This window comes from Salarias fasciatus, chromosome 20, assembly GCF_902148845.1.
Source record: "Salarias fasciatus chromosome 20, fSalaFa1.1, whole genome shotgun sequence".
NCBI lineage: Eukaryota > Metazoa > Chordata > Actinopteri > Blenniiformes > Blenniidae > Salarias > Salarias fasciatus.
In genome coordinates this window covers 18294110-18355057 of record NC_043764.1, presented here as the reverse complement: position 1 = coordinate 18355057, position 60948 = coordinate 18294110, and the positions used below count along the sequence as shown (strand labels likewise).

The following is a 60948-nucleotide window of genomic DNA, read 5'->3' as shown; positions in this document are numbered from 1 at the left end:
TTTCTTTCAGGGTCTGGTAGATCAATTCACTCACAGACATCAACTAATCAAAATACAACCTTCATTTTTCAGAATTTATGATTGGTCACATGACAAACTATAAAGGCAATGCTGGTGGTACAATGACATCAAATTCATTAACTCAATAACAGAAAAGTGGGTTCCCAGGGGTTATCAGGCCAGAGGGGATCTCAGTTGAGTTCACCCTGGGAAAGGTGCCAATTCTGGCTGAGCAGAAAGAAAGTACACATGCACACACACACACACACACACACGCACAAATGGTCAGAAATGTGAAAAGGGAGGGAGGAGCAGCAGATCTTTTACATTTCAACAGGAAGTGAGCCTCTGTTGTGTAACAGGAGGGGACACAGAGGAGAACAGAAGAAAGTATTTGCTGGACGGGAGAAGCTTGAACGGGAAAAGACAGAAATCTGCAGCCAACAGTGAGTGTTTGAACCTTGATATCACACTGTGTGATATGATCTCATACAGTTGATATGATTATTTTTGTTGGCAATCTTTGTGCACTTTCATTCACTCTTTTGTTCGCCCTGGCATGCAGAGTGCATGTGTAAATGGGACAAAAGATCAACATGTTCTCAACAGCTTTAACCAGTACCTGAAGATCTCTGTTCCTCTCTCTGTTCTGGACAAATCAGTGATTTAACTATTGTAGACTCTGCAAAAAGTATGTTTCTGTTTTTAACCCCATAGTTTCTTTCTCTTTATCAAGGTTCAGAAACCATCCAGTAAAGCAATTTGATGTCTCTGTTCAGAGATGATAATAATGTTTAGTTCAGTCCAGTCTGCTTCCTACTTATAATAGTTGTTCATACAATCTGCATGCTTTTAATCTATTTTGCTGTTGTTGTTTTCTTTTCATTAGATGGATTCGTGCATTCGAGGAGTGCTGTTTGATTTCCATGGAGTCTCAATGACCCGTTACTTCACAGACAACTGGGAGAATGTTCAAAACTTTCAGGCCAGACCGGATGATATCCTGATTGCTACATATCCTAAAGCAGGTCAGTCATGAAGCCAGTTACTGCCTGATGGTTTATAAAGGTAATGGTGCAAGGGTGAGTGGTTGAGATAAGCTCTGAATAACTTGGCTTTAGTGTGAGTAGATCTGTATTACTATACTGATTATGTAACTTTGTAGGAACACATGAAAAATGGGTTTTTACAGTTTTAGAGTTTTGGGTAAAAATTTGTGGATGACATGAGGGTACTAATATATCAGAATTATGAGATCACAGAATGAATTCCAGAACTGATGGAAGCAACTCTGTTTAACCACGTCTTTCTGTCACTTTTCAGGAACCACCTGGGTCTCTTATATCCTTGACCTGCTCTACTTTGGTCAAACATGGCAAGAGCGTCAGGCAACAGTCCCGATCTTTGACAGAGTGCCTTTCTTGGAGATCACTTCCCCATCAATGGGTTCAGGTTGACAGACATCATTAGCACATATCATACTTGTATAAACGTCTTCAACTAAATCCTTGCTGAAATGCTAATATCGTTGAATTTATAGAGAATGCAAGATATAAGGCTATGCTTTCTTTTTTCATATAATGAAGAACTTTGCTAACTTCATCTTTACTTGTTCACACAGGAAAAGACCTGGTGGACAACCTGCCCACCTCTCCTCGACTCATTAAAACTCATTTCCCTGTGCAGTTTGTGCCAAAGTCCTTTTTCGAGCAGAACTGCAGGGTAGTATTCACCTCTGTACATACCTCCTGTTTTTCTTGACCCTCGGAGCCCCTGGAGCTCTCTTTCTGACACCCATTGTGTCCTTCTTCTCCTCTGCAGATTGTCTATGTTGCCCGTAATGCAAAAGACAATGTGGTGTCTTTCTTCCATTTTGACCGCATGAACAGGATCGAACCAGAGCCTGGAGACTGGAACAGCTACCTCAAGAGATTCATGCAGGGAAAAAGTGGGTTTGGAAAACTATCATGGTGCCATTGTAACAAGAGAGCAGCTGTTTCTGCCACACTTCTCAAGTCCATCTGTCTTCTGTGGTCTCAGTGGTGTTTGGATCCTGGTACGATCATGTGAGCAACTGGTGGAAGAAGAAACAGACTTACTCAAATCTGCACTACATGTTCTTTGAAGACATGGTTGAGGTAAATGAGCTGTTTGTAGGGATTTCACCAATAAGGTGGCCTTTCTTTTTGAGGTTGTATTGCTGTGACGATCATCTGTCTTTGTTTTCAGGACACTGGACGAGAAATAGACAAACTTTGCTCCTTTCTTGGTTTGACTCCTTCAGCTGAAGAGAAGGAAAGAGTGACAGGAGGAGTTCAGTTTGATAACATGAAAAAGGACGGGATGGCCAACTATTCTACAAATATAGTCATGGACTTCAAAGTGTCTCCCTTCATGAGAAAAGGTATGATTGGCTATAATCAGATGCAATGAAATTCACCAGCATGAAGCTCTGACTGAGTCTCTGTGGTTCTGCAGGAAAAGTGGGCGACTGGAAGAATCACTTCACTGTGGCTCAGAATGAAGAGTTTGATGAAGACTACAAGACAAAGATGAAGGATCCCACTCTCCAGTTTCGTACAGAAATATGAATAAGCTTGTGTTTGTATCTGTAAAGATGATCTCCATGAGGTTTACCAAGCTAATGAATCAAAAATGAAGCACTTAAGGAATACTCCAAAGATTTTGGACCCACGCCCCATCCCGATCATTTACAGAGTGAGATAAGCTCATAAATACCTTTTTTGTTTTCGTTAGTCCAGTGGCTGGCTCCCAGCTGTTAGCATCGTAGTTAGCTTAGCTCAACTGCAGGAGGTGAAGAGGAGACAGAGCCGGACTGGCGAAAGTGGACAAAATACTCCTTCCAGTGGTCCAGGGGGACGGCGTATTAGCACTTGAAGTAAATCTGAATGGTGATAAAACATTTTAAAAGACGTGTTTTCTTTTCAATCCCTTAAAATAGCGTTTTGATACACACAGACCTACGCATGCGCAGTGCTCCGCGGAAGGATACACCGGAGCACAGCAGTAGAAGCCATAGACTCAGCCGCTGTGTGCCTGGTATATCCTTCCACGGCGCACTAGTTTGTGCAGGTCTGTGTGTATCAAAAGCTATTTTGAGGGATTGAAAAGATAACAGTCTTTTAAATGTTTTATAACCATTCGGATTTACTTCAAGTGCTAATACGTCATCCCCTGGACCACTGGAAGGAGTATTTTGTCCACTTTCGCCAGTCCGGCTCTGTCTCCTCTTCATCTCCCGCAATTGAGCTAAGCTAAGTACAATGCTAACAGCTGGGAGCCAGCCACTGGAGGAACGGACACAAAAAAGGTATTTATGAGCTTATCTCACTCTGTAAATGATCGGGATAGGGGGTGGGTCCAAAATCTTCGAAGTATTCTTTTAATGTGAACATGATTCGAGGGTCACATTTTTTACAAACCGACAACTGAAGGTGCAATAAGTAACACTGCGTTGCATGATGATCTTCTACCTCCTCCACTTAGCAGAGTGTCACACAAGTTGCCAATTTAGGAGCATCACACCAGCAGTGCACAGCAGCCAAAATACAGAATGCTGCACTGCTTATTTGGCAACCTCAGGAACTCACATATGATTGGCTCTGGACCAGGAAGTAGAGATGGTCTAGCCCCATCCACCAAAGTTGTTCCAGCTTCACCTCTCAAAAAAAAAAACTTGTCCAAAATATTATTGAAGTAGAAGACAAATGAGAATGTTTTCAATTATTTTTTATTGTAAATTCCTTATTCAACCTGAATTGTTGTTTACACAGGTGATGAGAAGAAAAAAGTCATTTTAGACACATAAACATGTGCTGTGAGATTACGGTATTAGAAAATGTATTTTAAGGTGAAAAATATCAAATGCAAATGTGGATTGATTTAGAAACAATCATTAAACAGTTAAGTCTTCTCCATAAAAAGTAACAAAATTCTGATACATCTTGTCAGTTGACAGCTGTGGGTGGCTGCTAAATTGCCCTCAGTGGACATGGCAGCTGCCTCCACTGTGTCAGTGTATGGGTGAATGTGATAATGCAGTGTAAAGCTTCTGGCTCTGTTAATGCAGGGTAAAGACTGCTATTTAAGTGTGGTCCATTTAGAAATTCTGTAGTGAAGACAACATTTTTGCTGCTGCCACCACCGTGATTCACTGTAGGAATGGTTTTGTCCTGGTGATGAGCTGCACCTGGTTTCCTCCAAACATGAAGCATTCAGGTCAAAGAGTTTAACCTTTACAAAGAATTTTGCTTCTCAGCGTCCAAGAGTCCCTCACGTGCATTTTGGTGAACTCCAGTCTCGCCGCCATGGGCCTTTTACTGAAGTCAACTAACTTCACCACAGCAGGACTCCAGCAAAAATTTAGAAATATCTCAAAGACTATCAGTGGAAATAGGATGTGATTTCTTCAATTTTAATTTTTGAATGAATATTTTTTTGAATAAAAAAACATCTAAAAACTTTTTTTTCATGTTTTGGGTGTGTAGAATTTCGAGGGGAAAAAAACCCAATTCATTAAAGTTTGGAATCAGTCTGTAACATAAACTGTGGAAAAAGTGAAACGTTGTGTACTTTCCAAATACACAGTTTATCATTCTTCACAGGTGATCATTTACCAGCATGTTCAAACAAACTGCTGAACTGACATGACCTCTTATACAAGTTGGCAGGATGAGTCTCGATCAGAGGAACAAATGAGGGTGAGATAGTTCAGATGTGCTGAGATGGAGGCAGAGAGCTGAAACATGAAGTACTTCATGGATTTGATGGTGCTTGTGTGTGTGTGTGACCACAATAAACTGTTCTTTCTAGGCTTTTTCACATTGACTTTTGACTCCCACAGAACCAACAGTAACATAATTAACTCACAAAGCCAATAGGATTTTTTGGCATGTACATGATGAAATATACACTGATCCAGCTGTGTGTGAGACAAAGTCCTGTGATTGGTTTCATGCCTCAACTGTGCTTTAAAAAATCTATAGATTAGGTCACGTGAAGATGCAAAGACCCCAACATGCTTTAATGACTTCCACTACTGCAATGCACATGCTTCTCTCTGTGGAGTTTGCATGTTGTCCTCTGATACAGGCCAGACATTCGTTTTGGATTTATCTGTACAGACGGATCCTCCTTTCCCGTACAGCAGTGATCAGGTTTTAATGACACCATTTCTCATGTCATCCACCCAAAGATACTGTACCCGAGGTCCATGCCACACTGCAGAGATGAGTCCGCCAAATCAGCCCCACAATATTCAGGGCCCAAAGCCACTCTGGGCGTATCTCATGCACTCCCAGGGCCTTGCCACCAAGCATAATCTCACATGTCACAAAGAAATAAGTTAACGGTTTGTGTATTTTTGACTCGATAAATAATCTGACACACACCCCAGTAGGAGCAGTTTATTCACAGATTACAGGCATTCCTCCAAATCCATCACCATGGAGACATTTAAGACAGTCCACAACAACAGCACCACAACATATTTACACTAACATAGATATCAGACAAACAACTTCAACTCTTAACCTTCAATACTCCATCAGGAACCCGAAGAGCAGGACATACTATGCTGAACAGGTTGTCCATTTCCACAGCCTTCAGTGGTAAAACTGAGAAAAAGCAGCTCAGACCCACTGATGGGCATCGGGCCCGAATCACAATCAGCAACTTCACATTTTAACAACAGTACAAAATGAATATTTTACCAGTAGATGCTGATAAGTACATTTCTGACAGTTTATTTCTGTAGTTTGAGTCAGGCTGGAGGGGAAAATTGATTAAAAATATTGCACAGGCTCTCCAGACTGTTTATGTGAGCATCAGAGGAAAGGTTTTAAAAGGGGAAAATATGAATATGATTCCAAATGTGTGTTGAAAAATGAATGGCCTTTAATAGCACATATTTCAAAGAAAAGAAATGGCACCATTCACCAATATTAAAATGGACAATTAACCTCAGATAAAAGTATTTTATATACATATCTTTTGTTAAATTAAGCCTCATCAGATGCATCAACAAACACAGACAGGTGACAATCAAGGACCTGCGCTGAATACATAACTAACTGCAGGACGATGCACCATAACATACAAAAACAGTCTGACAAAGACTTTGAATAGAAATGTTTCTTCATTTGAAAAAAAAAAAAAAACAATTTCTACTCACAAAAGCTAAGTGCCAATGACATATTAGGAGTTTTCCTACAGAAATAAAGTTTCTTCTTTTGACCCTCTTCAGTAAATGTCGCCTTGCTACAGAAACAGACGCGTCGCCTTAAAGCAGATCATGAGATGTGCGTCACGGCGGCCACTCATTTCATTTCATTGATCTCTGCTCGGCTTATTCATGGAAAGCGGGTCCAGGCGTGGCCAGGATGTCTTTGTACGGCGCGCTCTGGTGCAGCCGGAGAGCTTGTCGTTTCTTCAGCAGGATAAAGCAGGCGAACATGTTCGCGGCCTGAGAGCGAGTGCATCCTCTGCAGAGAGCCTTGAGGCTGAAGGCGGACTCACCGTCGCTCTGGATCTGCTGCAAACACACAACATGATCCTTTCATTTCGAAGCATCCACTATAGTCTTGACCTCTGTGAATTCCCAGGATGCATTACATGAGCATTTCTCTGCCTCTCCTAATGCTTCATAGTTTCTTCATCACATTAACTGAAGAGGCTGAATCTGCTCATTCTGACTGGGGTGTTTGGACGGAGCGTTTAACATGTTTGACCTTTGAGCCTAATTTCAATCAGTGTCGATGTGAGCATGTGGCCAATATGGTCATTAGTCCTTTACTAATCCCATGTAAAAGCAAGATGTTGATTTGCTGATTCAAATAGATTTCGAGTCTTACTTTGAGAGCAGCCAGCAGCTTCTGTGCTCGCCTGGTGACTCTCCTCTCTTCAAAGTCCTGGCTGTTCAGCAGAGACTGCATGAGAGGAAAACAGCAGCCTTCAGCCAGTGATGCTGGGCGCTGTGCCGAGGCAGCATGGGACATGAACGCCCGCCGCAGATAGAGTGGGTCGAGTCTGGCAGCGTCATTTTACCCAGATAATCACTCATTACCAGCCGACACGTGAGACGAAGCTGTGTGAGGTGACAGCACTTTAACGATGTTTCTATAAGTTACTGAGTGGTCAGACGCACCTGGGTGTGAAGCGAAGTGGACTGGCTGTCCTGATTCATGAATGATGGATGGACGAACACGGAGTCCTCAGATGGAGGCGGTGGGAGAGACACCTCTGAACTGGGCTCGGCCTGCTGTGGGCAGACAGCAGGGACAACCTTATTAAAGACGGAAACACATTTCCTTTCATGTGGGCCGTTGGCCCGGCACATGGAGGCCCACCTGCTCAAGCCAGGCGCCGTCCTCGCGGTGGCTGTCGGTGTAATCGAGGACTGTGGGCTCGGTCACGTGGGACTTCTCAGGGTTGACAGAAGACACTTCACTGATGTTGTTCGCATTGAAGGAACTCAAACTTCTCTGCACTACAATGTCACCGTCCAAACAAGGCAGCACAAAGCACGACTCAGGACTGTAATCATTAGAAATGACGACTTGAGCGCATCGTGAAAATGCGGGTTCTACCTTCTGGACGCATCTCTTCCACCTCTCCACACACGCTGTGGGATTTCATCTGAAGGACACTGTGGGCAAAGAGCTGCAACGCAAAAGTGTTACGATGGGACGTCTGTGCAGCGACACGCAGTGTGGACACAATAAGAACTGTGGGACGTGGTTCGCTGCGACGCTTTCAAAAACACTCCAGTTACTGTCTGCTTCACTGGATCACCTGGCAGATTTTTCACTGACCCACTTTTCATCTCTAGTTGTTACAACTGTTTGCCATGAGGTGGTAGAGTGTGAGTCAAAGTGACAGATTTGAATAAAAAAATAAACTAATAGATGAATGCTTGTTAAGAAAGTTTACAGCTCTGCTGTAAGACACTCAGTTAACTAAATCCCATCAGGCGTCGTCTCATTTTGCTTGTTGAATAAATCTCAATTTTTTCATTTCAGAAAACACTAAAAACAAAACAAAAAAAGTCTTTGCAAACGTAATTAGTTATTTGGCAAATTGTTTTAATGCTGAGTGAAATCCTGAGCCACCACGAGATCATGTGACTGGATGATTACGGCCCGTCATTTCAAAAGGCATCAACAGGTATTTCTTTTTAGCCTTTTGTGCAGCAGATTATCACCTCGTTTATCTGTGGGCTCACGATGGCCGAGCACGGCTGTGAGAAGAGCTTGTCTGCCCCTCCATTCTCCTTCCACTGCATGAGCTGCACGGTGGGCGGAGCCAGGTCCAACGGCGTGAGCAGGTCTGAGTAGTCGTTCAGCTGCCCTCGGATGAAGTCGTCACTCAGCTCTTTAGTGTCGTCCACCACCAGCTTACGTCGTCTCCTGCCTCGCTTTCTCTCCGAGTTCGCTGAAGAAAACATCAGAGCCAGCTCAGTTTCAAGAATTCACCACAAAGGATTTACTCTAAACAGTGTGAGTGCTTACGAGTGACGGCGACAGGTTCGAGAGCAAAGGCCTCCCCGTCATTGGAGAGCAGCGTCGTCTCATTGATTGTGGTCGTCTGCACGTCCATATGGTCTGGAATGTCTGGAAATCAAAGGGAGTCCGTGTTTTTAAAGAGCAAATAAACACAGTTGCTGCTGTGGGATCAAACTCAATCACCGCAGCAGAGTGACTGCTCACATGGAGGTGAACATTTTAATCACCGTATTGATCATTTTGCCCGCTGTGATCCATATTCTCATTCTGTGGCTCTTCTGAGGCGACGTCTGTCAGCTCAGGGTGATCGCTGAAGTTTCCCAAAAAGTCTACAAAATGAACAACAACAATAAACACTCTAGAATAATTATATTTGACTGTAATTTTGGAGTGGTGTTATTGCTCAGAGAACATTAACATGGGTTCAACATCTTTAATATCTGCTTACAGTCACAGCGCAGCGGTCAACACCAGACTGAGGTGAGTTTGGTTTCACTCAACTTTGCAGAAAGATTTCTGGAATTTCACTAAAACACCTAATGGCAAATTGAAAAACGATAACGGGCCACCTCACAATACATTACATTCAGCCTTCTGTCAAGAATAAGCTGTAAGTATTAAATAAATAAAGCTGACATTGTTTGTTTGGTTGAAGCCTTTCCTGGGTAATCTGGCTTGAGCTGCAACAGCAATGACCAACTAAAAAAAAAAAAAAAAAAAAAAAAAAAAGGACTGACTAATCCAGTACTGTCAATTATTATAATTCAACTAAGGACGCAAGCAAGAAAAAAATTGGGCTTTATTGTAATTCCTCTTTGTACAAGTTTAAAATCAGAACACTTGAAACTAAAAACTGACCACCATTTCATCACGAGAGAGTTGAATTTCCTGGTGTCCTGCAAGACTGAAGAAATATTTTTTTTTAACAGTTGCAGATGCTGCGGGTGCCTGACCAATGGTTTACTGCACTGAAAGCAGGCTTTGGTTTGGTCAAAGTACACAAACATTCCAGGAACTTAGTAAAGCAGATGTTTTTTCTATGGTTTCCTCATAAAAATACTCACCGAAAAACCATTACTGCCTAACAGCCAAGTCAATCAGTCACCCAGAAAATGTTAAATCAAACAACAAAACCTGCTTGATTACCAAGAAGATCCAAAACTCTGTCCTCATCTCCAAACCTATCTCCGTGTTGAGTGAGGCTCTGTAAGCTCGTGTCCAGCAGATTGCTTGTGTAGCCTTGAGGCTCTTCTCCTGGACATCAAATGACAGAAAAAAACAGTAAAAATAAAAACAAAGTTAGCAACTCATCTGCACTTTCATAGTATAAAATTCAAAGAATCATCAGTGATTCGTTTTACATCTCAACTTTCAAAATATTACAATGAGGTGCTGCATTTTTAGGAAGATATTCCTGATCAGATGATGGAGATGAAAAGCTAACAGTTAAGATATAAACAGGTTCACATGAGCAGCACACACGATTCCAGCAGTCTGAAAATCAGCGTGTTTCTTACCAAAACGTGTGAAGGTCAAAAGGTTGTTTTCAAAATCCTCTTTCAGAGTAATTTCCTCTGATCGACTCTGGTTCAGTGAAAAGTGATCAGCAATGTCGATGTCGCTGTCAACATAGAGTGTGCAAAAGCACAATATTTGTTCATTACATATAAAAAAAAACATCCATCACAAATTCAGATTTTGTACATCTGTGATAATCAGTCTGCATTTCTAGTTATTACTCAAACAGTGCCATCAAAAGTACCTGGGGTGTGGCAACTCGTCATCAAAAGTGCTGAAACCTTCCACTAAGGTAATAGCTTTAGTTGCTGCCTCAAGTCCCTCTTGAGGCAAATCGGTCTGTCCTGGAGGGTTGAGACGAAAACATGCAAATGATGCAGAGTGATGTGCTGTGTTCAGGAGTTTCAGAGAAACAAATGGCTCATCTTTAGAAATAAAAACAGATAAAAACGATAAGCTGTGCGCTGTCATCCTAACGATGTGAACTATGAAAATGGCTCGTGAAATAGCCAAAAAAATATAACCCATACAACCACGACATTAGTCCTTGCAGTGTAACTTTGATACTAAAGTAATTTTGCAAAGGCAGGTTTTTGGACTGTGGGAGAAAACTGGAGCACCTGGAGAAAACCCATGCATGCACTGGGAGAATATACAAACTCTCCATTGATTAAATAATGCCTGTCACAGAGCCAACATTAAAAAAAAAAAATGCTGTGATTTTACCCTTAAGTGTTTCACCTTGTAAATGTATTTCAATTCATGCATGTGGTTGTCTTTGCATTACTTATATTTCAGTGTTTACTGGCACTGCAAAAAAAAACAAAAAAACAAAAAAACACATGAAGTGTGTTACCTGGCCTGAATGTCACTTTAATTTTGACCAGGGCATTGTTGCAGTCTGTCAGGAGGTAATTTGCTTTTTTTGAGTAGATTCTGACCACACCGAGGAGCAGATGACCAGATGTCCTCAAACCAATTTTCATCTACAAAGACAAGCAAAATTCACACCTCATTGGAGCACCAGAGCTTATCAAATCATTTAATCAACTGAAAATAAAGTGGGAAAAAATGTGTTTTTACAAAGGGTAGATATTCTTATAGATGGTCTTTATATGGTGCCAGGTTTTGGTTTTGGAGGGTGGGCTCTGGGCTCACCTTTGGTGATATGATGTCTCTGATGGTGGTCTCCAGGTTACATTCAAACACGTTGGCCTTGGTGAGCTTCCTCTCCCAGTGAGCTGCCAGCCAGATTTTGGCCAATGGGCCTCGTTTGGACAACAGTTGAGTGTAAAACATACTGGACACTTCGCAGTCACCTGTCGCAAATATATCAGCGTGTTTCAATGCAATTCAGCAACATAAGGTAAGACTGATACACCTGACATTTAAGAAGCTTGGAAGTATTAGCAAAGTATTAGCAGTGTGGCTAACCGAGCTTCGACGTTCACGGTCAGTTTGGCTAACACGCTCCAAGAACAGATATTCAAGCGTAAACCGTCACATACTTTCTCGTGTTATTATTCACCATTCACTCTTAAAGTTATAAGGTGCTATTTTTGCATACTTCGTGAAAGAAAAGCTGAACACGCTTACCGTAAATTTGAAAATGCCGCGCTTTGACAGTTGACACCGAGGCGCAAATCACCGCGAGGAGGCGGGAACTACGTGACGTCGTATAGCAAAGGACGACTGTCAAATTTATTTATTTATTTATTTATTTATTTATTTATTTATCTATTTATTTAATTATTTAATTATTCACTCACTTGCTGACTTAGTTACATACCATACACAATTTTGAGTAAAATGATATCAATTGCGATTTTTAATGTTGTCTTCTAAAATTTCATCCATAATGAAGGTTGGGTGCTTCCTCGTCCCTTATCATTGAATTTTTGGTTATTCAACTTTGACCAGAGCTAATATTTAATCAACTACATTAACCTAGAATATATGTTAATGTGTCTTGGGTCTTTTACCAAATGTTCTAAAGGGATGAGAAGGTTTTAATTTTTTAATGAATCAGCCCAAATATTCAAATCGCAGGAGATCCAGAGGCCCATTGTTATTCTGATTTTATACACTAGAGGGCATCAAACACCAAGAAGACATAAACTGTGCTGCCAAGTTGTGACAGTCTCACATCCATCCATCCTTTACATTCAGGACAAGAGGAAATCAAAATACCCAGAGAAAATGCACATATGTAGAGGGGGAACACGCAAACATCACATAAAAGGCCGCCCCAGGTAAATCACTCAGCATTGCTGTGAGGCCACTGTACTTTGTTTTGCAGCACAACAATTTTACTTGAGGATTTATAAAGGTGACCAAGCATGAAATGCCAGTTGAATGCAACAGCTCTAGTCACAAAAATGTCACATTTACATTTGCGACTGACATATTCACATAGATTGTGACTTGACTCATGGTGCCTCGCTATAGTTTATTCTGCTTGAACTGATATTTTATTTCTTTAATGAAAGTGCATTGATGCATGTAATGCTATGCCACTATGAGCAATATGTTCCTTCATACAATACTATACAGGAAAAGAACACCAACACACTGTTAACCAAGCGGTTGTCACAATAGTGTAGATACAATTAGAACTTATTGGGATTATTAAGTAAAGGATGGGTTTCTAAAAGATGAATGATTCCCTCCCTGATTTGTAAATTAAAGTTAATGATATAACAGTCTTGAACAGTCACACATTTTTGAGGCAAAAAAAAAAAAATGACTTCACTGATTTAACTTTGGCTGAATATTTTTATGCAGATTCCACTTTCTTTTTTTTTCTAGCTTCATATTATTGTAAATCTAACAGTTTGCAAGAACCATTGCTGTAGTTTGTTTTGAACCTTACCTGAGACGAGTTTGAATAACTCACTGCATTTCAATCAATGCAGAACAGTGTTGTGCTGACGTCAATCTGAAGCCGCCAGGCATGACTGGCTGCTTCATACTGGAGGTAAGGTGAAGAAGCTTAAAGCCAGAGAAATCCTCTGATCTCTTTTTTCTCTTCTCTTTCTTACACTCTGTCTCTTTCTTACAGAAAACAGGCACACGCTTCCACAAACACACACATGCCAAAATTAAAAAAATTATTTGATTGTGGTTTTCAGCATATTTTTATATTTGGGTAAATTCCAGCGATGGCAAAACAGTGTACACTCTAACAGTACTCTATTAGTTTTGTGTTTATTGCCCTAAAACCATCTGTCTTTCTAAAATCAGATGCAGTTGACCATCAATTCTCTCAAGTAATCACTATTTTTGGATTGGCAATAGGTTTCAAAAAGGCCCAGCACCAGTCTGTCAGTTCCCACAGTTTTTCACCACATTCTGTTTGCCATTATTTCCCTTTTAATTCCTCATCTGGCTGTTTCTCACTGCCTCCTTGCAATGGTTGCCAGTGAAACGCTTATCCATATCCCTGTTCTTTTCAACTGTGGGAAAATAAATTACTCTGCATCTAAGTTGATCCTTCATGCATACTTGCTTATGCTCCCCGCTGGCCGGGGGTTTTCCTTTTCATTTCATTCCAGCTCAGTTTAGCTCCGATTGAAGTGGATCACTTCAAAAGATAGCTTTGCATCATATCGATATGCATTTCAATGTTTTGCATTTTTAAGAGGTCAACATATGATGATTTTTCTCATGTGCTTCATTATGGAAATGTGATCAATTAAACATTCATTCAAATGTATTTTGAATGAATGGCTAGATATGCATCAAAAACACATTTTTCTCTGTTTTGTGTCAATAAATGATTAAGAGGATTGGATGATTACAAAACTGGAGCGAGTTTTTGCCGTTCATGGTAATTTTTCGGAATTACTTCATCAAAAATTGTATATTATTGGCTTTTGTTGAAGTGAGAAGTTTTCATTTTAGCCTTGGGAAGTGGTGCAGATCAATCCAGGAATTTTAAACAGAGACCGCTCCATGGTGCCTCCTGCAATGTCAGTACTCTCCTTTTGCTCGAAAATTAAATTGCCTGTGAATTTAAGCCCGCTGTGCTCTCAAGTTAATGAACATTTTCCAAAGTAACACTTCCTCCAAGAGAATGATCAAAAACATCGAGCAAAAAAAAAAGTCTTCCTTTTAGAAAAGTTATTCTGTATTCACACACTTCATTATATTTTACATCTTTTTCATGTCCAGCATTAATTCTAGTTTGAAATTATGCCCTGGCTTTCTGGACGAAAATGCTGCATTTTTTTTCCAAGAAAAAAAAACAAAAAAAACAAAAAACAAAACCCCAACAGCCATTGAATATTTTTTACATCTTTAGTAAATAAGGCTTCACAAAAATCAGTTTGGATGATAACGTAAATACATACTTTATGCTTTCCATATATACACGTCAAAAATCACACAGCACAGTGGCACATCAAAAACAGAGCAGAGCATTGTGTTTTCAGGAGAACTCTGTCATGCAGGATAAGACTTGATTGTCACCATCATTGATTGAAATCCAAAGAGTCACTGTTTTCATTCATATCTATTCAAATAGACACTTAATGTACAATTGTAGAAGGTTTAGCAGGAAAAAAGGACAAAAATAAAATCACCTTTAATACTCTATGACTTATGATCCCTTTTGCCTGTAATTATATTCAGGCTGCACGGACTTGTGGTGATTGATTAAACAGAGAATTGTCTTAAAGCGGGCAATGAATAAGTGCTTCTGTTGATTTTTTTTTTTTTTTTACCCCCCAAAATAAACACAGTTTTCAACATCTGACTGTTATTCAACGTTATTGAGAGATTCTCACTGCATGTTGTCATTGTGTGACATGATGGTGAAGCTTGACTGTGATTGGACGGTCTCACCGTGGATGTCCAGGAGGAGACTGATAGATTAATAGTCCTCGCTTTTCTCCCGGTCTTTCAGAGGACACTGCGCCCATTCCGCAGTCTGCATTACAGGGGTCACATTGGTTCATTTCTCATCAAATTAATTTGAACTAAGATCACTTTAAATGCCAGAGATCTAGAGGAAACAAGGCCTAAATAACTTACTCTGCAGAACAAAGTAGCCAGCGGTTGGTGTTCTATCAATATGAATTTAGATTTCCTTCTTTGGTTTAGGGAGGTAACAGCTGGCTGCATGTTCCAGGGAAGCCCTGCCGAGCACAGGCCTCTTCACTGAAGCGGTACTCCACCTGAATCTGTCTTTCTAGTGTCAGATACTCGGCCCCTGTAGGCATGAAGTGGCTGCTAAAAGTTGGTCGTTTCACTCTTACTGGAAAAACAGCGGCTGTCAGATTGATTTCATGCGTCTCTTGCAGTAGATCCCACTAGTGACAAGGACGTCAGTGCAGATGGCTGAGCCTGAAGGGGGACAATCTTCATCGTTTTGGGTAAAGTCCAACTTTACATACACATGTCCTTCACTTCCCTGGTCCCCTTTGATATCATGTTCAGTGTCGAACCACATCTTCTGGTTTTGTTTGCTTTGGTCAAATATTAAACTTATTTCACCCCACTCTGCATACAAAAGCATATATTTTACTAATTAACCTTGGAGCAGCAGGGGCTCCCCGATCATATTTTCTGCTCTCTGAGAATTCAGTTAAATGCCAGTGCATTGAAATTAAACGGGAAACAAGCCGACACATCCTTCCAGACGTTACAAGTATGAATTTCTCTGGCACATTTTCTCAGATGAAGTCGGCAGAGTGCAGATTATAGGAATCCCAAGCGTTTCCCAAGAAGAAGTCTTTCCGTTTTTTCAGTAGAGACGCAGTCCTCGGTCCTCGTAAGTCTGCTGTTACCGTGCGGTGACATCTTGTTGAAAGTACAACTTGTACTATTTCTGTCTTTTTTAAAAAATGTGTCCCATTTAGTTAGTTTCGCGAATAGCGGTGGCCGCGCCACTAGAGGAAGTTAGCCTGTGGTTCGGCTGAAAGGCGGCTGACTGTCACCTCTGTGTAGGTGGACCCGGTCAGGATGCAGGCAGTCCTCTGGGGGGGCGTCACATGACACAGTGCCGCGCTCTCGGTGCAGTGCAGACAGGCCCCGTAGCTCTCCTGCTGTCCGTTTGAGAAGCGCGTGGAGACACTGGTGTCTTTGTTGCGCTGCGAGGTGGATCCGAAGCGGTCTTTGGGCTCCAGCTGGGGGCTTCCCCGGTAGATCATCTGCCGCAGCATGGACGAGTCTCTGTACAGACACTCGCGGAAGTTGGGCTTGCACAGCAGGTAGACCATTGGGTTGTAGATGGTGGAGGACTTGGCAAACATGGCGGCCAACGCGAATGCGGTCGGTGGAACCTCCGTGGCGTCTCCGAACGCAGCCCACATGGCCACCACAGCATACGGGGTCCAGGCGCCAAGGAACCCGATGCATACTGCCACTGATAACTGTAGGAAAGTAGCATACACACACACATGAAACAGATACACACGAGTACAGTCAGTAACCACACAACACCACCGGTGTCTGTATTTCATCTTGAATGAAAATATTTTTTCCACAATTTCCCTTTTTGTCTTTTTTCTCATGTCCACAACATGTCCTCCAATTGTGGCTCCTGATTTGTCTTTTCATTCTGCTACACTGAAACAACATGTACTGAACAGTGAGCTTCATTTGGCAAATCTGCAAGAAGACCTCGACTCTTGTCTGCCTCAGTGTTTTTCTTCAGAGCGATGTGGGGAAAAAGTCCGTTTGCTTTTCAGGCTGCACAATTTCTGCAGCCTTCAGCGTGCGTGTTTTCACCCACACAGTATGGCTTTGATGCTAATGCTACTTCGCTGCAGCTCCACTGAGCTCTTGGCTCAGGTCTCAGTGTTTTTCTGTGTCCAGCATTTGTGCGAACAAACAAAAGCGATGCTGATGACAACATTCAAGCCAGCGTTTCGTCTCGCTCTCACAGACGTTGCTGCATATGCATCAGAGAGTAATACAAAGACACAGAAAGTAATCAGCAACACATTTTTCTAGCCTCTGAATGATGTGTTGTCTCATATCTTACATATATGCTGTCAACTTTAAAACCTGAAGTCAGTGAAGAAACACACGCATATCGTCTGACCTTGACGATCAGGACGTGGGCGTTGGTGGTCTTGGTCTGCGGTGACACGTGCTGCTGGACGGCCTGGCGGGACCCCCTCACCGTCAGCAGGATGAAGGTGTAGGAGAGGAAGATGATGGTGCAGGGCAGCGAATAGCAGAACACAAAAAGGCAGACGATGTAAGACAACGCCAGGAGCTCGTGGTTTGGCGCGTGCCAGTCGATGCAGCAGGCCGTGCCGTAGGGCTCGGGGCCGTAACGCCCCCACCGAGCCAGCGGCCCCACGGCAAACACCGAGGCATAGAACCAGACCCCAGCCAGCAGGAGACGGGCGTGCGACGGGGAGAACTTGTTACCTGATGGCGGAGGAGAACGAGAAATACATTCGGTCAGGTGTTGGCATGATCTGCATTGGTTCATTGTCTCTGTATCAACTCAGTAGACGGTTGATGGTCATTTCTGTGAGTTAGTGAAACCTCTTGCTATGCTCAGTAAATATTTCTTATCTTTTGAATGATAGAAACTATTGAAGAGAGCTTGTTGGTCTCTGTCCTCTACTTTTATCTCTTTCTACCCCCAACTGGATCAGTAAACTGGATCCTCTGAACCTTGTTATTCAAAGGTTTCTTCCTGTTAACCAGGAGTTTTTTTCCTCTCCGCCATCGCCTACGTTTTCTCACGTGGTCGTATCTTGAGGAGACTGTGCTGTAATTGGCACTGTTTGGATAAAACTGAGGTGACATAATGTCTCTGTCTTACCCTGCTGATCAGAAATAGGGCAGTATGTATGAGAGGGACATCATTTGTGGTCTGTGCAATCGAGTCGCGAAGCCCCAAAATCAAGATTCTCACATCGGCACAATCCATCCGCCGACTCTTATTATTAACATTTAATTTGCTTTTCATAGCATTAAACATCCATCAGAGTTTTAATTACAGGCTGCATGATTAACATCGGTCTAAAAATACATCGGACTGATGTTACTTTGTCTTTTCGGTCAGGCACATGGATCCACTGCTACGTCTTGTGATTCAGCCAATAAAGATGGTGAACGGCAAATCAGGCTCTTCATTTTCAAGTTTCAGTTGCATTTAGGATATATTGATAAGGTAAAACAACTTGACTGAAGCAAGAAAAAGGTCAAGTTTTCTTTTAAAACATGTATGCATGTAAAATATGCGGAATTTTCCTCTGGGAGGATTCATGCATGAATTCAGAAAAAAACATCAAAGTCTTCCATTTTATAGCCTGATTCCCATTTTTACTTTACAAATATATGGTACTTTTATTCAAATCAGTAGTTTGTTTTTTTATTTTTGATCTTGCTTCAGTCCAGATCTTTACTGCTCTTTTTCACAATCTATACTTTACCTGTTTGCCTCTTTAAATGGCTAATTTCCATTATTTTTTGACCCAAACATTTTGTGAGACAAATTTTTTTGTGCCCTACTAACCCTCACCTTTAGGACTAATTAAAAAAAAAAAAAAAACCCCAATGATGTTCGGTTTGGCTGACAAAATCATAATACTGTGGGATTATCTGCTCACCACGGCTGGGAAGACAGACTTTAAGGCAGCACACTAAAGAGAGGGCAGTGAGGTTTGTCAGGCTGCACAGACCAAAGAGAACTCCACACATAGCATAGAGCTGGCAGGTGGTTTCCCCAAACAGCCACCTGCACACACAGTCACAGAGCACAGGGAAAGATCCGGACACTCAGAAAACGTTTGCACAGTGTTTATCCAACTAATCAGCTGAATAATTACCATGAAATGACTCAATCATTGTTTGTAGTCAAATTAGTTTCCATTTACAGTCAATTAGATTCTCAGAGAAATAATTAATTGCTGTAAAAGATGTGGAAAGTGACTTCGGAGATACCTGTGTACAAATGCCGACGGTATGGCCAGTGGAAATAAACTGAGCGTCATTCCGAGGTCGCTTATGGAAAGATTGATGATGAAGAACTCTGCCGGTTTCAAGGTTGAGCGCTTGTGATAAGCAACAAGTAGGAGAATGCAGTTGCCTATGAGGGACAGTACGCCTATGGAGAGAAGGAGACGGAGCCGGCGTGAAGACGCACGGAGTCGACAGAACACGAAGACAGCAGGGAGGGAGCGCCTCGGCTCGACTCACAGAACACGCTGTAGAGGGAACCCATGAGAATGTCGTACTCCTTGGAGATGGTGGAGGCAAACACAGCAGATGCGTCCGAATCATTTCCCATCTGAAATGTAAACACAAGCACACAGAGGAGTTCGCTGTGAATAATGGTTGAATTAATGGAAGAATTTACCAAAACTCAATTGTCTACTCATGATAATGGAGGCCTAAATGAAATTTGTGAGCAGAGAACAAATGCAGCGTTGAATGTGTGTTGAATAGCGCCTGCAAAAACCACATCTTCACTGCTTGGTTTTAATATTTGAAATTAAATCACTGCCTTTTTTTTTTTTTTTGTAATGCATTTGAGATACTCCCCATTATCTGCAGTCCAAGCTGCGCCTCCCCACTCTCATTGATGTGCAGTATCTGTAGCCAACTGGATCAGATATAAAAATAAATGGAAATGCTTTAAAGGAAATAATCATAATCCTCTGCAAAAGATGAGGACCATTCATATTAAATATAAATATACAAAGCAGGATTGACAGATGGAAGGAATTAGGAAGACACTGCCTTTCAGGATTTACAGCGGGATCAAGAGGGATGGTGTGCTGGAGAACAAAACAATTACGACAAAGACAACATGCGCTGAAAAACCGTTGTGTTGTCACAGTATGGATCCCACGGACGTCTCAATACAACACAATACAAATAGAATGCAGACCCGCATGATGAGCAGAGAGCTTTTATTCAGCTGAGACTAAACACTGACAGGTGCTCCATTCAAGCATTTCAGAGAGGTAATAAATTAACCTAATATATTGTTAGAAGGGCTTTAAAATTGTTTTCATTGCACCTGTTGAAGCATGTCTGAGACGCTCGTGCTCCTCGTCGTGAGCTGGGTTCATTTTTTTTTTTTTTTTTTTTAGGCAATCAGCATCTCCTCCAGTGCAAGATGATGACTGCTATTCAGAGCTCCACTTTGCTGGACGGGAAAACGAGAAAATGAAATGGAAATCTGGGGAGGACAGCAGAATGCAGGGGCAAGCATGGAGCAATAGGCATGAGAGCTAAACGACGGTCCGGAGGACTGACTGTCAAGGACTCTGGCAGGCGCACAGGATGAAGAATGAGACTTCGTTAATATGCAAGTCATCCGCCAGTCAATGACGAAACGTCCAGTCGGTGTGAGTGAAGGAGACTCGGCACAGAAGATACGTCCAGTTTTCACGACGCTCAATACGACGGCGCCATTGCTGTGTCCGCACAGTGATGGATTGTGATCCATGATGTTGAGAAGAAACGTGTATCTAATCGAACGTTTATTTCAGTTTCAACATTTACTTTTCTATTCAACTCAGCAAGGAAGAAACATCAAACCTGTGTCTGTTCAGACTTCATACTTTCACAGCCTCTGATTTCCGTTTGCTGTATTTGCATTCAAGTCGACAAGCCCAGCTGGTGGGCGGGTGTGTCCCGCATGTTACCTGCGGTTTATGGTTCAGACAGAGATATATATCAGTGCACCAATATGTGCACAAAAGGCGCTTTATCTGAGTGAGAATGTCTCACGTCTGAAAGATTTACAGCTCACATTACTCAAAAGAACTTTTGCATAGATCTGAGTGTGCAGATATACTTCCCTCTGGAGAGTTTCTCAGCTTCAGCAGCTGTATGAAGCCTGAGCGAGCAGCTTCTCTCAACGCTGTGAAAACCCACGCAGTCACTGAGAAGGCAGTGTGTTTGTTTGGTTTGTTTGTTTCAAAGGTAATGAGATAAATCACGACCGTTTAATCAGGCAAATAATGTGCTGATGTGTCTTTCATTAACGCCGGCTGAGGGTGACATTACGCCCGTCTCCGGAGCTGCGTTCTTCCTGTGTGCGCAAACATGGAAATCCAACAGCACTTTCAAAAGGATTTGACTTTGCAGCTTGGCTCATTTCCTCACTTAGGTAAAATAAAACTTTACTTGAAATGTGGCATTCAGCTGCGTCCATCTATGGCTCAGTGAACTTTTGATTAGACGAGAAAAGAAATTCGAGGTGATCTAGAAATTTGGGTTGAAACGAATTGTTAGTTTGAGCAACTTTTTTTTTTTAGATGTCTTTATAAACTCAATTCTGATAATTTAATCAGTTTTGTGTGTTTTAAAGCTATTTTGAGTGATTATTGAGGCTTTTATAAGAATCTGCATATTCATATGAATATTTCCCTCTCTGGCATCACCACTTCATGGTTATTTTGGTTTTTGTCTTGGTTTTTGTCTGTCATAGTCTAGCCGTGATACAGTTCAAACTGCATAATATTTTTATTTAAAAAACATGAAAGGTTTAAAAATTCCCTGGATTTGTTTCACTGCGATTTCAGTTCAGAAACAGCTGTAAAACACAGCTGGCTATAGTGTGAACGTCTGAAGTAGGGTGGGGTGTTTATAATATGCTCTGCCGCCCTCACCTCCCATAAGTTATTGATCAGTGATCAAGAAGTGCTTGCTTCAGCTTCCTGAGGAATTACAGTGGACGCGCTCCCATTTCTCCTTGCAGGAGATGTTCGTTGTTAAGGTGAGATCAGGTGGTGTGGATATTAAAGAATCTGAAGCCTCCCGTCTCCCACATATGCAGGTAGCAAGGAGTACAGATCAATGCATTATCAATGATCTGAACCCTAATGTGAACAAACCATTCAAGTGTCACTGAGATCATAAGGGAACCCTGCACAGTATGTAATCTTTGGGTCCAAAAGGTTACAAACTCTTGGCATAATATAACTGGTTTATCTTGCAGGACCGGGGAACCTTAACCAGCTAAATTCTGCTTTTGGTCTGCTGTGACAGATTGAGTGTTTTGAGACGGACTGAGCTATGACACCACTGAGCCTGCCTCAATTACTCTTTTCAGCTGAGATTAATTGGATGCTTTTGGTACGAGGATTTCGACCTCCGGATGGAAATGTTGGAGAAAAAAACCATGTGTGTATCGCCGGCTGACCTTGCGGATGTCCCCTATTATTTTGTCCTGATGTGTTTTTTTTTCATCTTGTCCTTTCTTTCTTTGACCCTGAGAAAAAGTAATTTACTGAGTGAAAGATTTGCCGTCATCGCTCTGCAGTTTACAGCCGTCATCTGCATGGAGTGTAAAGTTTGCGGCGAGTTTAACTGCTGCAACCCCTCCGAAACTTTGTTTGAGTTGTGCGGCCAGTAAAGCCGCAGCGCTGCCACTCATAACCTTTTAAACGTCGGCAGCCGGCGCAGATGAGCAGCCACTTAAAGACGGACAGGGATGTCAGGGACTCAGAGTGCTCCGGCAGAGAGACCACATGCATGAGCTCATGAGCTGCGACAGCAACGCTGTCAGAGTGTCTGCACGGCTTCCACTGACTGACAGGCAATCTCACTATCCGGCCGCTGTTTAAACCTCATGCACGTTTCTAAACCACAAGTGCTTCTTCAAAGACCATTTCCTTGTTTACATAAAGTAATGATGCCGACAATACCAATGCAGACAAACTGCTCTCCCTGGGACGTTGTGTGCACAGCCAGCCCACGGTTGTTGTTTTTTCTCCCTTTGACATTATGAATCATAAAATATTTACATTAATGTATGCATAGTGTCAAACTGTATCGGGTGTGCTTGCTTTGATTGACCTGCGCCGTGCCTACAGCATGTACACAGATCCCATAAACATTTCAAGCTGTATTGGACAATTAGTGCTGCCCTTTAATATTAAAAGCATGCTGACAAATAAACACCTGGTGGAAAAGCGACCTCGCTGCTATCCGTTATGGATTTTGTGTACCTGTAATAGGGTTTGCTCTTTTGTTTCGATCTGTGTTTGCAGAGAGCTTATTTCACAAGAGTTGGATATGGAAAAAAAAAAAAAAGTCTTGTTTTTCTGTGCACAAGTGCAACAATTTTGGAAACAAAGAACTGCACTGTTCAGTTTCTGTTTGCAATTACTTCACAGCACAGCATGCTGTTGGATGTCATTGCGGTGAGTTTTGATGTTGCGGATAAATCACAGCTTGCCTCATTGCAGAGCGATTTTACTGAGATCCGGCTGATTGGTAATCTAAACTCTGTCATCTTTGCATCACATCCTATTTTCCAGTTGGATTTATTCAGAGTTGATGACTGTCACAGAGAACTTGTTGGAGATTTTCTATGACTCATACGTTACTTCCTAAAGCTCTCATCCCATCAGCCCCTCAGCATTCTGTGATATTTTACCCCATTTTCCATGATTTTATTTGAATATTTAAATGCAGTTTATGGAGAACATCACCCATCTGTCTTCGATGCCACTTGGGCGCTGGAGTCAGTCACAGTTTGAAACGGGTGAAAGGCAGGTACCTCCTTCAAAAGTCACTAGTCTGTCACAGGGCAAACACGAGGCAGAAAGAGACACACACACCCATTTGTTCCTAGCTTCAAGTAAAGACATCATTTCACCTAAAAAACATGTCTCTGGACTTTGGGGAGAAACTGGAGGCCCAGTTCAATAACCGGTCCTGCTGCAGGGCTGGTTAGGAGGACGTGAAGAGAGCAGTGTTCAGACGGTCACCAAGCAATTTTCAATTATTTATTTATATTTTTAAGTGTTATCCTAATAAAAACCTAGATTTTATCGCCACTGCACATCTTTTTTTTTTTTTTTTTTTCTGTAATTGAGTTTTGTTCATTTTGGAACATACTGTAATAAATCGCTACTTACGGTAACATTTTTGTCAGAGAATAATCATTTCATTTACACACTATTACAGCTCCTCTCTAAACATTTGAAAGTTACCTTTAAAATGAAAACTGTGCTGCATAACATTTAAATGCCACCCTTTAGAGCAACGTATATATGGCACACAACATGGCGTGTGGCACATAACCCCAGGGTGTGTGTGCGTGGGCCTTTGTGAGATTGGAGCGGACTGCATTCACCCTCTGTGCGTTTCTGCCTGCTGATCTGAGAGTGACTGACAGTGACAAGCAAATGCCTTCACAGTGCAATATTTACACAGTGTTCTTCGCCGCATGACGGTGTGGTTGGAGGCTACAGTGTCCGGCGTTGCAGGGCACGCTGTGACATGCGTTACGTAACCACCGGGGAGCGCGGTCACATGGGAGCGCGCGCCCTGCGGGACGTGTTTAGGATGAACGTTATAGCTTCCTGGTAATCTGATGGTGAATCACTTGTCAGCTGAAGACTGAAGTCTTCAGGTTTGGACATCATGCGATAGAATCTTCATCTATATTTGTTGCGTTTGTTGAGGCCAGATCGTCAACGTTCCTCGTCGGCTTGTGGCAAATTGTTTTCTGAACTTCACTTTCAGAAGATCGGTCAACAATCTGCAACAAATTCACAGTTTTATTTTATTTTTTTTTTTGTGCAGAGATAATTAAAAACTATCTAGGCGTGGATCTGTTTTTTAAGCCGAAGGGATAGAAACAGAGGAAATAAGAAGGAGAGATGCTGGAGGATTTGGAGGGTTTCTGGCACAGATGTGGCTGCAGAGCTGAGAGATTTTCATTTAGCTGATTGTCACACAGGCATTTCATCACAAAACGTCTGGCCCAAACAGTCGAGCCGGGGCTAACTTGGCATGCCTTTAAGCTTAATTGAACTTCCTTTAATACAGATGCTCAATAAGAAGGAAAAAAAATGAGTTATTTAAATTGCTTGTCCAATATTTCCTTCAATGTGAATCAGGCTTTAAACAAGAAAAAAAAATAGATTCTGTCAACAAAATATACTGTGGCATTACTCTTCTTCCCATGTATGACTCAGACGTGCAGAAGCGGACGCTTCCATACGTTTGCCTTTGTCTCTAAAGTTGAAGGTCACTCACTTTCTCCATTTGTGTTGCATGCAGCAGAGAGACAGCACACTTAAGCATCACAATCACTCTTTGTCCACGCGTATCGATCTTCCGTTGTGTGAGTGCGCCAACGAATGAGTTGTCACTCACAAATACGTCTGCGCACGCAGCAGCCGGCGAGATGTGTGTCCCCGGCAACTCGCGTCCAGAGACGAGACAGCATGCAGTCAGAACCCTGAGAGCGAGCCGACAGACTGTGGTGGAAAGGGTCAGCACTGCACCGACTTCCACAAAAAGATAAAGACAAGCCGAGACGGATAATGAGGGGATCTCTTCGCTAATCCAGCCGGAGATCCCACAAGTCGGTTGTGAGGTCGGTGCGTTCACTTCATCAGCATCACAGACAGCCCGGTCCAGTCTCACTTCCGTGGTCTAGTATTTGAACCTTGACTGAATGCCCTTCAGTAAATATCCTTTAACCAACCAGATGTTATCACAGAAACAAAAACCCTGCAGTACATGGAAAAAAACAGCCCAGAAAATAAACTAGAGATCGAGATAACCAAAACAAACATTTCTAAGCCTTTCTTAGCCATTCTGTTACAAGCAGCCACAGGAATAAAACAACATGAGCAACATCTGAGAGCTCCAACAAATGCGTCAACATCAATAATGCCTCTTTTTTTTTTTTCTTCATTATTGACTAATCTCGTTGTTTTGTACCAGAAATAGACAACCCACAGTCACATCGCTTACCTTCCAGGGAGGAATGGCTTGTCCCCAGTTAAACTCATGGAGGCCAGGTGAAGAGCAGGACACACAGGAGAGGAGCCTGGCCAGCCACCGAGAGGAAGAGGCAGGGGTGGGGGGGACAGTCCAAAGAGGGAGAGAGAGAAAAGGTGAAGAGGAGAAAGTGAGAGAGGGAGAGAGAGAGAGAGGAGCAATGGACCCGCTTGAAGTTCCTCTGAAGAGTCTCGGTTCAGGTGTCTTCCTCCTGCTCAGTCAAGCACACTTACAGACACAACTGACCAGGCGGATGCACCCTGGGTCTGTCGCACAACATGTTTATCCACCATGTGGACACACACTGAATCCCACTGATGTAGAGCAAAAAGCCCACAGTGACGGCAGGCCAGAGAGAGAGAGAGAGCGAGAGAGAGAGAGAGAGAGAGAGGGAGGGAGGGAGGGAGGGAGGGAGGGATCAGCAGAAAACTGGCAAGATGTGAGTGTCACTGATGACTCAAAGTACCACTCCCCACTTCATTTCCGCGATATAGTCTTACTTCCAATTACTTTCCCACTACACACATCGCCCCCTGCTCTGATTTGTTTTCACACTTTGGATTATTCCCCTTCTTTGCATGTGAATGAATCACTCGTGTGAATCAAGCATGTCAGGTGGGATTTCCCCAAATCGGCTTTCACAGTTTTTACGTATTTTCCTCACATGCAGCTGTTCACTCTTGTAAAGCCAAATTTACTTGCTTATTTGTATATTCAGTGCATGTTTCTGCAAATAATGAGCAATAAGTGGATGTCAGAGCCGGGAGCAGAAAGAGAGGGGCTTGACGTTGAAAATGCAGCAGTGTTTAAGGTGGATTTGAATAAAATTGTGGTCAGCTGGTGAGAGGGTGAAACTGATGAACGGCAGGTCACATGTTGGATCCTCTCCGCGGTGACGACGCTCCTGGTTGTGTCCTTGAGCTCTTTGCTGGGAGAGGTGAGTGGTCCTGCTCCTCTCAGTCTTGATTCATGGTAATAGGCTGAAAGCGCACGACTCACTCAGCTGTCACTGGGAGACGGAGAGGAGAAAGAACCTGCAGTCAATACAGCTTCCTTTCTCCCCAAACTTTGTTTTTTTTTTTAATTTCCGTTAGACAATAACAACTATTGAGAAAATAAAGAAAAAAAGCAAATGGAAATCAAAACTAGATTGATTGTATTAAAAAAAAAAAATGCCAACCCATCAGACTAAAGAACAGAGGTATTAAGAAGAAGAAGAATCTTTATCTAGTTATTATACTTCCAGCATTTCCTTGAAATAAATGAAAATTCATGTTGAACAGCATCATTAAAAGTAAAAATTGCACAAATTGAACACAACCAGAGAGGACAGATCTGACAAAATTCGCAATGGGTCCTCATATGCTTTAAAATATAGTTTCCATTTTTATATAAAAGGTTTTCCCTCTGATTTGTTAATTGTTGGACAAAAACTTGTTTAAATTTTCCCTTCAGTCTAAATCTTGAGGTCTATATAGGTAACCTTTCATGTTTTTTTTCTTCATACTAATCTGGATTAAAAGCGCAATAAAGATAAATGTAAATCCAGTGAGGTTTAGCAAGTTGCAAAGTAAAACATGTCATTACTGAATTCATGTCTGGTTTGTAGATCGATCGGTGGAGTTATCTTAAAACTGAATACCGTGCAAACTGAAAATCCAGTATGTATTCTTTCAGCAATATAATCTTATCTGGCTCGTGACATTTTGGAAGCCCACTGTGCTGCAAATAGCACGGCGTGACAGTACATGTCTCATATTACAGTATCTATCATGAAATATGTGATACTTTTCAGTGTAATATTTCCATTTTGTTATACACATATTAAACTTCATGCCTGTTGTTCTGTTGGACATTTTCATGTGTAATTTGCACCTTCAATGAGATTTCAGTTAACGCTGCCTAATTTGGAAGTCTAAAAAGAACGTGACGACCACTTTAGAAAATAAAGTGTCATCTGCGGTCACACAGTAAATCCAGTCCCAGAAGGGAGCGTTTGAACTGAACCTCGGGCGCTGTGTCATCCTACTTTATCATACCCACCCATGCAGTTTGCTCGGAGCGGCGCCGCTCGCAGACTGACAGTCATAGAAAGCTGCTTAAGGGAGCGTGGGCTCACGCGCTGAGCTGTGCCGAGGCTGCAGGCTGTCAGGGCTGCGAAGAGGAGCACTGTCACATTAATACCTCGGCGCTGGGTCCTGCTCCTTCTCAGACCACTCGCCTCGGACGCGTCTGGATGAACTTAGTGTCACAGCCGGCCACATGCACCGCGTTGCCAAGCCTGTCTGCCGACTTAATGAAGCTGGCCGCGGGCAGAAAATGATCAGAATGAGCTGAAATCGTGGGAGATCATGTTGAACTTGTGGGGAGTCGTTTTCCGCCTGGGCAGTGAGACGAGCCTTTGTGAATGACAAGTCAAGTTATTGTTGCACAGTGCAAGAGTGTGGCGTCAGGGACACAAGTATCAGGAAAATTTCAGTGCAAATGATAGAAACACATTGTTTTTATTGCAATTCTATAGATTTGCAGCACTGTATGTCTTGCTGCCGCTCCAGATCTTTCCTTCTAAATCTATTGTGATGTTTGCTCTACGATGACTTAACAACAAAATATAAGGCACTTCTTTACATCTGAGGCAGCAGTGGCCTGGAGGGTGGAGAAGCAGACCTGTTCTTAGGTGTGCATGTTCGAGTCCCACAGCTGATAGATCTTCACTGTCGGTCGCTCAACAAGGGCCCCTGACCTCCGGCAGCTTCCGGGGTGCCCTGGCCATAGGAGTATTCCACTCGTAGAAATAGGATGAGATTCATCATCTTCTATCCTGCTTCATGATCTCAGCTGAAGCTGGAGGGAGGCAGGTTACAGTCTGGACAGTTCACCAGTCTGTCAAATACAGAAAGACGGACAGCCTCCCATGTGTTTAAGGAAGCTGCAGCACCTGCAGAAACCAGACCCCCGAACAGAGGTAGTCCCCGTGCCCAGACTTATTATCCGCATTAATTCACAAAGCATCTTGAAATGTCATGGGTTTCTTTCTACTGCTTCAGTTTTCACCATCACTCTTTTTGCCACCGCTGACCCCAGGAGCTTGTGGAATTACATCAACTCCATCTCACAGTCCAACACCAGGAGTGCACGATGCCCCAGATACCCCTCTCTTCCATGACACTCTCAACAGGTTCTGGACCCGAGCATCCTCCCCAGCACCAGACTCATCCAGAGTCTCATGCCAGATGAGATGCCCCTCAGTTTGACCCCAGCAGAAGTGTGGGGGACCCTAAGGAGGATCTGAGGTGTTGACAGATATCTTCAGCACCTTCCTCTCACAGGCAGCTGCTCCAGCCTGCCTCAGGTCCACCACCACCATCTCCAACCCCAAGAGCTGCACAGTGACAGGCCTGGATGAGAATCAGCCGGCAGCCTTTGCCTCCATAGTCAGGAAGTGCTTCAAGAGACTGGTTGTGGCCCACATTAAAGAGTCACTGTGGACCCCCAGCAGCACTCCTCCAGGAAGAACCACTCTGCTGATGATACTGTCTCATCAGTGGTCCACACAGCCCCCACCCACCTGGACAGCAAGAACTCAGCAGGAAGCCAGTAAAGAAACTGGCAGCAATCTGACTGAAGTTTACAGACAACGAGTCCCAATCGAGCGCCAACCTCCGCTAGTAAAACATGAAGATAATGCGGAAGTGCATAAAAGCTGTAATTCCAGGTAAATTCCAGCAGGAGGCGACGATGTTGGTTTTTAAAAGAGCCCGGGTCTCATTGGAACCCATTCAAAAATGCCGATTTTCAGAGTACAAATAAACAAAGTTCCCGGTTTCCGAACATGTTCTGTTCTCCATCACTAGTTTCTACAACCATGCTGGCTTCACCAGCCTCCGATTTTCACATATATCATCTGTTGATTTTATTTTACGAGTTAAAGTTTTGCACAAATCGCCATATCTCTGTCCATGCGATGTGGTCATGTGACAGGCTGGACTAATCACATTTACATCCGGTTTCAAATGTTCAGTGTGGAGACTTCCTGCTGAACTTGCTGAAATCCTCAGAATGGGATTTCGGAACGCTATGGGTGAAGTCTATCCATTGTATTTACTATCTATTATCCCAATACAGACAGAGTTGGTGCAGAGAACACAATGCCTGCATCAAGATGAAAAACATCAAGGAAATGATATATTGTTTTTATTGTGAATATTTTATAATACTTTTTGTGTTGTTTTTTTTTTGTGTTACCTTCTCTTTTATTCTTTACTTATTTATCTTTTGGTGTCGACCAGGCCTCGAGCACGGAATTTCAAACCAGCCTTTTAAGATAGGTGTACTGATATGACAGTGAAGAATCCTTGAATCCTTCAATATCTTGCATTGAGGCGGACATCCTAACCTGTCTGCAATGATTTCAGCATGTATTTGTTTTGTCACAGTCGTGACATGGACTTAGAGCGTGTCAAAATGAACAAACTGTTGTTTTTTGTTAATTTCAACACAGGAGACTCACATACCTCGCTGTGTAACTGAACTTGTTTCTGGTGCTCAAAAAAAAAAATCAGTATTTGCAGTCCAGTGAATGGAGACATAGTTTAGAATTGAGCAAAATTCTCAAAAAGATATTTTCTTTATCTTAAATGCCCATGACCAGTTTTTGTCATCCAAAAATACTGATTTGTGGAATCTACCTATTTACTCCAGAGGTCAAATATTAACAAACTGAAAAGCTGGACCTTCACTGGAGATTTAGTTGTGACCTGACGCGGACTTTGCGAGCGGTTGACCGGCCTCACTTTATCCAGTTATCCCTCTCAGGAACACATAAGTATGGCCTCTGGAGACCAGGCATTAAACACAGTTTAATAAAGTGACCTTGAGTGCTGAAATTAAATTTAATGCTGTGATGTAAAAGAGTGATAATCCTTCCTCGACCCTCGTGGAGTTCAAAGGGATGTTACCATCTATGAAGTATGAAAAACAGAAGTTTCAAGCTGTTTTTAAATTTCAGATCTAAACCTTTACGGGAGTATTACAGTGACTTTTGTCCTGATGTTGACAAAAACGCTCAAGTGTTTGTGTGAGCAGAACTATATTTGCCTTCACCCTTTGAAGAAGTGGCAAAATAAATCTGTAAATATCCTCCATGTCATATCAGAGATCAGATTTTGTCACATCTTGTTTCGGCTTCGTGAAGAGATGCGTACACATCTGGGAGTTATTAAGAAGGAGCGAGCAGAGCCTCTGTTTGGGCACATTGTTTTTTTCTCAACTAGAGTCAGACTTGGCTTCCTGCCCTCCGCTGAGTGAGAAGTGGCGATTGACGGAGGGAAGAGGCAGTCTTTCAACCCGCCGAGAGACAGGATTACAAAGCGTCAGGCGGCAGAATTCATCTGATAAGCAACTGCAAAAATGATTAATTGGCACTGCTGGAAAATCTGGCTTGCCTCTGTCAGTGAATAATCTGAATGCAGAGTGGTAAACATCTCTCACAGATCAAAACTATTTCTTTTTCTGCTTTTTTTTTTTTTTTTTTAAATGCAGCAACTGTCATTCTAATTAGTGAAATCTTCATTCACTCCAAAGATGAGCTGGAAAAAGAAAATATGAAACAAGTGTCTGTGAATAAATATCTAATTAGTTCAGTTTGAGTTATTGCAGTTTGTATCCATTACACGATCGGCGATGTCAGCATGAAAAATCTTCCTCCAATAATTAAAGGAACTTCAGTTTTTTACCGATCACACAAGTTAACTTGACTCTGCAAAATCAACCAGAAAGAAAAACTCAGACTTATTGATAGTAGACTGATTTCACTTTTTACTTTTCTACTGTGTGCTTCCGTAATTTTTAATAAAGAAGCTGTATCTTTTAAAAAAAAAAAAAGAACAGTTTTTAGCTTAGCATGCTGTTTCAGTGAATTGTTGGTGATTCTTCTTCGTCCTTCATTAAGTGTTTGCCTCCGTCACTTTTACCTGGTGATCATGTTTAAAAAATAGAAGAAAAAAAACGGCGGTGACGACCGCAGTGTGGCGACGGCAGCTCTGAATCATCAGCTAACATTTATAATCTCTGAACTGTTTATTTCTGGCTGCAAACCTCTGACGGGGTTCCAGCGTTAAAAAACATTGGCCTTTCATGTCAAAGAAGCTCGTGAAGGCAAACATCTCTCAAAATGGGTTCGCTTCAAGGCCCTGGGTTGAGTTTCTGTGCTCTTTCTCCCACAATCCAAAGCTTGCCTCTGTTGATCTGTTCATCAGCAGAGTGAGGTGATGTGTGGGTGGTTGCTCGTTCCTCTGTGACTGGTCGTCTCTTAGGGTGTACTTTGTCCTCAACAACCCCAAAGTATAAAATGGATATCAAAAGAATATTAAACAACTAAAGCTTTGAAATCCCAGCTTTTCATTGCAGCTGTAGTTCAGGTGATAGAGCAATTTCTCCTTCAGTGGCAAGGTTGGTGGCGCAATCCCCCGATATGTGAAAGGCCAGAAGGTCCATGCTGTGTGTTAAAGTGTCTTTAAGCAATACAGAACCAATTCCAGCAACATTTATAAATCTGACACTGTTGATGAACAGTGTGAAGCTCTTTAAGAGCGGAGGTGGTGAAATGCATTCCATAAGCGAAGTCTATTTTCCACAAGGCTTTTCTGCTTCGTTTTTGTAATTTGACACCAGCCCCATTTTCTTAACCGTTCAGTGGCTTTGACTTTGAGCTGTAAAGAAGCCATAAGAACAGTTTTAGAATAATTAATAAACATAGCAGATCTCCATGTTTTATGGTCGTTGTAGCCAATTTTGATGGATCCAAAGACACATAATGCTGACATTTGGGTTATTTAGAAATCACCAGTTTAAGTTGATTATTTGGATCAGAAAAGCTTGATTGCATTAATTCACAGCGTGTTTGAAAGAGAAGAGGCCGTCTGGAGCTGGTGTGACCTTTCTGCACCTGCTTCTCCAAACATCCACATCATGCACAATGTAAATTATTTAGTCCGCAGATCTATAGTTCACTGACCTTTGGGCACTTCCTGCTCATAAAAGCTTCATGTTTATGGAAAGATCTCTGCTCCACAGGCAGGAATTCATTTCCTCTGTGTGATCCTCATCCATCATGATCTGCTGAATGCTTTGAGGAGATGACCAAATTGTATTTCACTCCTCTCGTGTCAGTGAATATTCAGTGTTTCACTTTCTTGACACAGCAAATTTGTTTGTTGTAGCATCCACACATTGGGTAATGCAGCCATGGTTTAAAACATTGACAATATATTTTACAAGCATTTTTTTTTTTTTTTATTGGCTTAACTTCTCTGCACAGAGGACAAAAGAGGCAACACAGCTTCACACGTTGCTGCTTCCTGGAAGCTGTCAGATCCCGGGGCTTATTACTAAGAAGCTCCGAGTCCTTGATTTAAGGCAACAGTCTCCTGAGCTTTGTCCTGTGTGCGCCAACTGTAATCAACACCATCCATTCTTCGGCCATCACTTTAATGAGGACAAAAGTTCTCCTTTCACCTCCATTCTCCACCAAGGGTGTTATGCAGGATGATTCACATTTACGCCTGCCGCGGCCGTCGGTTTGCCCCAAATATCCTTGGCCCTCTGTTTTGGTGCCAGCTTTTGCCTTTTGTGATTTGGGGGCCCGGCTCTCGGTATCGGTGACAGTCTGCGAGCGGAGCGAGGAGAGCAGCCTCAACGTCGGATCCGTGAGTGAGCAGCAAAGAGAGTCAGAGGAGACGAATCCACCAGAGCGCCGCCTGACCTCTCTGCCCAAGTGAGTCGGAAACAAACAAGATTAATGTGTTGTTGTCTGGGTTTTCTGTGAGATTTGAACTTAATAGAAGCATTGGAGGAATACAGAAGAGAAAAATAAGTCAACCAGAACAATGACGAGAGAGGTTCTACACTTGTACAAAGAGCGTCTCGGCAGCTTGTCCGTGTCGTAACCTGCCTTCTCCCGTTATCAGGAATCAGCACTTACATGGCCATGAGGTGGGTAGAAGATGGATGCTGATCATCTCTGTGTTTGTGCGAAAGGTTTCTCCTGGAAAAGTCGACTCTCTTATTCACACACTTTGTGTGTGTGTATGAATGAACATGCATCATTATCTCGCTCCATGTTTGCATCTTGAAATTGCTGTACCGCTCACCTCCTCAAACCTCCATAAATTTGGCGTCTATCTCCTCTGTCTGCCCTCCTCTTCCTGCCCGGCGTTTCCCCTTGTTATTATTCACCACATGTCTCGGGCTGAAATGTTTTCACACAGCAGTGGGCTCATCTCCCACATAGCTGTCATTTTAATGGTTGTTTGTCCGATAAGGGAACAGGAACTAACAGGGGTGGACTATTAGCAAGGTCACCTCTCGCTCTACTGTAACGTCCAATGAGAGTCCAGCAAACTTGGTTTAGTTTAGTAGATTTGGAGCCTAAAGACAGTAATTAAGCCCCACTGCTGGTTTTTTTTCTAAATAATATTGGCAGTGATTGAAAACAAATGTGTCTTCTTTCTTTCAGCAGCTCTCAGACTTTATTTTGTGAGGCTCACTTGGCACATTTCAGACTCAATGTCTTCAAAGTCAACCATATTTTCTTTTCATTTTTTTTCCCATTTATTAGAAAAAAATTGAGGAAACAATAATACATATAGAAGCAAAAGACCTGGAAATAATCCAATCTAATAATACAAAAAAACTTTCAACAGAAAAAAATGCAGGTTCAATATCCAACTTTTCATTTGCGCTCAAAAAGTGAAAAGGAAAAACGTATTTAATCCCAACCCAAAATCTTCATCAGTGACTTAAAGGTGCTGTAGGCAGGATTTGGTAGTCAATGCTAATTTTTCTGTGATTTCTTTGGATTAAATGTTAGAGTATCCATTGAAAATCCTTTAGGAGTGTAGCATAACTGCACTACCGCGAGGGCCCAGCGTTTCCATCTGTCTCTGTTCTGAGCTGAAAAGGAATCTCAACAGCTCCAGGTATCTTTGACCAATCAGAAGAGCCCCTGAGGCTCTAACCGTGATTGGTCAAGGGGCGTTCGTCACACGTTCTTGTGGAAAGGGCTTAACTTGCGTAAGGGCGTGATGTCAGAGAAAACAGGACAGGATTGGCTGTGCTGGGTTTCAAATTGCCATCTTAGGTAAACCTAAGCAAGATGGCGGAGATGCTGAATCCTGCCTACAGCACCTTTAACATAATTAAGTTTCAAAATCATAATAATTACATACCAACAACGGAAGTGATCTACAATACAATACAATACTAGAATGTTCGAGAATAAGGGAGCAAAGGTCCGATCAACAATTCCTGAAAGGTAATGGGCCTCAACATAAATCGATATTGTAAGACAGAATATTAAAGGTGTAATACGACATTTTGATTTAAAGGTGGATCACCTAAATAATTGGTGGGTCTGTTTGTCAATCATTCTGACGAGCTGCTTTCATAAGGCGGTTCTACGTGCTTGCGCCCAATCAGCTTCTCCCTTTTGCGCATGCGCATTCAGAGTGTTTATGTTGCCGGTGAGCTTCTGAGCTAGTACTTACCGATGGCGAGTCTGACATAATGAAACTGTAACTGTTTCGGAAAAAAAGCTTTATTTATGAGCGAGGCGGATCGCAGAAACTGTAAACAGAGCCGTGCACGGCGGAGAAGAGGAGATCGCGCTCGTACACTTCCGCGTTTCCTGGGAGAAGCAGGAGAGCCGGGCGGATGGTCTGGAGCATGCGCGTTGTTCAAAAAGTGAGTAACAGACGTGGGGCTTCGTCTTTTCGAGAAAATCGTGTATCAGACCTTTAATGTAACTTGAGTATAAAGATCTACTCTCTTTACACTGTATCCACATCATATAGCAGCTTAATCATGCATTGATAACTGTTTCCCCAAACTTCAACACTGTGTGTGAATTATGGAAGGGCCAAGGAGCCGTATAAAGTGTGGAGTGCCTTTTCATCAAGTGCTAGTCTTACTTTATTTATAACTGATCAGCTTTTGGAGATTTTTCTTATATATCATGGGCTTTCCATAATAATTTACTGTCTTTTAAACCCCCCCAAAAAAGTAGTATTGTAATTTACATTGTCGATTTGGACAAAATGAATCACTGTCTGTAATTCTGAGTTGGTTGTAGAGTTTTCAAACAATTGCCTTAGCATTATTTAGATTCAGTGATAATTTATCGTTGTTCATCCACTTTTTCAGGTTATTTAATTCCTCATTAGCCATATTTATGAGGTCATTATGGTTATTGCAGCAAAGAACGTTGGTGTCATCTGCTAAAAGTACACGTTTTATTAATATCGACACTGAACAGCTTTGATCACAAAACAAACCCCTGGCGGACAAGAAATTCCAAGTATTTCTGATGAATATATTCCCATTTTAACATAGTTGTCCCCTTACTGTTGAGGAGCTTGTTAACCACTATTGATTTTTCTGATACCATAGCTTGATTTTATTGAGTAGGATCAAAAGTGTTCTTAAAATTCATTTAAATTTCAACTATATGTTTTTTTTAGGTCAAGTACATCCCTGAGTTCTTCTGTTGCTTTAACTATTGCCATCAAAGTGGTTGTTTTGTTGTAAAAATGTGTTGACCTTGATTAATTGACGTTTGTCAAAATTTAATTAAAGAGTTTTTCTAAGATTGTGGAAAATTGTGGCGATTGGCATTCTGGTCTGTAGCTTGTGTTTTTAATTTTCATTTTTCATATTTGTCTTTAATAGAATTCCTTTTGCAATTTTGGAATAAGTTAAATATATGGGTTAGAGTCAGTGGATAGTTTATTTTTATTTATCACTTCCTGCTTATTTGTTGCTGAGGAGAAAAGTGAGTATGGATTCCTTTCTCTTTTTTTTTTTTTTTTTTTTAATTTATTTGATAGGGACAGTGCACATTAGTAAACATCTGCATTGCCAGACAATAACAAGCGTAAATATGCCAGATTATAGCCACAAACCTTTACATACTTTCATTCCACTGGTTAGTTCCCTGGTCTGGAATTTCGCCATCAAACTATGTGCCAGCATTTGAAAAAAACATAACAAAAACAAAAAACAAAAAAAACTATGTTAATTTCTTTCTGTTGTCTTTATTTTGTTTTCTGAAGAACTTAAAGAGATCAGTTCTTTTTGAAAGTTAAATGCTTTTTAGTTTCTTTTTTTATACACAATGTTCTTCAGCAGGACATTATATATCATCCAGAGAATTTAATGTCAAAGAAGTGACACTGTCTACACACGCTGTCTAGTACACATATATAGAATGTTTCTATACTGCCCTCGTGTGGTTGTGTTGCAACACTACAGCTATGAAGTACCTGAACCTTCAAAGTCTGGAATGAACTTCATGTTCTGTTTTTATAGAGAAAAAAAAAAAACTATGCACAATGTTTGTCAAGTCCTGAGTTTTCGCACTGCCCCAAACTTCAATGGATGTTATGCAGGACTCCATTCAAAGATGTCCAATTTTTCTTTTTCCCAATTCTTTTATTGTCGACAAATCTTTGAATCCTTAAAGGATAAGTTTGGTTTAAACAGTTTTCAAGTTGTTTATGGAATGAAGTACAACAATATACTCACCCAGAAGGTTTTTCTGATCCGAACAGTGCTTCGGGAGAAAGTTGGATCCAAAATCGAGCGGCAGACATCCCTACACTGTTAGCAGATTGGGCATGCAAAGCGCCGCTAGCAAAACGGCTTTAATCGTCCAAAAACTCAGTTTCACCAATATTTCATCGCGGTCCGCTCACGCCTCTCCTCCACGACAGCCCGGTGTCGCGAGATATGTCATATGTGCAGATATATGTTCGATTTGAATGTACTACTTGGCGTCCACGCGTATCTAGACACCTACATCTAGATATCTATGTCTATATGTCTAGGCGATAGTGTGACGAGAGCTACGGAAGCCGCAGTGTTGTTGTGTGTTTAGAGTTCCTTTTAAGTGAAATTTAATTTAAACTTTATCACCTTCTTAAATAAATATTACCGGTAATTCTCCCTTAAATCTAGTAATGACACAAATGTAACACTTTAATGGGAAAAAGACATTAAACTTAAAGTTCTCATTAAAGCTGGAATGTCCCGGGCGCTCCTGAATGCAACAAACATTTCTCCTTTTGGCCGGAGGAGATATTTATTCAACCACCGTTCCGCAGCGCTTACCAGCTGTCCATCCAGGTCGAAGAGGTTTTGCACATGATAATTCCAGAGAGGAACACTTTTCTGATCTTAGTTGGTGTGAGCTGTGTCCTGCTCTGTGCAGGAAGGCTGCAGGTCTCCTCCACCCTGCTGGCCAGGGCCATCAGGTGATTGGATCCACCTGGTCTTTCTCCTTCTTGATGGGGGCTGGGAGGCAGAGCCAGCTCACTGCCACTTTTGACAGAACAGTCATATTTTTAAAAATTTCTATGAGCAGAAGAAGGTGTTAAATTATATTGAAATATAAAAACTGTTTTTGTTTCTTGCGTAAAAGTGATGCTGCTCTGAATCTGATGATTACATTCACTTTCAGCCATGGGGCCGATAACTTTTCTCCACAATTCACATTTAGAAGTGCCTTTTTAGAAACCAACCATGTGGCACAAAAAATATCTTAAATGCTAAGAGTGCCATTGAAAGAGACACTTGATCCAATAGGACAGTGATTCCTGGTGACCTGAGAAATCACATCACAATAACATGTCATTGTAATAGTGTGCTGCTTTTTTTCCCCCAATAAATAGCATGAATGTAATATTAACAAAACTTCACCCACATCCACAGTGTTATTGATCATGACAACATATTCCTGTCTGAACATACAATATGTAGAAATGATTGTTATATATTTGTATTTAGTTGTGCACACTGTGTAAATGCGGGCAATTACAGCACAGCTGCATCTCTATGAACCACAGCTCTCATATGTTTCAATAAAATATAAAAATGTTAGAGAATGCACTGGTTGCATTGTTCTCGGCAGCCTCAGGCCCTATTGCCAGGGGTATCAGCCTACCTATTATACTACACTAATTTGAATGAGTATACTGTTATTATGTCAGTCATTTCATAAATCATTTTATAATCAATGTGTTAAAATTGAGGACTACTACTGATGCTCAAACAGAACACATACTTGAATGCAGTCATTTGTTCTTTTATAGTTTCTAACTGCATTTGTTTATGCAGTTTATGTTTTCTGAAATGTATGTTAAGCAAAAAACAAGTAATTATAAAGAAATGTTTGAAGAAAAACCCTGAAAACATCTTGAAAAAACAGCGCGGTTAGATATTGTAACATTTATTCAGAAGTACAAGTAGAAAAAACAAATTCTCAAAAGTTTGAGTCTTATAAAAAAGACATACAACATTAAAGATATTTCTAATCTAGACGTAAGAAAAAGAAATACAAAAAATGTAAACAGTGATAGATGTTCAGATACACTTTTCAGAAACAGTACAGTCACACGGGTGCAGTTAGTTATTTTTCTTTTTCTCATTTTAAGTGTTAACCGGTTCACCGTAGCACCTTCATGATCAATGATCACCTTCATGGTCAAGCTTCTGAATGCTGTCAGAATTAGCTGCCTTTATTGTTGTTGTTGAATATTGTCGGTTAACAAAAGCCAACTTTATTTCAGTGCAGGTTCAACATGTTTGCAAATGTTTTAGTTGAACTCCATCAGGCCTGCAGAATATTTCCTCTCTTTTGGTCACGTTTATAATTGATGGTCCAAATAAAGTGAACTAATTCAAAGTGAAGGTGTCGCCACGCCGTTCCTCTGCCTTTATCTCCCCGCTGTGTTGCGTTGGCTCGACCTTGGAGCTGCAGTTTCTGAGTTCTCCTTTCAGCTCCGACAGCTGCTGAGCGTGGCTGGACAGAGTCCCGTTGACCTGCAGGAGGAGACCGTTTGATTGTCTCTCCAGCTCGTCTCTGATTCTTTCAAGGTCCTCTGCCAAGTAGTTCAGCCCTTTGCACTGGTCCTCCACGCTGGCAACGCGCCCTCCGACCTCCGTCACCTCTTTCTTCACCACCATGGCAGTGCTGCGGCAGCCCCGGACCTCCTCCGCCAGCCGCCTCCTCATCTCCTGCAGCTCTCCCTTCAGCCGGGTCAGCCTGCGCTCACCTGCGCCGAGCATGGAGGCCTGATGCCCAACCAGCTGGACGACGCCCTTTATTTGCTGGGCGAGTCGAGCCTCTCGCTCGTGCCAGGAGCTGTTGGCTCGTCCCACCTGTTGAGCCACGGCCCCGAGCGAGTCCTGGAGGCCTCTCACAGTCTTGTTGACTGAACGCATATTGAACCGGATGATCGTCAGCTCTCCCTGAGTTGGAGAATCTCCATTTGCTTCTTCCTGTTGGTCCCTGAGGGTCAGATGCTTCACGATGCTCTGCAGCGTGTTGTTGAGGCTGTCCAAACGGCCGTGCTGCATGTCCAGAGCCTCCTTCATGTTCTGCTCGGCGGCCAGGTTGTCACTTGCTGCTGCCGAGTCTCCCTGGACCGCAGATTTCTGAGCTGGGGAGCAAGACGAGGAGCAGAGAACCTCCAGGTTGCTGAGGTGCTTTTGCACCCTGTCCACATCCATCTCTAACCTCCCCCGGAGGGATTCAAGCTCCGTCTCCAGAGTGGGGACGGCGTGGCCCTCCAGCAGGGCGGGGGCAGTGGCGTTACTCAGCTCTTCTAAAGCTGCCAGTAAACGGCCCTCCAGGGCCTTCAGTTTGCCCTCCATTCGGACCTCCAGGGCCTGTCCGGTCTTCACTCTGTCTGGGACACCATCGCTCCTTCGACAGTCATGACTCCTGCCCTGCCCAGTCACATTGAGCTTGGCTTCTACATAAGACAGACGGCCCTCCAAAATTCCCTCTATGTGGTCTTTGTGTCCACCCAGCTCCACCCTCAGGTGGTCCTGGGACTGGTTCAGGCCCGCCACGGATGTTTCCAGCTGCTGCACCCTTTCAAGAAGTCCACTCACTCTACCACAGCAGCTCTCCGCAGCCTTGACACTGTCAACCTCTGATTTAAAACTTCTCAGCTCTGCTCTGATGCTTGTTGTGCTTCTGTCCAGAGCGTCTTCCATCTGCTCTCGCTGCTCACTTTGTTCCCTCTGGCAACGGCGCCGTTCCTCACCGGCTTTCTCTTCACATCGGCTCTCTGCGCTTTCAACATTTTTCTCAAGCCTACCGAGAATCTCTCTCCGGACGTCGCTCAGTTTAGCATCAATCAGCTTCTCCATGTCTTCCTCCAGATTGCCTGTGGAGTCTGACACAATTTCTGCTCTGGAGATCTTCATCAGCGCTCCATCGTGTCCCTTCACTGTGGCTTTGAGCTCCTGTAGCTCTGCTGTCTTAGCTTGCAGCTCCGTCCTGAGCTCCTCCACCCTCCCATTCAGTCCCGTCAGGTCCGAGAAGACATGTCTACCATCTAGACCCTCTTTCTCAGGGTCTCCCCCAGGAATTTCAACAAACCCCACAGTGGAGGGATTCGAAGCTAAAGCTGGAGCGGGAACAGGCCCTGGGGCAGCATTGAGCAGAGCTGACAGCATCCTGTTGGCATCTTCTCTTAGAGAGGCTCGCAAGCTCTCCTCCAGTCCGTTCACGGTTCCTCTCAGGGTCTCAAGCCCCTGGCTTAGACGGCGCACATCTTCCTCTATTTGATACATCCGCTCCTCCATCTCACCGTCGAGAGTCTGGCCTGAGGAGCAAAAGAAGAGGTGTTACAGATAAGACAAACAATACACGTGTAAGATAAATCACTCTGTTAGGACTACAGTTCCAATCCTCTTCAAACAATCTCATGACCTAGACTGGAGAGATAAAATGTGTAGTAAAGTTTGCAACAGCCAAGTAAATTTATCAGCAGGAAATGAGGAAACAAGAATCACGAAGTCTTCGAAAAGTACTGCACTTTTTAGTCTCTCCTCAGTTCAACATGAAAATAAGAAGGAGCAGTTCCAACCACTGGTAAACGGCAAATATGACAGAGACTGAAGCTGCTGGTAATTACAAGCTCACAGCAAACTGCCAAACCTCTTAGCGCCGGACAGAGAGCAGACTGAATGACTCACCATAACCACACATTCAACACCAGTGGAGGTCATTCCATGTTGTATATATTGTACCTTTATTTCTATTCATTAGTAGGAAAGAGAGAGTTAGAATTTTAAATCTGAACCCACCCATGATCACTTCATGAGGTTGCTCACCACCATGGGGTGGAGGAGGAGGAGGAGGAGGGATTTCCTCTGGAAGAACCTCCTCAGGCCCTCTGATGTGCTCATGTTCATGTTCTTGGCCATCCTCTGTGTGATGTGGCTCTGGCAGTGGCTCTGGCATTGGCTCTGGTTCAGACGGATAAGACTCGAAGGAGGGGTCCGGATAGGGGGAGGACCTTGCAATCCCAGCGTGGTGCATGGGGTAGGACTTGAAGCTGCCGGGGGGAGGTCCTTTAGCTTGACTCCATGGGTTGGCTTTCACAGCTGTGTTAATCGGCGGGCCCTTGAACACGGGACCCTTGAACATGGGACCTTTATAACTCGGGCCTTTCATCGGTGGACCCTTGAAAGGTGGCATCATCCTCATAGGGTGCTGGTAGACTGGATGGCCCTTCATGCAGCCATAACCGGAATATCCAGGACAGCAGCGCCACTCCAGCTCGGTGACCGTTTTATGTGCCACCTTGTACACTGGCTTGTACATCAGACGATACCTGAGGGGACATTCAGTCAGAGACATATGCTGAGGAGTTTTATATTGCCACTGATATTGATGCAACAATCTGCTGTTTACTCACAAAAGAGTGGGACATTTGTGACCCCAGGAACACTTGTTGTACTCAGCTTTTACGTATGGGGCTGCCCCGTCCTGCATGGTGAACGACACTGTCTTTTCTACGACATATGCACAGTGGTTCCTGTTGGAGTTGATGCAAAAAAAGAAGAAAAAAAATGACACAAGAGAAATGTGATAAGTAAATATTGCTAAAATTGAATTCATATTTATTGGGAGGGAGAGAGAGAGAGAGAGAGTACTTACTTATGTCGACTGGTGGGATTCCCTTCATCGTGGTGTGGAGAAAGCCCGTTTTCATATGGCTGAAACTGAACTGGTCTGTAGAACTTGTTTTCAACCCGTGACAGAAGTAAAGTCATGACCATAAAGGTACTCACAGCCTTGGCAAAATGCATCTTGGAATATCCTTCTGTTAAGTCAAAAAGGTTGGAAGAAAGCGTCTTCACCCCGAGGTCGCAATTAAATCACAGCAGCAAAAAATTTCCCTCATCAAAGGTGAGCACTGCTCTAAATATTCCACTCCAGCTAGTTCTGTCAGAATATCTCAAACCACATCAACTCGAAAAGAAGTCTTCAGCGCGGCTGTGCCATGAAGCAGAATGCCACCTTGTCGAGCGGAGTGTTGCCGCCGGCGCTGGCTGTGGGTGTGGTGGACTCTGTTCAAGTGACAACAGTCCACTGTGAGTTTGGGGGACCACAGACGCCACTAAAAGGCCCCCACTGCCCCCATCTGCATATCCCCTCCTACTCAGCCTCCTCAAAGTAACACCGGAGTGACACCGGAGGAGAGAAATGAGCCCTCATCCTCACGGTTAAGGTTGTTCCTATGAAGCGCCCTAATGTTCCGTATAAATCAAATTCTAATTTTACATCCAGTCTGAGCCGTGCTGCTTTCCTAAAGTGACGTCGCGGCAGAGTTGAAGGGAAACACAGCGTCGACTCCAGTAAGCAAAACATCAGGTGCTGCCCGGGATGTAGTTATTTATAGCACGAAGGAAACTCTCCCTTTGTTACGTAATCCATGCCGAACGTAAAGACGTGAAGAGGTTATTTCACGCTACACGGGAAGATAATATGAATAACGGGGAACTGCATTAGCTGCTTGAGTTTGAACAAAATAGAGTAACAATCATCAGAAGGCTTTAAAGTACGGCACACTCTGAGTTACGTCTGAATACTGTGAACTACAGTAAATAGTTCACTTTACTGTTTTTAAAGCAGTAATATTATAGAATGATGATAATCATTGAGCTGTTGTACTGCATGGGGCTGCGCCTCATCATTTCTTTAATGTAGTATGATAATAATAATAATAATAATAATAATAATAATAATAATAATAGAAATAATGTAGAAAATATCTGATACTTAATGCCCTCCACCTCCAATGTTACATCCAGCTTCATGAAGACAAATACTAGAAAACAGTGCTAGATGATGGTGACTATGGGCCTTAAACTTTGCAGGATGATTGTGGTCATTTTTTTCCTTTCTCAATTATAATGCCTTACTGACCTCCTGCAGGCTGATCAGGACATACTGCAAACCACTCAGGCTGCACTCTTTTTTAGGAAGATACATATTCTATTTGTACTGATATTTGCACTCTGATGTTCCTCAGAAGAGTTGATTTCTTGGCTTCATTAGCACTTTATTAACTGGCAGACAGTGTGACAATATAATGTCGTATTAGGAAAAGCTGAAACACTAATCAAGCTCATTTTAAAAACCAAAAAAAAGAAGGAAAAAGGACATTTGTACCTGAGGCTAGTCTGACTATGAAACTACTCAGAGGTTCTGCGGCAGCCTGGCTGTCTGTGAAGTGAAATCTGTAAAACATCTTGGGCTCTTTAACTTCACACATGCCCACCGCCGCGGCCCTGAGCCCCCCAACCTAACAGCAAACCTCCAGGAACGGGAACAAACAAAAACAAATAGGCTGTGTTAGAGGCTGTGACAGTACACACCCACGCCCGAGCGCCTCGCCCCTCAGGCCCACACATCCACTCACAACACCAGTCTTTGTGTGGTTTATTAAGGTCACCGCCACAGCTGGGACACTCCGCTCTTAAAGACCACTTAGACGGAGCCATATTTCAGTAGCACACAGTCATCAAAACTCATTTACTGCCACAAGTCTCCAACTTTTTGAAGACTGAAATAATAAACTTTGTCTGGAGGACAAACTAATTTTTTTCCATATGAAGGTTATCGCAGGTCATGTAAAAGTTTCAGCATTAAAACGAGGCTTTAGAATTTAAAAACTTTGGACATTTTATGTTCTTACGATCTATCCTTTCTTTTCTATTTCATTAAGGAATGCTAAGCAGCGTCGGAATAGGCATGTAATTCATTTACAAGGTAAAAACTCTGTTGTTGTCATGTGAATCAGAAGGCTGACTGACCGTATAAAGTACTGAGGAGTTATTTAAAGTTTTTTCTCTCAAAGAAAGCCAGTTTCAATGAAATACCTTTAAGAGGGAGACATTTACACTTGATAAATGCAAAGATTTGTAGCAAAAAAGTGTTTTTGCTTTTGTTTCTTGTCTTGCTTTCCTGATTTCTTTTGACCTTTCAGAGGGAATCCAGGTGAGGATTGAGATAATCCATCCATCCACCACCTCTCAATACTGATATGAGCAAGACAGAGTGATTCACCCCCTCTTTCAGAGTGGATATCCACAAGACGCTATATGGATTTCATATCGGTCATAATGAGTGAGATGGTGATCAAGCTGCCAACCTCAGTGTTTGAGGACCACCTGCTCTTCCAACCGAGTCTCGTCCGCCTCTGCTCTGCTCTGACTGAGCCATTGTTTGGGACGTCGCCCTTCGCTTCGCTCTTCAACGTTTCAGCAGAGATTGGCTGCAGCCCCAGTCCAGCTCAGCCATTGATTATCAAGAAATTAAAATAGAAATTCTAATTTGCTGACTAATTTAATGTGGAAATCGTAAGTATAACAGTAAAAACTCCTTCCGTGCATGATATTTCTAGTTACCAATCCTGTGTGACCCTGAATGCTTTAAAGTTTTTTTTCCATAATAGGTGGAAGGTGAGGTTTGTGGAATGAGTTTCAGTTCCAAATTAACTCCGTCCTCAATGTTATCTGGTTCAATGTCAGCCATGTAATTAAAGTTTCTCTCTGTCGCTCACATCGTACTTCCCGGGCACCGTGTTCCCTTCGCCTTGTGTCTGCTTCATATTCTAGCTCCTTTTTCTATGACACCTTAATATCTGTACGTCGGCCACTCACTCAATGCAGTTCTGTTTAATCTGAAATCAAAGGAATGAATGAAAATTAAAACTAATCAACACTTAAAAACCGAAAACCGTATTTGAAGAATTACTACTTTATTTCCCACCTCTGTAGTTTTCATTTCCTCTTTTCTTCACAGTAACTGATGAAATTATACTGTAGTTAAGAATCAATCTGTGTAAATGTCACACCTTAGTGTATGAAAACAGTCGACACTGAGTTCATTATTCAGCTCTTGATGGACGTGTTTTAGAAGCAGGTCCCTTTCCTGAGTCCCGTTTGTGGCAGCTCCTCCCTCTTTAACCTGGAAACACCCAGATCAGTGAGAAAACACAATATTATGTGTATGTTGGCCATATATCACCCCTCGGCCCTTTTCCTCTCTCGATTGTAAACAAGCTCTCATTGTGCCGTGTGAAACGTGCTGCGGGGCTCTGCCGCCGCGGAACAGGCGCAGCTTTATTCCGGCCGTCCTGTGGCGGCTCCACCCTGAGTTTCCCCTCAATGGCGTCATACAGTCAGAAGTGTTTCGGCCTCCGCTCCACTCACCTGCCCGTCACCGTGCTGACGTCAGGCCCGAGCTGTTGGTGGACATCTCCTGCAGCGAGGGCGAGGCCCAGTCTGCCTGCAGGCCTGTGGAAAAGCGAACAACGGCGTGTGAGCCCGAGCAACATATGGAAAGCTTCATTTTTGTTTATCTCGTCTTTGTTTCTGTTTAGTTTTGACACCGGCTCTCCACATTCTGAGCCGGCCTGTAAATCTCTTTATGTGTGTCTTCAGTTCTCAGTCAAGTCGTTCCATTACTGGACTGTAAGACTCTGGCAGCATTTCATCAACAGCAGTGGCTTATAAAGTACTCACAAATCATCTCAACATTGAATTCCAAAGAACATGAAAGTTGTATTGTTTATTTTTTTTGGACCGAAGACAACCAATCGGATAATGTGAGACTTATGAAACCCAACTGTGAACATCTGACCCAAATCTGTGAGTGCTGCATGCTAATTTATCAATGGCTCCAACCTGACAGGCAGGAATTGCTCCACACAGCTTTTATTTATCTGGGTTACTGCGAGTTTAGGAGCCAATGCAAGTCTAGAAAAAGCTTTAAAAGTTGACTGTAATTTGCGGAATTGTTTGTTTCAGAGCGACCCACATCCGCTCCTGTGTGTTCACAGCCATGGTAAAAGAACAAACAGCACTTCACAAGTTCTGAGGCTTGTTTCCTGTGCTGGTAAAGCCACGGCGATATGCTCTTTGAAAGTGCTCCATGTTTTAGTTAATCCAGGTTTCTGAGCACATTTCCTCTGCATCTGTGAAGATACTTTCCATTGCCCTTATAAGGAACGCATCATTAGATAAGAAAAATGTTGGTTTGAACAAGCTGGATTCATAAAATACCCATTAGGGGCATTTAGGGTCATGAAGAGGTCTGTAATGGCAAATTATAAGCTCTTTATTGGCTTTTTATTGGCACTTTAAAGGTTCTTTATAGGCATTTTATAGGCTCTTAATAGGCATTTCATAGGCACAATATACGTCCTTTATATTTGGTTTATTGACACCTTATAGGCATTTCTATGGGCAATTTAAAATTACTTTCTAGGAATTTTATGGGCATTTTAAAGACACTTCACAGGCTTTCAGTAGGCAATTCATAGATATTTTACAGGTGCTTTGTAGGCACTTTATAACGTCTTTATTGTCTCTTTTCGAGTCTTTGAAGGGACTTTGTCAGCTCTTTGTACACTCTTTATAGGCTTTTTACAGGCTCTTTATGGGCACTGTGTATACATTTACTATTTCATATTTTGGGGGGGATATTATATGTATTTTCTCATCACTTTAAAAACACTACTGGCATTTTATAAACAACTTTTAGCCTCCTAATAGGTGTTTGATAGGTCCTTTACATGGTTATAGACTATGCACTTTATAGACTGTAAGAACTTAACATGCTCTTCATAGGCTATTTATAGGAACCTTGTAGACTCCATGCTGGTACATTATAAGTTCTTTAAAAGCTTTTTATTCCAACTTTAGACTCTTTATAGATGCTTTATAAAATGCCCCTTAAGAATGTCTAGAGTCTTTACTGGTACTTTATTCTGATTATCTTAAAAGATTTATAGATATTAACTTGGGATTTTATAGACATGGGATTGCTTATAGTCTGAAGGAACATTACAATCTCTTTATAATCTTTTAGTACTTCCTGGGTTCATTATAGAGGCCGTGGCATACTTCACACCTTGGACACTTCACGCGTTTGTTGTTGCCAGACTGATGCCGGCGTGTTAAAATTTAGATAAACACAAAATGTCACCCATATTATTGTATGGATAACTGAAGGAAATCGCTCTACCTGAAGTCATCTTTTAGGGGTTTCTAGTTTTACTTTTCCTGCACAGGACATTCCTGCTGTTTGTTTTGCATCTTTTTGTGCGTGTGGCAATTTTTTTTTTTTTTTTTTTTTTTTTTTTTGGGGGGGGGGGGTTGATTACAGACAGCCAAAACTACCGATTACATGTTTAAATGCAAGACAACGTTACATTTTTTTGTAAATCAATAAGTATCTTAACAGTAGTCTAATTTTATTCCCCAAAGTTTGGTCCAGTTTTTTGTAAGACTGTAATATGTTAGTTATCCCCCGATCACTCCTGACAGCATCTACTGAATCATAGGCATGATTTATATTGTGGATAGAAGAAAATATTTGATATTATTTAAATTGTTTGACTCATCACATAATATCTCATTCATAACTTAACCGATAGTCTCTATTTAATTGTCATATTTTTTCAATGAAACAAGGCGAAAACAATATCCTGACTATGAACAGTTCACTGCTGTTGTCTTCAAAACAAAACCAGAAAAGTCATTGAAAAGCTTTGATTTTAATGTACATACCTGATCTTCAGTTTATAAAGACCTTTACTCTTTTAATACACTTTCCAGCTTTTGACATTTCCTGTGATTTTATTTGAGGTTGAATATGTCGGTGTTTGAGTACACGGTCACATCTTCGTATTTTTATAATTGTGCTAACTGTTCAATAACTTTTCTGAATCCTGCTATTTTTATGCAAGCACTTTAGTAAATGCTCAATGATGGTAAAAACCTGCTAAGAACCGGTCAATTTACATAAACTGACCTTCACCCTCCACGGCTGTATTTATCTGTATCACATGCAATGATTCTCCTGAACTCGACTTCATCTTCAATCACTGACGACAGCAGAACTGAATGCAGTTCAGTCCGGGGGAACATACAGATGTGTCATCCTGCTATTTGGGGTTTGTACCAAAAAGTTTAAGGTTGCAATTGTTGATGTATCTGTCTTTTGGGAAGGCAGCTACAAAGAATTCTGGGACAGTAGAGTAGAGTGTGGATGGATGGATGGATGGATGGATAGATGGATGTGAAAGGTTCCAAAAACACACAAACACAAATAAAGCCCCTCAAAACCTTCCACTCAGTCACTGCTTTATTTATTCATGGTTATTGAGAAACAAAAATCAAACGGCTCCTGTTTCCTCTTTATATGTTCCAAATTTGTGCATGATGCAAATACATGTAACAAAACAGAAAACCAAAGCTGAGTGATTTCATTTTGGCAGTAGAGTTACATGTTCCTGAAAAACCAATAGAACCCACACAGCAGCAGCAGCAGCAGCAGCAGCAGGCCTGGAGTGTGTGACATGTTGACGGAATAATACTGCCCCCTAGTGTCAGCTGCACCTCACAACCTGCTTTGTCTCGACACACCTGTCAGCAATCAAACAGGTGACATTGTGGGCAAATAAGAAGCTATTAACAGCGTTTTGTAGCAGCTGTGTAGCTGTCAAGTATATGTAGCAGACTTTTCTGTTTCACTCTGATGAATGATTAAAAAAAATAATAATAATGTTAATCAGTGGAATCGAAGAATTGGTTAAACATTAAAACAAAAGTCAGCTGCCGAGCGCCACCCTGGAACGTGGCCCATTAATATTTGAGGCTCTTTGATGTTCCCTCCTGTGGAAAAACTATTAATTCACGCCGTTCCTTTCATCTCTCAGCTCTCTAACCAGGCCAAATGTGTCCTGGCTTAAAGTTTAAGAGAGGCCCCGGTGCTGCAGAGGATCCCATTCCTGCAGAAAACTGCTGCTGCCCCGGCCAGCTGGGCCGGCCTGCGCTGGAACCGGGGTCAATTACCCTGCATTTGTCTGACCGCAGCACTGAGAAATCAGGACAACGCAGCAGTTGCTTGTGGGAAAATTAGGCAGATCAGTGTGTGGAAACTCAGGCATGGATTATCTGAGGATGTCTGGCAGATGTTGTCGTCGAACATGCAATCATTTCAAATAATCATCAACCTCATGATGCAATGTCAAAAACAGCAGGCGGCTCCGCCTTACATCCCTTCCTGGCATCTTTTGGTTCCAGTAAACCCGGGGAGAGTCGGTGTTAAATCAGGACACGCGGAGCATCGCATCATTTAACACGAACTGCCTCACTGTTGTTGCTGTCAGCAACTGTTTTATTACAAATAAAACTCTTCACAGCTCCCCCGAGACTTTCACCTTCACCCCATCTGCAAACTGCCGCCTCTCCCAGAGCAGTAATCAAACCCTGCGCTGTCCAAAAGGGGCTTTACCAAGTCATTAAAACAAAAAAGATGTTCTGAAACTCAAGAAATGCAATTACTGCTGTTGCTTGTTTCTGTGTACAACTGCTTCGTTTAGTTTTACCTTTGTATTTCCTCTACGCCCCCAGAAGCTCCTGCAGCTCTGAAATGAACCACTGCGTTTCCCAGGTCTGATCTGGGACTCAAATGATCAATCATACCTTCCATGATTTCTGATTTTTATTGTATCGTACACTGCAACTTTTCAGATGATTTTTTTTTTAAATAGATCATCACAAGTGATTTGCTGCATTTGCTAAATCTGCCACCAAAACTTCAGCTCTTTTTTTATATCTGCAGGCATAACAGTTTTAATTGCATGTACATTTTAAAAGGCAAAACTTTTTTTAGCTGTATTGTACTTTTTGTTAGTTTATTTATATGAATGTAACTAGCAAAAAATAAATTGAAGAGAATAATGTAGTAAGTTTTAGATGTACTGTTTGGTTTATCAATGAGAATGCCAATTTGAAACCACTACACTGATTATTTATAAACTAAAACTGCTACAACTACAACTGTGTATGCACAGAAATTCTTGCAAGAACAGGAAGAACATGCAAACTGCACATGCATTGACAAGAGAAAGCGACTGCTTCCCACTGCTCCACTGCCTATAATATACAATAGTATTGATTAAACTGCCAATCAACGAAACAATGTAGAGATTAGTATCCAGAGTAAGCTTCTCTCAGCAAACTACACCATCACCACTGTTTTCTGTTTATATTTGGTTTTTAGGAATCATTCATCTTTAATCTGAGCTAATCATATTTACTGATAATCCCTCGCGGAATTCTCTAGCCTCGATGCTGCCAATGCTTTTAATGAAGTATTTATTCCTAACATTTCAGGCAAGCCTTTAGAATGACTTGATGTAGCTCTGGAGCAGAATGGACAGGAACACAGGACTTGTTTGTGTGTTTATTCAGTCTTTAAATGAGTTCATTGTCTGCCAACAATCAAGGTTTGGGCCTGTTCTGCAGGGCAGTGCTTGATTTTTCAGCTCTAAATCTATCTCTAATTAGTTAATTAAAAAAATATGAGCTTAACCTCGTGTCAACATTCTGTATTTTGTACTCATTAAATTATTTAAATGATCAAGTAATAAGCACTAATAAGAAAATGTACTTTAATTCATCCATATCTGGGTTGCAGGCGTCGGAGCGGATTGCAAATGAGCGCCATGCTCACACCTGTGGACATTTTTAGAGCCAAAGATTAAAAACCAACACTTCTTCGCAAACTCTAGAAAGACTCCTGAGAACAGAATCGAACCAAGGATGACTGGGAAGTGCATTTCACTTTCCCAACAGTACTTAAAGTTGTTCACGTGCACGCACACGTGCACACTAATGGTGACATCTGCCATGCAAGGCGCTCACGCCATCCACTGGGAGCCGTTCAGGGTTTAATGTGTTTCTCAAGGACACGTTGACAAATGCGCGAGGGATCGGACCCGCAACCTCGCAGCTGAAAGATGACTGACTTTTCCAACAGCTGCTGTGTGGCGACGGTCCTGACCACGACACAACTGACCTCGACACAGGAAGCCTTTAAGTCTCACTGTAGCTTTTCATATATTCATATATACCAATCTGAAGAGGTCCTTAATCTAACTTATTGTTCTGTACAATATGAGACTGTTTAAAATCTTATAAGTCATGAATAATGTATTTGTCGATATACAGACTTTATGTAGTGTTTCTGCTGTATATATTTTCCACATGAACAAACATAACCTACTGTGATATTTTTAATTTATTTGGTGCTACCTTGATGTTTCTAATCTAGTTTCATCAACACTGCGCAGCACTGAACACTTCTGCCAAAAATCTGCCTCTGGAGGACAATCATGTTTTAGTCAAGAGAGAGAGAGAGAGAGAGAGAGAGAGAGAGAGAGAGAGAGAGAGAGAGAGAGAGAGAGAGAGAGAGAGAGAGAGAGAGAGAGAGAGAGACGTCCATGTGTCTGGTGTACTCATTTCAGTTTGATCACACAAACAACTGCAGAGTCATATTTTTGTTTTTCGCCACTGGTTTGCAGAATCCAGCCAAATCGTTGCGAAACCAGAACATCCAGATATAAAAGTATCAATTATTTATCAACATATGGATAAGATCCAGTAAATTTATTAAAGAACACTCTCTTCAGGGACAATCCCTCTGCAACTTCCTGCATCTCCAGTACGGCTTGTAGCGATGAATGAATAATCACACCATCTTTTTTTATGTATTTATTCTACAAGTAGATACTGCATATGCAGCAGTATGTGACTGGTTTTTGCCTAATAGTCTTTAAAAAGAAAGCAATGATAATGGAATTCAAGTGAGAGGCATTAGAAGATGTCCATGTAAAGTTGAGGAAAGTTTATTTCTTTTCTAACCTCATAAAAAATGAAAAACCTGATTTTGTTGGCCTGAGCATCAGATGTTGTCTCATCACAGGAGAACTGTCCGTGAAGAACAAACCCTCCTCCTGTGTCTTCTTTTAATTCTATTATCTGATCTGTTTTTTCCAAACTGAATTTTTTTCTCACTGGGAAACATCAAACTGACCATAAAGTCATTTTTGTTTCAACATTTCTTGTTACCATCTAAGCAAAAAGACATGGAGAGAAAGAAAGGATAATAAAAGAAGTTTGTTTTTGAAAATTTTTCATTCTGAAATTTGTTGTGACATAAAGGCTGAACAGAGAATATGAAGCAGTGTTTAACATATTTAGATTTACTTGATGTATCACCTCATCACCTCAATTTGAAGGCTGTAAGTTCAATTTTATGCAAACGTGATAATTAAAGCAATTTTATTGGACTATATATTATGTTTAAATGTTTTTTATAGTGTTTTAAAGTATCCCACTGTTTGTTTTTATATTCTTATGATTTTTATGGTGATGATTTTTTAAATTACCTTTCACATCTGCTCCTCAATTAATTTCAGCTCCTCCCTTCAGGCTGTTGTGAAAGAATCTCCAACAAGGACAATCAACATTATTAACAAGGCAGAAAGAAATATCACTGTGCTGTGTGTTTTTATGATTTCAAAGATGATGTTTCACTGCTCCTGCAGTGGACGTGGCATATTCTGGACTGAGTTTGATGTTGTCCTCACAGACAGCGTTACATCCTCTGACCTGGAAAGGATCCGTCTGAGAATCAATGTATTGTGCTATTTATAAGAACTCCTTTGTCCCAAGTGCTGTCAAGGCAACCAATGAAAGTATGATCGTGAATAGGGTTTTTGGTGCCAGAGACTGGTGTAACGATTACATAGACCCCTTACATGTAGACGTTTTATTTCCTTTAGCAGGTCATGCTGTTGCCTGTTTTGTTTCTGTTTGTTGTTTTTTTTCCCCCATTGGTGCTTTTCAGTTTCATTTTTTAAGATCAATTTTCATGTGGATAATATTAAGGATGTTATTTTATTTCTGCTTTAATGGTATTTATTTGCAATTTGCAAGAGATGAGTAGCAGCATTCTAATTTTTTTTTCAAAGGTCAGTGAAATAGGTCATGTATATTAAAGAGGGGGAGAGTGATTAAAATGGTCAATAGGACCAATATAACCTCTCACATTTTTTCCTTTTCTTCTCCATCCTTTATGCGCCTCTGAAATGTTAACCACACTTTTTTTCTTCTTTTTCATGCGAGTGGAGGGGAAAACGGATGAAAAATTAACAGGATGTAATGTTTTAGATTGGCCCATTGGTATGTTTAGTGCTCCTGTTTAATGAACAGGATGTCACAGGTCACCTAATCCGTGACTGCTCCTGTGAGTCCAGCCGATGAGTAGAGTGAGTGCAGAGGGCAGATGGGAGCAGGGACAGTGTTCCTCTGCACAAACCCCACATAGAGGCTCCATCCCAGGCAGGGCGCACGGCCCCCGGCGGCACAGAGCTCCCTTTCTTTAAATAAGAGGCAGAGGGGAATTCCTCCTGGTGGATGCTGCAGTGAAGAGAAGCCTTTTCATCCGGCTGTTTCTCTCTCTCTCTCTCTCTCTCTCTCTCTCTCTCTCTCTCTCTCTCTCTCTCTCTCTCTCTCTCTCTCTCTCTCTCTCTCTCTTTCTCTTTTTTTAAGTCTTTTCCACTGGCTGCGTTAATTACAGGGCCCGGGGCTGCACTTTGAGCTCACTGCGCTCATGCATGCTCTTGAGAAGAAGCCGCGCGTCTGATTCTCACGACACATTTAAGAAAAAAAAAAAAAAAAAAAAACATTCACACACACACACGCACAAATGTGCGCGCCCGGGCGCACCGTGCACGAGCCAGCAGCAGATTAGAACCGGTCAGTCAGCTGCTCGGAGACATTCCTGTCTGTCTCTGTCTCCGCACAGACAGCGCCGCTGACTTGCGCCGAATCGACTCCGCTTGTTGTTTTTTTATTGTTTTGGGGTTTTTTTAACCTCTCGCCACCACTGAGAATCATCCGCACATGAGGAGGACGAGGGGCGGCTCTCCTGCTGCTGCCGGACCGCAGTGAAACTTTGGACTGTGCGCACCGAGCGCGAGGCGGAGAGGAGGGCGCGCGGCGCAGGACGCGCAGCCCGCGAGCGGCTCACCGGACACGATGGGAGACCTTCACTAGATCCACTCTGACACGGAAACACCATGGCTGTGGACGGTAGGACGCTTTCGGGTTTTCAGTTTTTTTTTAAAACCACACATAGACACACACGCGCGCGCGCGAGTTTCTTATTGAAGTGAGGAGTTGCAGAACTAGTTGAGCAGGAATGGAAGTGGTCGCAGCTGGGAGCAGAATGTCCCTTTGGAACCGATAGTAGGAGGCTGAAGCATGACTTACAGCTGTAATTCAGACTGTTTTATCAAATCACAGAGCAAGGCGGTGTGGTTTTAGAGGATAATTGTGCATTCGGCGTTACACGAATCACACAGTAACGTAAAAATGTGTTTTTGAGTGACAGGAAGCAGGGGGGTCTGCTGATGGACACTGACATGGTGCTGAAAAGGACAGCTCACCGGAATAAAGCATAATCCGTCTCCAACGGTGTGACTGTCGCTCTGAGCACATCTTACTGCTCTGAATTCTTAAAGTTTTCCTTTAAAGTGTAGATTTCCAAGAGAGGCGGATGGGTTGCTTCTGGTGCTAAAGTCAGAATTTTTAATACATCTTATTCAAGATGCTTTAATCTGCAACGCAGGAACTTTAAATGCAAGGCAGGCTGGATTCCTTACAGTTTGTTTAGGAATGTTCCTTCTTCTAATGAAAGTGTTTTCCCATCCGGTGCTGGCAGTTTATATGAGTGCTAGTTAATGAGAACATTTTCTTCCCATTGATGGGGGGAAGAAAAACCCAGAGGCAATGAAAAGCAAAAAGACTCTGACAAGTGGTCTTAATTATGCATATTAAATCCATGAAAAGGGCACATTTGTTTTTACAGCAGCTGCCTGAGTCAGTAACACAGCAAGGAAACGTTCCTGTGCGCACACAGTTTCAGAGGAAAACCTCAAAGAAAGAAGCAGAAATCGCACAGCAAGTTTTATTCATAATAACCTGAAGCTGCTGGTTCGCCTTGATGATTGCAGGACTGGGTTCAGCTCGGCTCTCAGTGGGGAGACGCCGAATGACGGAAAAGGAGAGACAAGGAAAGAAAAGCGAACGCTCTCTTTCATCTGAAACCCTCCCTCCCTCTGACAGTCTCTCCTGTTCTGTCCTCTTTTCAAATTCTCTTAGTCAACTCAGGATGGCGAGAATGCACACCAACACACACACACACAGCTGCACACGCATCTTCAAACGCAGTAAGAAAATCCTCCCAATCTGGCACATGAATCCATAATGACCAGTGGCTTTGTGCCAGAATCTGTGCCAGTAACAGCATGTTTACTGTAGTTCCACACTCTCTTTAATTACTGAATGTTGGGAAGCCACCTGCTGTTGAGGGGGCCTGGACGCCTGCCTGCAGGCCCCCTCGTAATGATGAGAAAGTGGCTCGTCTCGCAGCTCTGACATTCACCTCACAGAGTGATTGTGGCACCTGAATAGCGGCTTTGGGGGGGCTTAAAGCTTGTCCAGACTCAGATACCTGAGGGTTACGTCACGGCAGCGCAGCAGGTCCAGGCTTGTATTTCAGAATGAGCTCATCCTCCAATGACGGGGTGTCCCAAAGGGTTAACCTTTGCTTTTTGTTTTCAAGTCACGCAGGAGGAAGGCAGTCTTTTTTCCTCTTCTTTCTTTCGTGTCCCGCCCTGTTTTTACCCTGTCAGCAGCTCTGACTGGCTAATCATTCATTATCCTTTATCTTTTCAGCTGCGTCGAGCTTCAGTTTCTGCAGGCCGGCCGTGGAGTACCGGGCCCTGCCCGAGGACTTCAAGCACCAGCTGAGCCGACGGACGGGCGGGAATCTAACCTGGCACGACGGGCGCGGGCAGAAGACGGCGGGCGGCAGAACAGTGAAGCTGCTGCAGCAGCCGGGCACCGAGGCCCTGCAGGTACCCGACGCCTACACAGCCTCAGCACAGTGAGCGGCGCACCTGGCTCACGGCGTGGCGAGCCCCCCTCGGGTCTTCTTCAGTCTTGAAGATCAAGGCGACCTGTTTCTCTGAGCCTCATTAAGCTGACGGTGTTTGACAAAATGTAACAGGACTGAAACAGAACTGAAGTCTGAATTGATTTCTTGAGAAATTAATCAGATGGCCACTGTGTTCCTCTGTGTTTTGAACTTGTTTCTGAGTCCACCGGCACTAAAAAATGAGATTCCAACAAGCACAGAGGCTGAATGTTCCCCACATGATGAGTTAAAGCCTTACTGATACACACACACACACACACACACACACACACACACACACACACACACACACACACACACACACACACACACACACACACACTGTGTCGAGGTCACAGTATTACCGGTTTGTTATATATGTGAACAGAAAGGAACCCATGAAAGAGATCAAGGTAGCCAGCCTCCTTTATTCTCATTTGAAACAGAACTTGTTGAAAAAAAATGAACACTTCCAGCAGAAACCACTGCAAACATTACATTAGTTAGATTTTGCCTTTCAGAGAAAAATAATTCTAAATGTGTTTGAGAAAGATGTAGAAAGAAATAATCTTTGACTGGTGTTTAATATGGTTTGGTAGGATCCGGTTAGTACCAGGCCACACAGATCTCCACACACACACAGATATTCTCATCCTGAAATAGCAGAGATTAATTTCCACCCTCCTATCGTCTGTGTCTGCCTCATCCAAGCTGTGGCCACAGAGAAACACGTGCATGCACGTGCACATCTCTGTTTCTGGGGTAAAGCTAAAAAAACCTAGGAGGGAAAAAAAAACAGGAGCAGGGACAACATGCAAACTGCATCCTGAAAAAGCTCAGACATGGACTCTCTGCACAACTTTATTGTTGTTTTCAGTCAAAGGTTGAGGTTGCGTTTCTGTTTTATTGTCCCATTTGAACCCATTCAGCCATGATGCAACGTTATAGTTGGATGTTGGACTTTAGTCATTCCCACTGTAAATTTCAGTCTGTCCAATTAATGTTACTGGATACAGTACAGTTAAAAACATCGAAAATTTTACACTCAGTTTATAGTTAAATGCAAAGTATTATTTGTCTTTCTCACACACACCTACAGAACATGACAGAAATACCCCCTTTGGTCTGCCAGAGGCAGCTTTAAGGTTTTGTTTTTTGTTTTTGTTTTTTTAAAGTAATATAGGAACATGGTCATTGTTCATAAATGCATCAAACGTAGTAATTTGAGAAAAAGATTTTTGTTTGAATAAGACAACTTTTGCAATGCCATATAGAAATTACGTCGACTTAAATGTTAAACAAGATGTTTCTGCACATTTCAGTGTTCATCCTCACTGATATCCTCAAAGTGCTTCTTTTATCCAAAGCCGTCTTGCCTTTTGTGGTTGGATGAAAAACTTTTTTTCCAAATCGGTGAAAAAACTAAGTTTTGATGGGGCTCGACAACAACTAAATCAAGAAGCAAATAAGAACAGACCACTGATGCTTGCTGATGGAAAACATAAAATCAAAGCATGTTTTGATTATGACAGAAATAGTGAGTTACATCGTGTTTACTCAGAGATCATTTACAATGCTAAAAACAATTTCTCTGGAACTGTCTGTTCTACTCTGTTATTTTACAGGAGTTATGCAAACCAATGTGATGCTTACTCCAAAAGTCTTTCAAGAGTGTTTCCTCTGTCTTAATAATTTACCAGTGCATGTGGAAGACCCTCGCCGGCGCCCATCCGCTCCCCTCTCAGATTGCTGTGCAGGAAAGTCTCAGAGCAAAAAAACATCATCGTCTGGCGAACGCGACCGGTCACCACCCATTGTTGCAGATGGGCACTTTGTTAGCGGAGAATGGAAGTCTCTCTCTTCCCGGCGGGTCGGTGGGCTCTAACAGCCTTTTAGCCGGGCTTTAAATAGCACGGGCCTCGGAAAACCCGAGCGACGCCGCGACGCATCGCCGCCGAGTCTGTTGACTCGCAGCAGAGAGAGAAACAGAGCGGGGTTTGATCCCGAACGCTGCTGATAGCATCTAGCATGTGATTGCTGCTGCAGGATAATAAGCAGCCAGCTTCTTCTTTTTGAAAGATCCTTTTTTTTTTTTTAATGTGAAACATGGTCATATCCACTTCCTGCTTAAATTAAATTTCCTCATTATCTGATGCAGCATTGTCTGCACGGAATCCATTTATGCTGCAAACTGGCCTCATTTAAAGCCCTCGGTTACAAGTCAGAGAGCCGCAGCCTTTTGTCTTCACCCCATAAAAGGCTCTTTAAAAGGCTGTTTATGAGCTAAAGCTAAAGCTGCACACACAGAACTGGGCTGGGCTGATAACGCAGTTGTATACAAAGCATTGTTTGTTTGCTTCAATCCTCTTGGATGCACATTGTGTCGCTGTCGGTTTGTTTTGGTCCAGCGAAACGTGAACTTAATCAGTTGGGTGCGTTTGTGCTGAGGTGTAAAACGTGTGAAGTGTTTTCACTTCTTTCTCTCTTCAGCTTCTCCACACTCACTTTAGTTGGATTCTCTTTATTTACTTTTCGCATATTGTAGTCGGCCTTTCTCCCAGCATCGGCCTCGTCTCAATCGCAGTGCTCTGTTTGGGTTTAAGAACGATCCTCCAAACAAGCTTTAAAAAGTCCTGCTTCAGTTTAACTTTTCTGTTTTATAACTTCATAAAAACACACATTTTAATATGCTGTATCGCTCTCAGGATTTCAGATCAGTCACTTGCAGCACTAGTGTCTTTTCTTCATTGACACTGAATATTCAATTTCTTTTTAATATTTCTCGCTGTTTATGAAAACAAAAGTAGAGATCCAAAGAAACATATTATTTTTCCACAAAATAAATAAAAATTCAATCAAATTGATGACATTTGGTATTCTGTTCTTATCAACCAAGTCTATCTCAAGTATCAGTGATTTTTCTAATGATTGAGAATATATGTATTTATCTCTGCTGGGGCTGAAAGTAACAGTGAAGTGTTGCTACAGACAGGATGTACAATGGGAAACACTGAAGTAACACAAGTGAAAAAGAAAGAAAAGGAAGAAGAGACAGTGGAGAAGAAAGCCTGGAAATAAAATCAAAGACTATTTAAAAGTCTGGGATGAGAAATTCCCCATTCAAACTTGTGAGTCTGAAGGATTTTTCTTTCTTTGTTACTTAGACGCTCATTAACTGCATGTTGTGCCGCAGCAGGAAAACAATCCTCATCATTTCTGACGTTTCCTCTTTTAAAAAGCCTCAGCGGTGCTGAAACCACCGATAGAGCCAGCAATCACTGCAGCATCACAAACAAACATCTATCCCCCCATCCATCCATCCATCCATCCATCCATCCCTCCATCCATCCATCCATCCATCCATCCATCCATCCATCCATCCATCGCAGGTCACCATCGGGCACACACACATTCACATGTCTGTGTATAAGATTAAAAAAACGGTATTTGACTCATAAAATACGTCAACATGTGCACAGGTAGAGAATGTACAAACTGTACACACACATTGCTACATAAAGGTGTTTTTAATTGAGCTGGCTGAACCTACATACAACATTTGTATTTGCCTCCATTTATTTGTTTTTTCAAACTTGTGAGCTTCTTAAGTCATGAACTGCATCCTAAACTAATTTCTTCCCCCGCTGAGAGGTATGAAGATACTGCTGAAGGGCTTAAAGGAGTGAGAAAGACAGGAATACATACATTATGCAAGGATTAAAATTATATTTATCTCCACGAGAATCTCCACGGCTCCAATAAACAGCAGCTGTGTTGTTGTGACGTGTGATGCTGATGGAGAGAGTCGGCTGATCTGCTTTCTCTGAGGGCAGAGACACACATGTTTCCGAAAATGTATTTTCACAACTTTTCTACCACAGTTTGGCTCATTCCAACCACCTTATCTGACTAGTCTGCGTCATCCTGCATTGAATTTGAAATATTTCCATCCATATTCCTTCTTTCCCCCTCATTTTATTC

At 42.3% G+C, this 60948-nt stretch overlaps 5 protein-coding genes across 5 annotated transcripts in view; 2 read left to right on the top strand and 3 right to left on the bottom strand.

The window, feature by feature from the left end:
* Positions 1-340: 340 nt before the first annotated feature.
* On the top strand, positions 341-2780 carry LOC115408525 (cytosolic sulfotransferase 2-like). Its single transcript, XM_030119338.1, has 8 exons — positions 341-446; positions 890-1028; positions 1324-1452; positions 1622-1722; positions 1822-1948; positions 2041-2138; positions 2230-2404; positions 2479-2780. Exons 2-8 carry the CDS (start codon positions 890-892, stop codon positions 2589-2591), a joined length of 882 nt encoding a protein of 293 aa, XP_029975198.1. The 5' UTR covers positions 341-446; the 3' UTR covers positions 2592-2780.
* A 3587-nt stretch (positions 2781-6367) lies between these two features.
* On the bottom strand, positions 6368-11339 carry rad21l1 (RAD21 cohesin complex component like 1). Its single transcript, XM_030119708.1, has 12 exons — positions 11199-11339; positions 10897-11026; positions 10285-10384; positions 10040-10143; positions 9669-9776; positions 8529-8630; positions 8222-8451; positions 7608-7680; positions 7368-7507; positions 7166-7279; positions 6873-6947; positions 6368-6553 (listed from the first exon to the last, which is right to left on the bottom strand). Exons 1-12 carry the CDS (start codon positions 11337-11339, stop codon positions 6368-6370), a joined length of 1503 nt encoding a protein of 500 aa, XP_029975568.1.
* Positions 11340-15606: 4267 nt separating this feature from the next.
* On the bottom strand, positions 15607-25964 carry opn7d (opsin 7, group member d). The gene is made up of 6 exons (XM_030118861.1): positions 25740-25964; positions 19206-19296; positions 18951-19113; positions 18617-18744; positions 17089-17423; positions 15607-16414 (listed from the first exon to the last, which is right to left on the bottom strand). The coding sequence occupies exons 2-6, from the start codon at positions 19294-19296 to the stop codon at positions 15932-15934; spliced, it is 1200 nt and encodes a 399-aa protein (XP_029974721.1). The 5' UTR covers positions 25740-25964; the 3' UTR covers positions 15607-15931.
* A 13530-nt stretch (positions 25965-39494) lies between these two features.
* emilin3a (elastin microfibril interfacer 3a) lies at positions 39495-42893 on the bottom strand. The gene is made up of 4 exons (XM_030119706.1): positions 42778-42893; positions 42536-42655; positions 41922-42451; positions 39495-41437 (listed from the first exon to the last, which is right to left on the bottom strand). Exons 1-4 carry the CDS (start codon positions 42891-42893, stop codon positions 39495-39497), a joined length of 2709 nt encoding a protein of 902 aa, XP_029975566.1.
* An 11869-nt stretch (positions 42894-54762) lies between these two features.
* Positions 54763-60948, top strand: part of samd10a (sterile alpha motif domain containing 10a) — an 11093-nt gene continuing 4907 nt past the window's right edge. The window contains exons 1-2 of the mRNA XM_030119790.1: positions 54763-55079; positions 56727-56908. Of these exons, the coding sequence (XP_029975650.1) occupies positions 55067-55079; positions 56727-56908 (195 nt within the window). The 5' untranslated portion in view covers positions 54763-55066. The remainder of the gene's footprint in view (positions 55080-56726; positions 56909-60948) is intronic.

Bases quoted from the DNA above. Each gene is read 5' to 3' on its own strand.
- LOC115408525 (XM_030119338.1), top strand. From the start codon at position 890: ATGGATTCGTGCATTCGAGGAGTGCTGTTTGATTTCCATGGAGTCTCA. The intron at 1,723-1,821 runs GTAGTATTCACC...TCTCCTCTGCAG, and splicing joins TTTTCGAGCAGAACTGCAGG to ATTGTCTATGTTGCCCGTAA. The intron at 2,405-2,478 runs GTATGATTGGCT...GTGGTTCTGCAG, and splicing joins GTCTCCCTTCATGAGAAAAG to GAAAAGTGGGCGACTGGAAG.
- rad21l1 (XM_030119708.1), bottom strand. From the start codon at position 11,339: ATGTTTTACACTCAACTGTTGTCCAAACGAGGCCCATTGGCCAAAATC. The intron at 7,280-7,367 runs GTGGGCCTCCAT...GTCTGCCCACAG, and splicing joins ACGGCGCCTGGCTTGAGCAG to CAGGCCGAGCCCAGTTCAGA. The intron at 6,948-7,165 runs GTGCGTCTGACC...CCTCTCATGCAG, and splicing joins CCACTTCGCTTCACACCCAG to TCTCTGCTGAACAGCCAGGA.
- opn7d (XM_030118861.1), bottom strand. From the start codon at position 19,296: ATGGGAAATGATTCGGACGCATCTGCTGTGTTTGCCTCCACCATCTCC. The intron at 18,745-18,950 runs GTATCTCCGAAG...CTGTGTGTGCAG, and splicing joins CCGTCGGCATTTGTACACAG to GTGGCTGTTTGGGGAAACCA. The intron at 16,415-17,088 runs GTCAGACGATAT...ACTTTCCTACAG, and splicing joins CCCACGTCCTGATCGTCAAG to TTATCAGTGGCAGTATGCAT.
- emilin3a (XM_030119706.1), bottom strand. From the start codon at position 42,893: ATGACTTTACTTCTGTCACGGGTTGAAAACAAGTTCTACAGACCAGTT. The intron at 42,656-42,777 runs GTAAGTACTCTC...CAACTCCAACAG, and splicing joins AATCCCACCAGTCGACATAA to GAACCACTGTGCATATGTCG. The intron at 41,438-41,921 runs GTGGGTTCAGAT...TTTGCTCCTCAG, and splicing joins ACCTCATGAAGTGATCATGG to GCCAGACTCTCGACGGTGAG.